Source organism: Neofelis nebulosa, chromosome 13 (genome assembly GCF_028018385.1).
Source record: "Neofelis nebulosa isolate mNeoNeb1 chromosome 13, mNeoNeb1.pri, whole genome shotgun sequence".
Lineage (NCBI taxonomy): Eukaryota > Metazoa > Chordata > Mammalia > Carnivora > Felidae > Neofelis > Neofelis nebulosa.
In genome coordinates, this window is record NC_080794.1 from 23,259,187 (window position 1) to 23,328,390 (window position 69,204).

General features: G+C 50.3%; 1 protein-coding gene across 1 annotated transcript; it reads left to right on the plus strand.

Moving 5' to 3' along the window:
- The first annotated feature begins 14,215 nt into the window (after positions 1-14,215).
- On the plus strand, positions 14,216-34,113 carry LOC131492403 (liprin-alpha-1-like). Its single transcript, XM_058696031.1, is given in 11 exon segments — positions 14,216-14,383; positions 20,607-20,708; positions 20,980-21,144; positions 21,532-21,870; positions 23,399-23,545; positions 25,116-25,250; positions 26,807-26,890; positions 29,291-29,422; positions 30,716-30,778; positions 32,008-32,087; positions 33,867-34,113. Coding segments are annotated over 11 exon segments (1,662 nt in total).
- The last annotated feature ends 35,091 nt before the right edge of the window (positions 34,114-69,204 follow it).

Sequence of the window (69,204 nt, forward strand, 5' to 3'; positions counted from 1 at the left end):
AACATTCCAGTCAACTTCTTTTATTGCAACTGCCCGAAGGCATATGCTGGCTGTATTCCTCCAAGCTTATGCACCCGCCCATATACATTGAATGGGTGTCATGACTTGGGTTTTATTATGTGGTAATGAAGGCCATTTCCCTAGCCACACCTAGTCCCTCAAGGCGCTGAAAACTTGCTTCCCCCTAACCCTAACCCTATCCTTGACACCCTGCCAACCTGATGGTGTGTAATAATGAGTTACCCGTCAGGACCCCGGTGCAGATTTTCTTGCATGTGGTTTCTGTCCCCATCGTTTAATAAAATCACCTTTTTTGTATGAAAGATGTCTTCAGGAGATCTTTCTTGGTCTTGGGCTCTGGATCACCCCCACCATCGCCCCCAATCTTCATCGGTTCGTCAGCAGAACTCCAACCACTGGAGGATACAGATGCCTTCACCCTGCAGAGCAGACACTTCATCCATTGGCAATATTCTTCAGGATCTTCTACGTGCTGGACCGAGCCCACTCAAGGACTGGTGCAGCAGAGCCATTCTCCAAATACCTGAGGGTTGGCCGCAAGTCAGAATCGGTTAACTAGGTGTCACTACTGGCTTCAAAGGACAGGGCAACAAAAGCCAGTGCCAGGAACTTTTCACCCCTTTCTGGAGAAACACTGCAGTAGGTTTCCCTTGGTCCTAGCCCACACATGGTTCTTACACATGGTTCTTGGTGCTGGCGCCACAGTGCATTTGCCAGGCGGAGAGGTGGGCAGGAGGCCGGCGGGTTCTTGAAGGCGGTAGGAGCCCGCAGGTGCTGTGGAGGGCGAGGGATGTGCTCTTCTGAGCATCCGCCTTCTCCCTTGCTAGAAGTCTTCCACCTACAAGGATGTCGCCCTGGGGTCCCTGTTTCTCCGAAGACCTTCCTGTTTGAGGCAGGTGAGTTCTGGTGGACCCAGCGCCGCTCGGACTCCCGCAGAGGCCACAGTGCCAGCCGTGAGAGGCCGGGTGGCTCGGGGCGCCCTGGTTCTGCTCACTTGGGGGACAGCAATTGGCCACCCTCGGGAGGAAGGCCGTCCTGTCTGTGTGGAGGCCCGCAGGCTCACGTGAGTCAGTCGTGGTGGCCGCTCTGTGGCGGCGGGGTGTGTGTGGGGGCGCCTCCCGTGGCAGTGCTGGCTTAACCGCTTGGCAGGCAGTAAGGGCCCTTCTCACTGCAGGTAGTGGCTTCTGGGAGGTTCTCCGGGTGCCTGCCTCAACCGCAGCTGTCGTGTAAGGAGTGTGCCGCCCGCCCTCGCAGAGGCTGTCGGAGACCTTCCTGCCTTGTCCGTCCCCTGACCCCGCACAGGCTGCACACGTTCTGTCCCCCGAGGCGGCTGCCACGAACAGAGGCCGCCTTAGGCCCTTGCGTCCTGTGGGCCAGGCCTTAGAGAGTCTGGTGAGCTGGCGAATCCCTATCGAAATTGGGAAGTTGACGAGAAGAAGGGGAGAGTGTCCTTTGTTCCCTGGGTCAGTGTTTCTCAGACTCGGTGGTGTCGGGACACTTGGACATCAGGGGATTATTGAGGGCCCCAGAGAGCCTTCGTGTGTGGGGGTTGTGTCTCTGGATCTCTACTGTGGTGAGGTTAAACCGAGAATTGAAGCGGGCGCCTGGGTGGCTCTCTGTGTTAAGGGTCCGACTCTGGCTCAGGTGGTGATCTCACAGTTGATAGTTTAGAGCCCCATGTGGGGCTCTGTGCTGCCAGCTGCCAGCCTGGACTTGTCTCAGACTCTCTGTGTCCCTCTCCCTCTGCCCCTCCCCTCACATGCCCTGTGTCTCTCTCTCAAAAACAAACATTAAGGAAACCAAACCAAATCCGAGCATCTCAGATGTGATGAATTCACTTAAAGACAATAAATTAGGACAGATTAATGTACTCATACCTTTCGTGCAAAAAATACGTACATTTTCAGAACAACACTGTGTAGAAGCATGGCATTGGCATTGGCATTGGCTTAGTGCAAGATGTTTATTCTTCCAGCTGCTTCTGCATTCAGTGTCTTGTGGCCAATGATGTTTAGGAAGGCGATGTGGACTCCCCCAGAGGAACAGCTGGAGGCGACTAGGGTGTGGCGGTAGCTCCTCTGGCTTCTGGATGCCCTTTCCTGACTCCGCACTCAGATGGGTGGGGCTTCCTTGCTTCTCTTGGGGGTTAGCTGCCCGCACAGAGCGGCCTAGTTGTGTGACACGCGGTGGACGTTTGGAACATCCTAGGCCACTACTTTCAGCTGATCTTCCATATTTTTCACTCAGCGAACACATTCTTGGAACCACCACCTGGATGAAGAAATGGAACCTTACCGTGCTTCCTACCTCCTACTGACTCCCACCGAACGTCCCCCAAAGGCAACCACGGTCTTGACTTTCACCAGCGATTGCTTTGGCTTGTTCTTCGCCTCATGTTGAGCCAACCCTTGAGCGCTGTGTGTGCGCAATGCACCTGCTTTCCTTGTGTGGCTGTGCTGGTCCTCCCCTGCTGTCGAAGGCCCAGTGTGTGAGCACAGCACGGTTTATTGTTTCTGCTGTGGCTGCTCCGGTTTGTGCAGAGGCTGCCTGCAGATCCACATGCATCGTATTGGGTTGCCTTGGAGGAGCAGGGTGTGAGTGGTGGCACGTGTCTGTTCCCCACGAGCAACAGCGTGCGGGAGCTTGGGGCTGGCCGATGCCTGGTATTGCCTCTTCTCGTGTGTTACCTGGTTGCTGGGGCTCAGGTGCTGGGAGGTATGGTGTAATCGTGGGACCCGCCCCTGTGTGTGTCTTGGCCACTTACATGTTTCTTTTGAGAAATAATTGCCTTTTGGAAGCCACTTTGTGATTAGGTTGTGTGTTTTGTTTTCTGTTGATTTGAATGAGTTCTTTCTATGTGTGTGGAACACATCTGTGAATGGCAGAGCTTTTCACATTCTTGTGTATGTCTGCCGTACGTTCTCTGTGTTGCCTTGTGGTAAGTTTCTTTGGTTTCTATCCAATAGTATAACCATTTGTATGTTTCTTGCCTTGGATTGGCTAGGGCCTCCAGTACTGTGTTGAAGGGAAGTGGTGAGAGTAGGTGTCCTTGTCTCCTTCCAGATACGAGAGAGAAGGGTTTCATAATTTTCTGTATACTTAATATTTTTTAAAGTTTGTTTCTTTCTTTATTGATTTAGAGAGCATGCATGGGAAGGGGAGTGCGAGGGGGGAAAGCGAGTGGATCCCAAGCAGACCCCACACTGTCAGCACAGAGTCTGATGCCAGGCTTGAACTCATGAACCGTGTGATCATGGCCTGAGCTGAAATCAAGAGTCAGACGCTTCACCGACTAGAAGCCACGCAGGTGTCCCAAAGAGTTCAGTATTTTACCAGTACATATGACACTTGCCGTGGCGTTACTCGTAGATAGTTGTGTCAAAACATGAAAATTCTCCTCTGTTTTTAGTTTGCTCTGATATTTTAACAATCATCAAAGAAAGAATAATACTAAATTTTCTGAAATGTGTTTTGTGCATCTTTGGGGACAAGTGATTTGTGTAATGTTGTGGTTTAACTTAAAACAACTTTTGCCTTCTAGATTAATCCAAACCTGATGTCTATGCATTCTCTTTGCACTGGATTCCATTTGTAAATAGTGTGCTTTACATTCTTGCATGTGTATTCAAGAGAGAGGTGGGTGTTCCCTTGCACCCTCTTGTGCCGTCCTTGCTGGGGTTTGGGTTTAAGGTCGTGCTGGCCTCCTAAAACAACGTAGGAAGAAGCACATCTTGTGCTTTCCCAGAAAAGTTTTTGTGTGTGTTCTTTTCTTTTGGGAAGAAGTGCTAGGCCAACAGCTGGTGTAAGGTTTTCCTTGTGAGAAGGGTTTTCATTGCAGATTCCTTTCTTAAGGGGAAATAGGATTTTTCTGATTTCCCATATCTTCTTGTGTCTATTTAGATAAGGCATTTTGTTTTCTAGGAGTTTGCTCTGACCTCCCAAACTTTCCAAGGAGTAAGTGTCAACTGGTTTCTAATATCCCTCCTATCTGCAGCATCTGGTGTGATAGTTGCTTTAGAACTTCTTGATATTGGTACTTTGTGCTTTGTTTCTTTTTCATAGAACCAACTTGGGCTTTTTTGATTTCTGTGATTTACTATTTGTTTCCTGCAGCACTGATTTCTGCCCTTTTGTTTTCCATCTACTTGGTGATTGTTTGCTGTCCCATCTGGTAGTTCTTGAACTAAATCCTTCATTTGATTTTTAGCCTTTGTTCCTTTCCAGTATGTGTATTGTATTTACTTGTTTATTAGTGTGTTGATTCATTTCAGAAGGAGAGCATGAGCAGGGCAGAGGGTCAGAGGGAGAGAGAGAGAGAGAGAGAGAGAGACAGAGAGAGAGAGAGAGAGAGAAAGAGAGAGAGTCTCGAGCAGGCTCCTTACTCCGTGTGGAGCCAGGCTGGGGATCGATCTTGTGGCCGTGGGATCATACCCTGAGCCAAAATCAAGAGTTGGTCACCAAGCAACTGAGCTATCCTATGATATATGTATTCTAAAGCTATGAGTCTCCCTTTAAGCACACCTTTCCTGATCTCACAAGTTTTGATAAGCCAAATGTTTATTATCTTTATGTGAAACTATTTCCTAACTTTCATTGTGGCATCTTTTTCTTAATTCATCACAATGTTTAGGAGCATAACACATCTTGATGTTTCGGGGGATTTTCTCGTTCTCTTTGTGCAGATTTCTAGCTTAATTCCATGAAGGTATCTGTCTCAGTGCTTTGGGGTGGTTGTAACAAAATACCATAGACTGGCTGCCTAATAAGAAACAGAAACTTCTTTCCTATAGTTGAGGAGACTGGGAAGTTCTCAAGATCAAGGCATCCTCAGATTCCGAGTCAGGGGAGAGTCAGCTTCCTGGTTCATCGACAGCCTGCTTCTCCCTGTCCTCCTGTGGTGGCAGGGGTGACGGTGCTCTCTCAGCCGCCCATGACTGGTCATTACCAGAAGTCTCCCTGTCTTCATCCCATCATTTTGGGCGTGATAAATTGTTGGGGGAATTGAACTGTGAATCTAATGCAATCTGTCAATATGCCCTGCAGTATTTCAGTCCTCTGAGATGAGCTGACTTTCCTAATGGCCTGGCATATGTTCGTTTTCATGAACTGTTCCTCGGGCACGTGAAAATAATGTGTATTGGGGGAATGCAGTAGTCTCTATTTATAGGTTAGATGAAGTTTGTTAATGACAGAATTCAGATTTTAGTAACCACTTGAAACCAAGTAAGGAATAGGCGAGAATGAGTTTAATAATATAACTAACAGGCATATCCAAAATATCATTTCAGTGTATAGCCGGCGTGAGAAAAAATTATGAATGATTTTGCATTCTCTTTTATCACGTTGTCTTTAAAATGTGGTGTGCATTTTATACTTTGCACACGTCACACTTTGAGGAGCCGCGCGCGGTTCAAGTACTTGCAGTAAAGCACGTGACCCCATATTGGACAGCCCCGTCACACTGCCTTGAGTTTTCTGTTGTCGTCAGTTCTGTCAGATACTGAGAGATGTATCGTCAAGTCTCCCATCGTGCTTATGGATGTGGCTCTTTTTCCTTTTCTATGTTTGTCAACTTTTCTGTATTTTGAGATTGCGTTATTATATGCAAGTTTAGAAGTCTTGTTCTCTTGGTAGATGGAACTTCCATCGCGAAATGTTCCTCTTTGTCTCTAGTAGAGCTTTTTGCTATAGAGGTTACTTTATTGGAGGGTCCTAGCGGCCACATCAGTTTTCTGTTCGGTAGGGTTTGCCTGGGGATCTTTTACTTCCACCTGTCTGTGATCTTACGTTTTAAGGTGTACCTTTGTGACCAGCGTAGGCTTAGTTTCCTTCTAACGCATTTGAGAGTCAACCTTTTGCTTGCAGTATTTGTGCACATGTAATGACTGATATGTTAGTTTACACGTACCGTATTATTAGTTTCTTCTTTGTCCCAGCTGTTCTGTGTTCTTTTGGTCTCTAGCCTTCCTTTAGAAGTAGGAGGGAGTTTTTATCTGTACACTGAGTTGTTAGGTAATTGGAATATATCTATTTCTAGAGGCAAGTGCATTTTAAACTGACCCCTGCCTGATTCAGGACTTGTACTGCTTCCCTGACACTGCTCTCTCCTTTTATCTTTTCTTTGTTTTAAGATTTATTTGTTTTTTGAGGGAGACATAATATAATCGGGTGAGGGGCAGAGCAGAAAGGGAGACCCAGAATCTGAAGCAGGCTCCAGGCTCTGAGTCATCAGCACACAGTCTGATGCGGGTCTCCTTCTCACAAACCGTGAGATCTTGACCTGAGTCAAAGTCGGACACTCAACTGACTGAGCTACCCAGGCGCCCCTGCTCTTTTCTTTGACACTTGAACCACACTGAACTCCTCTTCACCTTTCGTTGGCTAATATTTTTACGTTTTAGATGGATTTTCCCCTGGTTGTCATTCTTTCGTGCACTTAATACTTGTTAAGGTTTGTTCTCATAGTTACCCTTTCTGTTGTCACGTTGTTCTGCAAGCCTTGTTTTTTTATATTTCTTTCAGAGACTACATTTCTTTTCTGCAACAAGCTGCTTTAATATTGATTTTAGTTTGTGTCTGTAGTTGATGTGTAGTCATGGTTTGTGTGTGTGAGTGTGTGTGTGTGTGTGTGTGTTGTTTTTGTTTGTTGTTCAGTTTTTATTTTTGTTTTTGCTTCTGTTTTGCCTGAAAAACATCTTTACTTTGCCTTCACTGTGAAGAATGTTTCTGTTAGGTAAAGACTTCCAGGTTGGTGGCTATTTTAGTTCACCTTTCATACATGCCAATCCATCATCTGGCTTCATTTGCTTTTCTTGAAGAGTCAGCTGGTAGTGTTGTTGTTGTTGTCCCATGGAAGGCGGTCTCTTTGTCCTCTCATGACTGTTAACATCTTTTTGCCTGAGGTGTTCCTTGTGGAGTCACTCTCATGGTTCTTTTATCAGTTTTGATTCTTGTCTTTGTAGTGAAGTGGTACTACCCATTCTGTGTTTCCTCTACTTTGTGGGTTCCTATTGGACCTTTGTACCATATCTTCTGTGTCTTTTGGGCTTGTGTATTTTCTTGACGTTTCCTCTGTGTATGGTCTAGATATATTTTTACCTACCCATCTTTCAGTTCACTGAGGCTATTCACCTGTGTCTAGTCTGATGTGAAGCCCACGGACTGAGTTCTTAATGCCATTGACAAGATTTTTTAGTCTTTTAATTATGTTGGAGAGCTAGACAGTGGGAGTAAGGGAAGAATAGAGAGAGAGGGAGACATAGATGCCAAAGCAGGCTATAGGCTCTGCACTGTCAATACGGAGCCCAACGCAGGGCTCAAACTCCCGAATCACGAGATCATGACCCGAGCTAAAGTCAGATGCTGAGCCACTGAGCCACTCAGGCACCTGGAGCCACTCAGGCACCTGGAGTGAGTCACTGAGCCACTCAGGCACCTGGAGATCTTAATTTTAGCTCTGATAATTTGCAGTTTGAGAATCTGTTTTGAGTCTCTGAAAATTTCCCATTTGTCAAGAATGGTTTTTGGACAGTTGACTTTTGCATCCAATCACTCCAGTCTATGTGTCTCCTCTTGGTCTGTTTCTCTTCTTTCTTCTTTGGGTCGATATGACGTAAAACTTTTTTTTTTTTTATGTTTATCTATTTATTTTGAGGGAGAAAGAAAGTGAGAGCAGCGGTGGGGGTAGAGGACGGGGTAGAGAGAGACACTGTTGAGGAGAGGCTCTTTTCTGTCAGTAGAGAGCCCAACACAGGGCTCAAACTCACAAACGTGAGCCGAACCCAAGTGTTGGTCACTTAAACGAGTAGGCTGAGCTATCCAGGTGCCTCTCTTTTTTTGTTTTCTTGTTTGTTTCTTTCCTTTTCTTATTAAAAGAATTTTTTTTGTTAATATAATTTACTTTTGAGAGAGGGAGAGAGAGGTAGAGACAAAACTTGAGCAGGGGAGGGGGAGACAAAGTGGGAGACACATAATCCAAAGCAGGCTCCAGGCTCTTCACTGTCACCACAGAGCCCGACGTGGGACTCAAACCATAAAGCGTCAGATCATGACATGAACCAAAGTGGGATGCTTCCCCAACTGAGCCACCCAGGCCTTCCTTTCATTTCCTTGCCTTGCTTTGCCTTGCCTTTCCTTTCCTTTCCTTTCCTTTCCTTTCCTTTCCTTTCCTTTCCTTTCCTTTCCTTTCCTTTCCTTTCCTTTCGTTTCCCTTCATTTCGTTTCCTTTTCATTTTTTTCTTTTCTTTTCTTTTCTTTTCTTTTCTTTTCTTTTCTTTTCTGTCTTTTTTTTGTCTTGTCTTATCTTGTCTTTTCATTTCTTCTTTGTTTTTATTTTTGTGCTGGACTGTATGGAGAAGCATAGAGGCTCTTCGTGTGCTTATATTCCTTCAGCATTTCATCCCACACACCCCGAGTGCGGCGGTTATTGGGCCCACTCAGGGGTGAGTGAGTTGAGACTGGGGCTCAGTCTTTGTAAGGTGCAGTGTGAGCTGGGCTAACGCTGTCCCCCACCCCCGTGTAGACCTCCAGGATCTCCATTTGGAGGCTGGAGTATTTCTGAGGACCCGTCCTTGATGCTAGGTCCCAAAGCCCAGTTATTTTCTCCACAGCACAATGAGATGATGGAAGAGTCAGCTTCTCAGGCGTGCTTGCCGAGTGCCGGGCTCATTTTCTGTGCCTCCCTGTGCTGTCCAGAGCTCGGTTCGCTGCGACTTTCTGCTTGCCTTTCTGTTAGGTTTCCTTTGCAGCTCGTTGGTATATTGCCTGCAATCCCTGAGGAAATTCAGAATCCTCACATGTCTTGAGGGAGAGAGAGGACTCTGAACATTAGAGTTGGCTCAGCGGGCTTCCCTTTTGTTGGGGTCTCAGTCCTTCCAGTTGTGACTGCCTCAGGGTCTCCTTGATGCCTTCAAACATGCTTCAAATTGAATTCATCTTTCCTAGTTCATGATGTGTTGATTAACAGGCTACTCACATGTATAAGAGTAAGCCAGGGAAGACTGAGAAGTCATAGTAAACATTTTGGTCATCAGCATTTGTTACAGGAGAAAACGAAACCCAGTAGTCCTTGCCTAGTACCCGTCGTTCTTCTAAAATGACCATCCAGTTTGCGCACGCTCAGCCAGCGTCCATGGAGTGGTGATGGTGTCAGCCTCCCAGCTCCCTATCCCCCACTGCCATGGCCGCCCTCCTCCCCCGTCAGGTGCCTGCCCAGGGCAGGCTTTGTGGTGACGGGCTGGCTATGACAGGGCAACTAGACGAAGTGGATTGCTTAAGTGACACTTATCTGGGAGTGTTTGATCAGTGTTGTTTGTTTTCTACTTTTCGTAATGTTTATTGACTATTTAGAGAGACAGAGAGTGTGGCCAGGGGAGGGGCAGACAGAGGGAGACCCGGAATCTGAAGTAGGCTGGGGGTGGGGTTTGCCTCAAGTGTACAGGGTAGCCCCCACAAAAAGGGCTTCTGTGTTGGTGCACCCGAGTCATCTGCAGAGACACAACCACCCACGCTTGTTGAGCCCTTTTGTGACTCTGCACCATTGTGGTCACCAGGCTCTGGCTGCTGTGCTCCTCGGAGACGGTGGTGGAGGCCCATCTGAGAAGAGTGTATCTGGACGAGTGAAGGGGTTAGGAGGAAATGTTGCTTACTTGCGCACTGTGGTTCCGGAACGGCCTTTTCCGGAGAGGTGGCTCGGGAGCTGAGGCTGACCGAGCACTCTCCCAGCAGTCTGACTCCGAGGCCGAAGGCCGGGGTCAAGGAGGAGCTTGGCTTTGTTGTGAGCGATGGAAGCGGAAGCGGAGCCAGGTGAGGCACCAGGCAGCTGGTGTTGGGACAGAACCTACCCCGTGAGGAGTTGGGTTTTCAGATAAGGGCCTGGGGTCATTGTGTCCTCAGGGGGAAGGACTGGCATCATGTTGTTGAATATTTTATGTTTATTTATTTTTTTTCAATATATGAAATTTATTGTCAAATTGGTTTCCATACAACACCCAGTGCTCATCCCAAAAGGTGCCCTCCTCAATACCCATCACCCACCCTCCCCTCCCTCCCACCCCCCATCAACCCCGTTTGTTCTCAGTTTTGAAGAGTCTCTTATGCTTTTGCTCTCCCACTCTAACCTCCTTTTTTTTTTTTCTTCCTCTCCCCTAGAGGTTTCTGTTAAGTTTCTCAGGATCCACCTAAGAGTGAAACCATATGGTATCTGTCTTCTCTGTATGGCTTATTTCACTTAGCATCACACTCTCCAGTTCCATCCATGTTGTTACAAAGGGCCATATTTCATTCTTTCTCATTGCCACGTAGTACTCCATTGTGGATATAAACCACAATTTCTTTATCCATTCATCAGTTGAGGGACATTTACGCTCTTTCCATCATTTGGCTATTGTTGAGAGTGCTGCTATAAATATTGGGGTACAAGTGCCCCTATGCGTCAGTACTCCTGTATCCCTTGGGCAAATTCCTAGCAGTGCTATTGCTGGGTGATAGGGTAGGTGTATTTTTAATATTTTGAGGAACCTCCACACTGTTTTCCAGAGTGGCTGTACCAATTTGCATTCCCACCAACAGTGCAAGAGAGTTCCCGTTTCTGCACATCCTCTCCAGCATCTATAGTCTCTTGATTTGTTCATTTGGGCCACTCTGACTGGCGTGAGGTGATATCTGAGTGTGGTTTTGATTTGTATTTCCCTGATGGGGAGCGACGTTGAGCATCTTTACATGTGCCTGTTGGCCATCCGGATGTCTTCTTTAGAGAAGTGTCTATTCATGTTTTCTGCCCATTTCTTCACTGGGTGATTTGTTTTTTGGGTGTGGCGTTTGGTGAGCGCTTTATAGATTTTGGATACTAGCCCTTTGTCAGATATGTCATTGGGAAATATCTTTTCCCATTCCGTTGGTTGCCTTTTAGTTTTGTTGGTTGTTTCCTTTGCTGTGCAGAAGCTTTTTATCTTCATAAGGTCCCAGTAATTCATTTTTGCTTTGAATTCCCTTGCCTTTGGGGATGTGTCGAGTAAGAGATAGCTACGGCTGAGGTCAGAGAGGTCTTTTCCTGCTTTCTCCTCTAGGGTTTGGATGGTTTCCTGTCTCACATTCAGGTCCTTTATCCATTTTGAATTTATTTTTGTGAATGGTGTGAGAAAGTGGTCTAGTTTCAACCTTCTGCATGTTGCTGTCCAGTTCTCCCAGCACCATTTGTTAAAGAGACTGTCTTTTTTCCATTGGATGTTCTTTCCTGCTTTGTCAAAGATGAGTTGGCCATATGTTTGTGGGTCTAGTTCTGGGGTTTCTATTCTATTCCATGGGTCTATGTGTCTGTTTTTGTGCGCACACCATGCTGTCTTCATGATGACAGCTTTGTAGTCGAGGCTAAAGTCTGGGATTGTGATGCCTCCTGCTTTGGTCTTCTTCTTCAAAATTACTTTGGCCATTCGGGGCCTTTTGTGGTTCCATATGAATTTTAGGATTGCTTGTTCTAGTTTCGAGAAGAATGCTGGTGCAATTTTGATTGGGATTGCACTGAATGTGTAGATAGCTTTGGGTAGTATTGACATTTTGACAATATTAATTCTTCCAATCCATGAGCACGGAATGTCTTTCCATTTCTTCATATCTTCTTCAATTACCTTCATAAGCTTTCTATAGTTTTCAGCATACAGATCTTTTCCATCTTTGGTTAGAGTTATTCCTAGGTATTTTATGCTTCTTGGTGCAATTGTGAATGGGATCAGTTTCTTTATTTGTCTTTCTGTTGCTTCATTGTTAGTGTATAAGAATGCAACGGATTTCTGTACATTGATTTTGTATCCTGCCACTTTGCTGAATTCATGTATCAGTCCTAGCAGACTTTTGGGGGAGTCTATCAGATTTTCCAGGTATAGTGTCATGTCATCTGCAAAAAGTGAAAGCTTGACTTCATCTTTGCCAATGGGGATGCCTTTGATTTCCTTTTGTTGTCTGATGGCTGATGCTAGAACTTCCAACACTAGGTTAAACAACAGCGGTGAGAGTGGGCATCCCCGTCGCGTTCCTGATCTCAGGGAAAAAGCTCTCAGGTTTTCCCCATTGAGGATGATGTTAGCGGTGGGCTTTTCATAAATGGCTTTTATGATCTTTAAATATGTTCCTTCTATCCCGACTTTCTCAAGGGTTTTTATTCAGAAAGGGTGCTGAATTTTGTCAAAGGCCTTTTCTGCATCGATTGACAGGCTCAGATGGTTCTTATCTTTTCTTTTCTTACTGTGATGTATCACGGTGATTGATTTGTGAATGTTGAACCAGCCCTGCATCTCAGGAATGAATCCCACTTGATCGTGGTGGGTAATTCTTTTTATATGCTGTTGAATTCGATTTGCTAGTATCTTATTGAGAATTTTTGCATCCATATTCATCAGGGATATTGGCCTGTAGTTCTCCTTTTTTACTGGGTCTCTGCCTGGTTTAGGAATGAAAGTAATACTGGCTTCATAGAATGAGTCTGGAAGTTTTCCTTCCCTTTCTATTTCTTGGAATAGCTTGAGAAGGATAGGTATTATCTCTGCTTTACACGTCTGGTGGAACTCCCCTGGGAAGCCATCTGGTCCTGGACTCTTATTTTTTGGGAGATTTTTGATAACCGATTCAATTTCTTCGCTGGTGATGGGTCTGTTCAAGCTTTCTATTTCCTCCTGATTGAGTTTTGGAAGAGTGTGCGTGTTTAGGAATTTGTCCATTTCTTCCAGGTTGTCCAATTTGTTGGCATATAATTTTTCATAGTATTCCCTGAGAATTGTTTGTATCCTGAGGGATTGGTTGTAATAATTCCGTTTTCATTCATGATTTTATCTATTTGGGTCATCTCCCTTTTCTTTTTGAGAAGCCTGGCTAGAGGCTTGTCAATTTTGTTTATCTTTTCAAAAAACCAACTCTTGGTTTCGTTGATGTGCTCTACGGGTTTTTTTTAGATTCTATATTGTTTATTTCTGCTCTGATCTTTCTTATGTCTCCTCTTCTGCTGCGTTTAGGCTGCCTTTGCTGTTCTGCTTCTATTTCCTTTAGGTGTGCTGTTAGATTTTGTATTTGGGATTTTTCTTGTTTCTGGAGATAGGCCTGGATTGCAATGTATTTTCCTCTCAGGACTGCCTTCGCTGCATTGTTGCATTTTCATTTTCGTTTGTTTCCATGTATTTTTAAATTTCTTCTCTAATTGCCTGGTTGACCCACTCATTCTTTAGTAGGGTGTTCTTTAACCTCCATGCTTTGGGAGGTTTTCCAGGCTTTTTCCTGTGGTTGATTTCAAGCTTCATAGCCTTGTGGTCTGAAAGTATGCATGGTATAATTTCAATTCTTGTATACTTACGAAGGGCTGTTTTGTGACCAGGATATGACCTATCTTGGAGAAGGTTCCATGTGCACTGGGGAAGAAAGTATATTCTGTTGCTTTGGGATGCAGAGTTCTAAATATATGTGTCCAGTCCATCTGATCCAATGTATCATTCAGGGCCCTTGTTTCTTTATTGACCGTGTGTCTAGATGATCTATCCATTTCTGTAAGTGGAGTGTTAAAGTCCCCTGCAATGACCACATTCTTATCAATAAGGTTGCTCATGTTTATGAGGAATGGTTTTATATATTTGGGGGCTCCTGTATTCGGCGCATAGACATTTATAATTGTTAGGTCTTCCTGACGGATAGGCCCTGTAATTATGATAAAATGCCCTTCTTCATCTCTTGTTACAGCCTTTGCTTGAAAGTCTAGTTTGTCTGATAGAAGTATGGCTACTCCAGCTTTCTTTTGGCTTCCAGTAGCATGATAAATAGTTCTCCATCCCCTCACTCTCAATCTAAAGGTGTCCTCAGGGCTAAATTGAGTCTCTTGTAGACAGCAAATAGATGGGTCTTATTTTTTTATCCATTCTGATACCCTATGTCTTTTGGTTTGCGCATTTGGTCCATTTACATTGAGTGTTATTACAGAAAGATACGGGTTTAGAGTCATTGTGATGTCTGTATGTGTACGGCGTAGCCCCCACAAAAAGGGCTTCTGTGTTGGTGCACCCGAATCATCTACAGAGACACAACCACCCACCCTTGTTGAGCCCTTTTGTGACTCTGCACCATTGTGGTCGCCAGGCTCTGGCTGCTGTGCTCCTCCGAGACAGTGGTGGAGGCACATCTGAGAAGAGCGTATGTGGACGAGTGGAGGGGTCAGGAGGAAATGTCGCTTACTTGCGCACTGTGGTTCCGGAACGGCCTTTTCCGGAGAGGTGGCTCGGGAGCTGAGGCTGACCGAGCACTCTCCCAGCAGTCTGACTCCGAGGCCAAAGGCCGGGGTCAAGGAGGAGCCTGGCTTTGTTGTGAGCGATGGAAGCGGAAGCGGAGCCGGGTGAGGCACCAGGGAGCTGGTGTTGGGACAGAACCTACCCCGTGAGGAGTTGGGTTTTCAGATAAGGGCCTGGGGTCATTGTGTCCTCAGGGGGAAGGACTGGCATGATGTTGTTGAAGTTTTCGAAAGCTGGTGCTGGTAATGTGTGGATAGTGGGTTGGGGAGGAGACAAGATTGGATGCAGTGTAGACGTCATTGGGTAGAGTGGCTCCTTCTAATGTGTGGGTTGAGTTCTAAGACTCGTTCTTTAGGCAACAGGTACAAGCCCCTCACACCACCCATCACATAAAGCACAGGACAGTGTGCGTCTTTATATCCTATACCGAACTACGTAATGTTTAAAAGCAGCGTGTGTAATATTTACGTGTGCAGTTACAAGGCATACACTAAAGTATTCACCTTTTCTGGAGTGCCTGGCAGGCACTGTACTAGGTGCTGAACACTATGTGCTGCAGTTACCTCACCCAGAGACCTAGGCGGTTTTACGGAGAGCAATAGAAGGGCATGGGAGTGTGTGGTTCGGTGGAATAGGAGGAACATGTGCACAGGGTGGCTGCAGGATGGCCGTTTTGTCCCATGGGTCGGCGTGGGACAGACTCGGGGAGGCGGTTTTCCTTGGGAGGTTCGGCTGCCCCGTGTTCTCCTTCATGCACCCCACTCTGTCTCCCGGACACCTTTCCAAGCACCTCGTTAGTGAAGCTCCATCTGGGCGGACTGTGGGCTCTTTGAGTTCCACACCGGCCACCACCCTCCTCCCCACACCTGTGCCTCCTCCTGGGAAGAGAGCAGCTTGCTCCCTGGTCCGGTGGTCAGAAGCCAGGGAGATGGCTTTGCCTCTTTCCTGCTCTTCCCTCTCCCTGCTGGTCCGTGGGTCCTGTGGCGTGGACCTTGCCTGTCTCAGAGGCCATCTGTGAGGTCTCTGGAGATCTGTACCCTGTCTTCACTTGGGTGGACTCAGGGAGGGGCCGAGTCCTGCGGTCTTCCCTGCTCCGGCCCCACTCACCTCGCAGCAGCTTGGCTGTGGGGCGGAGGGCGCCTCCTGCTGTGCAGAGATGCTGGCGTCCTGCCCCGTCCGTGTACAATACACCTCGCTCTCTGAGAAGACGGCCTTTCTTTCTGAATCTGTGTCCTGTCTGCTGGCCCTCAGTGCTGGGTGTTGCTGAGCAACTTGGTCACTAACTCCTTTGGGGAAACACGTATGCCTTGTGTACAAGGACCGTCTAAACTGCTCCTTTTCTGCTCCTAGGTTGCTCAGTCAGTTAAGCGGCTGACTTTGGCCCCGTCATGAACTCTTTCTTGGCGAGCTAACCCCCGAGACGGGCTCTGAGCTGACAGCCCAGAGCCTGGAGTCTCCTTTCAATTCCTTGTCTCCCTCTCACTCTGCCCCTCCTCTGCTGCTCTCCGTCTCTAAGAAATAAAGAATGACATTAAAAAATTAAAACAGAAAATCTATTTCTATTTTACTCTCTTCTGTTGTTCACAAAGGTCATGCTTGCTTCGTTCTTCCCCAAGGATGAGTACAGCTGACCGTAGAACAACTTGGTGTTCGGGGTTCCACCCTGCCCACAATTGAAAATCCATGTATAACTTTTGCGTCCCCAGAACACTTAACTGTTCAAACTCTCCTGTTGTCCAGAAACCTTACTAGAAACACAAACAGTGCATTAGCACTTGGATCTTGTGTGTGTTATATGCTATATTCTTCGAGTCAAGTAAGCTAGAGAAACAGTTTTACGTCACAGGGAAATAGATGCACAGCTCTGCGCTGTATTGATCCCTAAGTTTATTCTCCGTTTGTTACTAGAATGAATTGTCTATCAGAACCCACATCATTCCTGACTTAGGTGACACACTACGCTGTTGTTACGTGTATCATTAGCACTGTGCATCAGAAATGGGAGGAACCAGGGGCGCCTGGGTGGCGCAGTCGGTTAAGCGTCCAACTTCAGCCAGGTCACGATCTCGCGGTCCGTGAGTTCGAGCTCCGCGTCAGGCTCGGGGCTGATGGCTCGGAGCCTGGAGCCTGTTTCCGATTCTGTGTCTCCCTCTCTCTCTGCCCCTCCCCCGTTCATGCTCTGTTTCTCTCTGTCCCAAAAATAAATAAAAAACGTTGAAAAAAAAAAAAAAAAAAAAGAAATGGGAGGAACTGGAAAGATTCCTGTGTATTTACGGATGTCACATTTCATGCATTACCAATGAAGGGTGAATGCTTCATGATGGCCTGGTGTAATCAGTACGATTGCTTCGTCATGGCCTAGGAGATACACGGGTGAATGAATGGTTACAAAGCTTTTCTAGCCTGCAGGTTTACAGCCATATTCCTCATACAGTCTGGACACATTCTTACATTACAAAAACGGCCTGTGATAGTAGGCTGGGAGGCATTTTCTCTGGGCGGGGACAGAGAGAGGCCTGCCAGAAGGTAATGTCATTTTTTGAAAGCCAGGTTATGGAACAACACGTTATTCGTTGTATGTCAGATCTTACTGCCCTTATGCCCGTGTGAGGATAGGCCGTCCAAGTGCACACAATTCTCCCACACGACGTTCCTCCTGATGACCGCTTAGGTGGTGGTGACACACATGCGCCCCGGGCGGCCTGGCTGCACGCTCCCTCGATTTTCACGCAGAGACCTGTGCATGGCAGGCGAAGTGGTTCACTGAGCACCTTGGTGAGGATTTGCTGTCTGGAAAGTGGGGGTGGGTCCTCACAAATGTGCTGATATGCAGACCTGCATGGGGTCGGGGGGACCCGCTAGTTGGGGCAGTCTTGGGCCTTGGGGCCTGGCGGTATGGGGGTGGAGGTGGGCACTGTCTGTGCAGCTTTCCAGAAGGGCCTTTCTGTTCCTGGCCAATGTTTCCATAGACGGCTGGCTGGCTTTAGTCCCAGCGCCCTTGTCATGGAAGGGTCCATGTGGGAAAGGAGCCGAGACGCTGGCGGATCAGTCCTGGTGGCAGCGTGCTTTCCAGCGATGCCACTTCCATGCCGCCTTCCTCGCCATCCGTCTGCTTCACCAGATCTCCTCTCTGTGCTGTCTTCTTCTGTGACCTCCTCTGGGCTTTTCTCTGTGCTCTTGACCTTCTGTAGGATACGCATTTTGAATCCCTGCATCCCCCAACTCTTTTTCTTTTTCTTTTGTTTCTTTTTGCCATATGCAGAGTCTCATTCATGAGTTTCCTGATTGGCTGTGTCATAGGTCCTGGAAATCACGCACGTCATATGGACAGTCATCTCTAGCAGGGATTTCTTGATTGTGTTGGGCTTGATGGTTTTCCCAGAGTTTTTTGTAACGTCCCTTGGCATCTTCCTGACTTTCATAATGTTCCCTCTGTGGCGGTTCTCTTTGGTAGCATTGACTGTCCTTCTTTTTTTTTTTCAACGTTTTTTGTTTTTTTTTTTTTTTTTTTGGGACAGAGAGAGACAGAGCATGAACAGGGGAGGGGCAGAGAGAGAGGGAGACACAGTATCGGAAACAGGCTCCAGGCTCCGAGCCATCAGCCCACAGCCTGACGCGGGGCTCGAACTCACGGACCGCGAGATCGTGACCTGGCTGAAGTCGGACGCTTAACCGACTGCGCCACCCAGGCGCCCCTCATTGACTATCCTTCTTGTAAAGTGCCTGTGTCATGAGCCTCACAGATCCTCGTGGCCCCTGGTCCACAGGCAGACTTAGACCTGCTGCGTTCCAGAGCGAGTGAGCCGCCAAGACACGTTTGGTGGTGACCCGTGGGGTTCTGGGTGGCCAGGACATTGTCCAATGTCAGAAGAACTTTAGAGGACAGTCCCTTGCTTTCAGCGTACTTCCTGAGTTGAGGGACAGAGCCGGGATGGAACTGGTCCAGGGCATGGGCTCTGGTTGTGCAGCCAGACCACTGGCCACTGGCACTTGTTGCCTTCAGGACCCTGGGGTGAGCTTCCTACACAGGGCCAGCCGCCCTGATCACACCCTCGCCTGTATCCGCTCAGTCGGTAGCTGCTTCACCCCTTCCTACCCAACATCTTGGTGCTCACTTGTCTTTCTCGTAAATAAATGTCGTTTGTGGCATTTTCCGCCCGACAGGGCACCTCCTTCTGCATGAAAACCTGTGCAGACAGCCATGGTCCTCTCACCTGATTTTCTTGGGTTTTCCCTTTTTGTCTTGGAGTGGTTGACATGCGGTGGATGGTGGTTCCTTCTTCTCTGCAATCTTCTCTGGGGCGTCTGGGAAACCGTGTGCTTCCTCTTCGTGGTAGAAGCTGCTTCTCCTATCGTCATGACCATTTGAAAAGCCAAACCCCTTTCTAAAATCACCAAGCTATCCTGTGCTTGCATTGAAATGTGCCAGTTTTCGATCCTTCCCTTCCTTCTGCCTTACGTCGTGATGTCAGGTCTTCACTTGTCTTTGCAGTTTGAGTTGAGTCTGCAGGTGTGCCCGTCTCACAGCAGTCCTACATCCACAGAGATGCCACATCTTCCACACGAGACACAAAGATGTCTCACAAAGAGCACCAGGTTTTTGCATGTGCTGCGGTAGCCGCAGCGAGAGCTTCGAGAATTTCCCTTTCCTTGTGCCTCCATGGTCCTCACGCAGGCCGGCTGGCAGCTGCAGCTGTGGACCTCAGTACATGTCAGGCCATTCAGCCTTTTCTTGTCATACCGTGAGTCTTCTCTGCATCGCGGGAGCACGTCCAGCATCCCTGGGGACACTTCAAACGGGTCCCAGGCTGTAATTAAGGTTCATGGTATTGCCCCTAACATGGTGAAAATGACGCAGGAACCCTGAGAAATCACTTCTCCTGTGGTGCTTGATTTACTGGAGAAAGGAAGTGCTTACCAGGAGCTGAGTAGCAGATTCGTGGATTCGTGCAACACTTGAGGGGACCTCAATAGCAGCAGGAGGTGGTGCACACTTCCCCCAGAGGACAGCGTCTGCTACAGTTCGTGTTATGCAGTTAGGACTAATCCTGCGTCTCCACATTTGTTTGCCTTTCTCTTGACTGCAAATGGCACCATGTAGGTACGGTCAGTTTCTGTGTGCAAAATGATACGTTTTATCTTGTTAGAGTCGGTTTGTGTATGTTTTCGGATAGGAAATGCTATAATAGCCTAGTGTCTGCGTTTATTTCATGCACCTGTGGCCTCCCTTTTACTTACTAGTTTTGATACTTCGTAGCTGCTCAGCTCATCTGCCAGTCTTTCCAAAAGTCACACATCTCCAGAAAAGTTTCCAATGTATTTATTGGAACAAAAATCCCCACATAGAAATGGGCCTGCACAGTTCTACATCAAGGATCAGATAGGCTTCTGTGGGTTCACCTTGTCAAGTCAGATTGCAAGGAACGTGGTCAGTTCTGTGGTAACATTCCCGTTGATTTGGAAAGGGTTAATTTATGAAGGAACTTGAAGTATGTCACCAGTTTGTCCTTGGATTTTCTAGAATGGCTGAAATCAACCACTCTCTCTTTGGAATGTCAGTTGTTAAGTGAACGTTTATCCCTTCGTTTGTCCTACAGAGACAAAAGCTCTGGGGCGCCTGGGTATCTCAGGGCGTTAAGCGTCTGACTCTTGGTTTCAGCTCAGGTCATGATGTCATGGTTCAGGGACTGAGCCCTGCACCGGGCTCTGCGCTCGACTGACTGGAGAGTGTGCGTCCACCTCCTTGGAGCCCACCTGTACCCCATGTCCTGGGCGGGCGCTCAGTATTGGCGGGAGAGAAGCCCCACGCGGGGTGGTGGGCCCTGGCATCACTCTCCTCAGAGACCCTTCATCCATAATATTTCCTGCTCGACTAAGGAAATAAGTCGTAAACTCGCCCTTTCGTCAAGAGTCCTACCATCATTTTTGAAAAGTCCATTGGGTATGGTTGAGTCTGATTGAGCCAGGTGTTCAGGCTAAGACAGCAGCTTTTGACTACCGTCAGCCTTTCCCCGCTGCCGCTCCACAAGCCTGCTTGCCAGACGAGGCCAGAGGCTGGGGATGGGCAGCAGGCTTCTCGGCCTGTTGCTCCCGAGTCAGCAGAGCTCCTGAGTCCTAGACCTGCCAGGCACCTGCAAACGTCTGTCCCCTTGAGTGTCGGTCCCTCCGAAAATCCCCGGGACTCCTGTGGGTGGTGAGGAGGGGACTGGTGTGTGTGATGCTACTTGAGGGTGGTGGGTGCTGGGACTCTGGAGGGCCACGGAGGCCTGGTGTGCTCTGGTAAAGACCCCCTGTGTCTCTCCACTTTTGTCCCCTCTCTGACCCCAGGAGTGTGCAGCTCTCGCTGCAGAGCTCCACACCTGCAGGGAGCAGCTCGTGCAGAGAGAGGAGGAGATCGCCAACCTGAAGGCGGAGAGAAACAACACCAGGGTCAGTAGGCGCACTGCCAGGGTCTTTCAACACAGGACACCATTCAGTCCCCTTGTCCACATGTCCCCATGGAGTTGGCTGGGACCTATTGTTCTCAAACCTTGTTTGATCCGTGAGGAGGAGTGAGGCTATTTTAACACATTCGAGGGGATGGCTCCCTACCTGGGCACTGAATTGAAGGGATTCAGACTTGGTTTTGCATTTGGTGAACTTGAGGCCCGGAATTGAAGTTGTTCTTGAAACACGCTTTTCCTTTTGCCTCTCCCGCTAGGTGCTCCTGGAACACTTGGAGTTCCTAATCTGCAGACACGAGAGATCTCTCAGGAGAACATTGGTGAGGCGACAGGCAAAGACTCAGGCCGGTGTGTCCAGTGAGGTGGAGGTGCTCAAGGTCCTCAAGTCCATATTGGACAACGACCAAACGGAGGATGAAACGGTGTGCCTAGCCACGGTGGTTCTCAATTTGTGCACATGCTGTGTGTTATACGCACGCTTTGTGTGTTTGTGTGACTGGAGTTTCCTTTTCATCTTCTTGAATTCTTGTGAGAAGACAGGTCTGTATGGTTAAAAAGCAGTAGTTGGTGGAAATGTTGTGTGTATCGATTGGCTAGTACAAATTGCATAATGTGATTTATTTCGGGGAAGATTTGTCTCCAATGTAAAATGGAAAGCTGTTAACAAGCAAGTTTGTGAACAGGAGCATCCGTGAAAAACCTTACCAGCATTCTGTCATGTTATTTGAGGCGAAGGGGATGTTAGGGTAACTGTATAGTAAGGACTAATGAAACACCTCTGTGTACAAACTCTATCCCTTTGTTTCCAGGTAAGAGAGCAGTTACGTGTGGCACTGGAGGGGTGTAGTTTCGTAGAAGAAGAATTAGGGGCCACACGCAGAGTTCAGCTCCAGACATCATCACAGGATTTGATTGGAGGGGGTTTCCTTTTTATGCATTGTTTTTAAAACAACATATGAAGACTAGCAGTGGGGGCCCTCACATGTTGCTTCCCTTTCTGAGTTTCCAAGGTGCAGAGCCAGATGAAAGAGCTCCTGGCTACCCTGTGCACTCTCATGGCCAAGCTGGAAGAGGACCTAGCCATATCAAGGAAAGACCTCATCCGTTCTGAAGCAATGAACAGCATATTACAAAGAGATGTCCGTGAAGTGAGTGTCGGTTGAAATGGCCACGCCGTCGTCTAGCCAAACGTGGGGTGTTTGGTTCGGCCTTGCCCAGTGTGTCCTTCGTCTCCCACGGGTTTTGAACGTTTGGAGTTGGGTAGAAGTAGCAGCAGAACGGGACGTGACTCCGGGGCCTGGGCGGGCTGCCTCCCCGTCTGCGCGGTGGAATCTGTCCTCCCTGGGCTCTCCCCTGCCGAGGCCTGGCGGGCAGGTGGCGGAGTGCCCTCGGGTGTGGAGTGTGGGCCACCTGAGCTTGGCCCATGCCATGCTCTCGGTCCGTTTTGGGAACACACTCGGCACGTGGGAACCAGCGTGGTGCTGCCAGGTCGCTGCCGGGGGCACGACCGTGCGAGGGCGGCTCTCCCGAGGGGCCGTCACGGCCGCCTCTGCCGCCCTGCCCTCCTGCCAGGGGTTCCGTGCTCCTGGTCGTGGCGGTCAGAGTGAGCGAGGGGCAGCCCGCTGGTCCCGGTGTAAGGTCATGGAGGAGTGCGGCCGCTTCTGCACGTGTGGTCGTCGTGGATGGGAATCTGATCCTTGTCACAGAAACTAGTAAGGGTGGGATGGTTGCTCTGTGCCTCCTCCTGTCCCTGTGAGCTGCCCTTTGTGGACAGTCCCCGCACACCCCACCCCCAGCCCGTCAATGCCACCTCGGGAAGACCCTGTCAGACCCTGTCAGACCCACGTGTACGTGCACGAGCAGTCTGTTTAGTACCTTAGTGTGGGTGAGGCCGTGTCCGAATTTAAAACAAAAGTATTTGCAGAAATTATATAACCCATTCAGTGAAGTTGTTGTTTGGCAAAGGTGGGGGGAGACCCCGCAGCAGAGTTCAATATGCAGAGAGTTTAGAAAATCATTTCTTAGGACTCATCACTTTCAGTCTTGAGACTGCTGACATAAATTGCTTAGTAAACACAGAGGGCTGGAAGAGGAATCTCTCGGGTGGTGGACAAGAAAGGCAGGGCAGGACGGTCTGGTTTCATTTGCAGTGTCAGATACCATGGGATACAATGTTGTTACAGGGTTAGGCTATAGAAGATGACTTCCAGTTATATGCAAGGTGGAGTTTGGCTTCCTTTTGTTAACACTGCTGCTTCAACTTTGTGGGAATTGGATGAGATTTCCCCCACCTTTTCCCCGGAGAGGGGATGGTGTCTCATGGTGCGTGCCTCCAGAGGCAAGTCGCTGTTCTGTGGAAAGCTCAACGGTGTCCGGAGGCAACCGAGGTTGTGACTTCCGGGAGATTTTATTATCCATTTGTCTTTGAACACATGGGAAAGAATAAGCCTGGGTACCTGGCCAGAATCCCGAGCAGCCTCCGCACTGTCGGCACAGAGCCTGACGCGGGGCGCCAACTCACAAAGCGTCACCGGCTGAGCCACCCAGGTGCCCCGAGGATGCTACTTTTCTGTTTGTTTGGGAAATGAGAATTTCGCCCAGTTTTTGTGTCTGGAGTGTGTTAATGTGTCGTACGCTGATTCTTTCCCTGTTTTCCCTCTGAAATACCTGCTGTAGGCCATGGCCCAGAAGGAAGACATGCAAGAGAGGATCACTACCCTTGAGAAGCGCTGCCTCAGGGCACAGCAGGAAGCCACCTCTCTGCAGGACCTCAAGGATAAACTTGAAAACGAGATCGCAAAGAAGGACTCTCTGCATCGACAGGTCGTTGGTTTCGTTGAACTTCATTCCACTTTTATTAATTACAAGTCAGGTTAAGGACCAAGTGTCAATGTCAAGGTTTTAGGATCTTAGAATCTTGTGTTGACCAGCGGGGTTACTTCAACGTCCAGGGTTTAATTCTTTCGAATTTTATGGAAGCATGTTATGGGGCTACCCTCCTTGGTTCCTTCCTTGTCTTGTCTTAAATGCACGTTATTCTGTTGCCCGTTAGCACTGTTTCCAACTGAGCAGGGAGTAGCCGGGAATGTGTAGGCACTGGCCATTTTGGTTAGTACTTGAGATCGGGGGGATGGCAGGTGCAGAAGCACAGTCTGGTGTGAGGATGTGAGACCCTGTGTTTTGGGAAGCCGCACGGCTCTTCCTTGGTTGTCTCAGGTCATCCGGCATTGAACAGGAACACCGCATCCAGCTTCTTGGAAACAGAGTGAGTTTGCCTGGTGTGTTTGTCAAATGTGTCAGTCGACCCAAAATGATAATCAAAGTGAAAGACTAGGAAGCCATGAAAATGACATTGAGGAATGCTGTTTGATGGCACGTAAGATGTTCCAAATCATGAGTGTAAAAGGCAGATCGTGAAATACTTTGTGTACAGCATGTGATTTATATTCTGAGGGTTTTAAAGCATGAGACGCAGTCTGTATATACACACAGAGCTATATGCACTCAGAAGATGGAAGGAGTCTGTGGGAACAAACGTTAACCTGGCAAAAACCTCACCTTATACATGATTTTTAAAATGACTTTATATGTTTTTAATGCTTATTTATTTTTGAGAAAGGGAGCCAGTGTGAGAGAGAGAGAGAGAGTGAGCATGAGCAGTGGAGGGCCAGAGAGGGAGACAGGGAGACACAGAATCCCAAGCAGGCTCCAGGCTCTGAGCTGTCAGCACAGAGCACGAGGCGGGGTTGACCCCATGAGCTATGAGATCATGACCTGAGCCGAATTGGCCGCTTAACCGACTGAGCCACCTCGGCTTCCCTAAAAGTCCTTTAACAAAAAATCTCGTGTCTAAGTTTTCCACGTTGAAGTTTTCCACGTTTTTGGTCAAGAGGGAGAGTGCTTTTGTTGAATAATGGTACACTTCCAAAAAGAACTCAACTGGCATCAGGCATGCTCTCAGAAGCTCTGTGCTGGCTGATGTGCCCACCTCAGAATGTCCTATGGAGCGAGCCCTCGGACCACAGTATAAATATGTTCACGAAGGGTTAGGACCGAACCCTTCCCTCCTTAACTTGTCAGGAAGAACGAGCAAGCTCCTCCAGAAGATGGGTTTTCTTTAATGTGTGGGAACTTTGTCTTTTGAAAGACTTCTTTGAAGATACTGAAGAAGAGCAAAGAGTTTGGCAAGACATGTTTTGCGTAGTGAAACGAGGACCAAGGCAGTGGGTGACTCCTTGCAGACAGGAAAGGTTTACTCTGAAGCACCTCCCAAACTGTTGGCTTCAGTCAGAACGAACAGTAGATCTCTGCATTTAGCTTTTGTTTCACTTTATTAAAAATGGAAACGGAGAGAAGACTTGCTACACTTTGATGCTTTGCCTTCATTTCCTAGACTGCGGATCAAAACCGCCAGTTGCAAGAGCGCCTGGAGGTGGCGGAGCGGAAGCTGCAGCAGACCCCGAGGAAGGCCAAGTCGCTGCCCGAGGTGGAAGCCGAGCCGGCCCAGAGGGTGGCCACCCTCTGCAAGGTGGGGCCTGCCTTTCCTTCTGGGTCCCATGGTGGGAATGTCATTTTCATGGCGGTCCGTTCTTGTATCTCATTTCTCACCGGTAACGTCGGCGTGCCAAATTCCGCGACCCAGCTGAGATCTGTTTTCGGTGCTACTTTGTCTGAGATCGGAATGCTTTTCAAATGGCAGGCATCATCCTCAGTTTTGTTCCCTCCGGTTTTGTCCGATGTGTGCTGTGTGCCGTTGGCTGCATCTAAGACTCACTGCTTTTCAGAGTTAAGTCAGCGACTCAAAGCTCAAGGTAGTAGCCTTGGGTAAGAGAAGGACAGGGGTGCCTGGCTGGCTGAGTCAGTGGAGCTTGGGACTCTTGATCTCAGGGTCATGAGTCTGAGACCCCGTTTGGTGTAGAGCTTACTGAAGGAAAAAAAGAAACCAAAAAAGCATAGAATTTTTCCGAGAAATGAGAAAATCCTATCCTCTTTTCAACACAATCGTTTTTATTTAAAAAATTCTTAAATGTTCATTTATTTTGAGACAGACAGAGAGAGCGAGCATGGGCACATACATGAGCAGGGGAGGGGCAGAAAGAAGGAGATAGAATGCCAAGTAGGCTCCATGCTATCAGCACAGAGTGTGACACAGGGCTCGAACGCCCAAACCTTGAGTTCATGACCTGAGCTGAAGCCAAGAGTCAGAACCCGACTGACTGAGCCACCCAGACACCCCTGTAAGAAATAAATCTTTAAGGAATTCACTCGGAGGTTCAACAAATAGAGTCGAGGAACGTGCCAGACACAGTCCCTGCCCTCCCAGCTCTCATAGCCCTCACCACCCACAGAGGAAGGCAGCAGTTGAAGAGGTAGTTTCCAGACATGATGTGGTCGGTGCTGGGATCGAGTGATGCGCACAGGACGAGGGAGCACATGACTGGGCAGCCAGTCCGTCCTTCCGGAACCTGGGCTGAGGGAACCTGTAGCAGGGAGCCTGTCGGTGCTTCTGTGTCACCGGTTCCAGTGCAGTGAGGGTCCCAGTGGGAAGGGGGTGGTGTCATCACGGGATGCTGACCCTCAAGGCTGCCATCAAGTCGGGCAGGCGGCATTGGGCACCCATAAGCCCAGGCTCCAACAGAGCCTCTCCTCCTTTGTGATCTGCATGTCAAGTCTCCGTTTGTTTTCTCGCCTGTCCTCTCTCCTGTCCCTGGTCAGCCGTGTAGCCCGACTGTTTGTCTTTGGACACTCTGCTGCTGAGGAAGCTAAATTGTTGGAAGTGACTTCCCAGCTTAGGAAGCTAGCACGCCTGTTTGCTCTTTCTGCTTGCTGCTTCCTCCTGTCCGTGCTGAGTGGCCAGGGGTGTCTCCCGGGGGACGAGGCACCGTCCAAGGATCCGGGAACCGGGGTGGGGACGAGACCGTTGCCTACCCCCGGTCACCAGCATGGAAGCCCACTGCTTCCAACTGGCACGCATGAGGCCGGTAGGGACTGTGAGCAGGCGGAAGGCCGCTCACAGCATGTCGTGCATAGGCACAGCGTGTGGTGTGGGGCCGCCAGCTCTTCTGACCCCGCTGTCGCCCACAGGCCGAGCAGAGGCGTGGCAACATCGAGGAAAGGCTGCGCCAGATGGAGGCCCAGCTGGAGGAAAAGAACCAAGAACTGCAGCGGGTACGTGTGCGAGCAGAGCAGCCATGCACCTGGCAGTGGTTGAGGATGAGGCACAGGCTGGGGGTGTGGGGGTAGGGAGTGGTCCCTTGTTTCCCACTTCTCCCCATGTGGACGCCAGGCCCCTTCTCGGTCCCATCAGGGGTACAGTGGACTCTTGTGCGAGTTGGATGCTACTGAACACTCCTAGCATGTGGACAATGTTGGGGACGCTGGACGCTGGGGCCCCGGAGGCAGTGCTGCCTAGGGGTGGAGGCACCCGCACAGCCCACTGTGCCCACCAGCTCATTAGCAGCTACTCACGGTTGACGCGGGACCTCGTGGGTGTCCCTTGGCCAAAGCGGAGGTACTGGCCTGGGGTAGGGCAGCCTAGAGGAGGGGTCTCCTTCCTTAGGACATGACACTGAGGTCCTGAAATCAGGTCACGGGCCTGACCTTGGTCCCCACATCCTGAATTTCTACTTGAGATGAAAGGCACAGGTCAGGGTAGATGTTCCTAAGAAGAAGAATAGCGTAATCGAGCCTTGACGAAAGGGAGGCCCGTGTCCCTTGAATCCCCTGAGATTTTTCCCTGCGGTAGCTGGTCAGACGTCAACGTGAAACACCCAGGAGACAGAGCAGGCAGCGGCCTCCCCATCTTGGGACGTCCATCCAAGGCCATCAGGTTTTGTTTTCACCAGAAAACTCGAAACACTCACCCTTAACTTACACCAGAAACTCGTGTGCTTGGCCCTCAGGGTCAGAGAATAAAACATGAGTTCTCGCGGAGTGAAGCTTCTGATGCCAGCGTGAGGGCTCGTGTTGGCCGACCCCAGCCTGCCATGACACATGCACACAAGCGAGCACAACCAGACGCTAGCCTCTTGGGCCGAGAATTCGACCTCACCTACTTAGAGAAGCACTTCATTGCCTTTAGGACTGTATGGTAGTTTGGAGGGACAGGTGTTGAGATAAGGATTCTATTATAACTGAGACAATCCGACCCCAGCCTGCCATGCCACATGCACACAAGCGAGCACAACCAGACGCTAGCCTCTTGGGCCGAGAATTCGACCTCACCTACTTAGAGAAGCACTTCATTGCCTTTAGGACTATATGGTAGTTTGGAGGGACAGGTGTTGAGATAAGGATTCTATTATAACTGAGACAATTCCAAGGACACTTTTAAGCTGTTTTGCTTGAAAAATACTTGGGTGCTGATCCCTTCTTGTGGGGTGACCAGGGTCTTTTCCAAGTGATGGCCGTTGCTGCGTGTTAGGTGAGGTGGTCGTGCTTTCTGTTGCCTGCTCCCAAGGAAAGAGGTGCCAGCAGGTGTGGCTTAGAGATGAGGAAGCCCGAGCATGGAGGGACTGTCCATTGCCTAGCCTGCGGGTGTGTCCTGTGGGCTCTTCCTCCTCCCTGGGCCCCCCGACTGCAGGGCACATGTGTAGTCCGTACCCCACGGCCCTCCGCCCGGCAGGAGCCCCTGAATCCTGCCGGCCTGTCCTCGGCGCTTCTGTTTTGGGTTAATTCAGGAGATGCGGCAGAAACGAGTTTTTAAACCAGACGATTGATGAGAGTTGTATATAACACAGACCCGTGAACTTTGCGGTTACGTTCGGAAATTACTTGAGGTAATTTGTTATGAATTTCTAATACAAGTTCCATTACAAAACGTTCAGGAGATGTGGGAATTTCACAAAAAACAGGTGAAAGTCTTTCTCACCACTGAATCTTTCCCAAAGTGGATTTTTTTTTATCTTTCGGTTTTGTCAATGGATTCATTTCTTTCCCCCTGAGGCCAGATCCGAGCTTCTGTTTCCGCCCCGGAATATTCCTCCTCCTGTGTGTAGATAAGCTGATCCCCTTAAGAATATGCTCTTTAGGGGCGCCTGGGTGGCGCAGTCGGTTAAGCGTCCGACTTCAGCCAGGTCACGATCTCGCGGTCCATGAGTTCGAGCCCCGCGTCAGGCTCTGGGCTGATGGCTCGGAGCCTGGAGCCTGTTTCCGATTCTGTGTCTCCCTCTCTCTCTGCCCCTCCCCCGTTCATGCTCTGTCTCTCTCTGTCCCAAAAATAAATTAAAAAACGTTAAAAAAAAAATTAAAAAAAGAATATGCTCTTTCCTGCATGTACATCTGCCTCCTGAGCCCATCTGAGAGCTAATAATGAGGACATTCGTGAGGGCCCATGTGTGTTTTGTTTCCCAGAAACAAAGGCACCTGCTAAGTGATGACCCCTGGGAAGCAGGTTCCTGCGTTTCTGTGTCCCGGGAGGTCGGTGCTGGCAGTGAGGCACAAGCACGCCCAAGAGTGCCGTGGGAAGGGGCAGCCGAGGATGGCGTGCGTGTGGGTCGCACCGCTGGTCATTCGCACGTCTGAGCCGATGTTCGCACTTTTGCTTCAAGCCTGCGTCTTCTCTTTCAGGTAAGGCAGAGAGAAAAAATGAATGAAGAGACTAATAAATGTCTGTCGGGCACTATTGACCAGCTCCTTTCCGAATCTGACGAGCGTCTTCAGCGTCATCTTAAGGAGAGAATGGCTGCTGTGGAAGATAAGGTAGGACATGAGAGACAGCGGCTGAGTGCCCCCGTCCTCACAGAGGAGACGCTCACGTTGTGATCCTGAGGAGCAGCGTGGAGCAGAGGCTAACAGCCACTGTAGAAAGTAGAAATGATTCTTTCACGCGGAAAACTGCAGGCTGTTACCCACTGTCTGTGTTAAGTTCCCAGTGTCCTGTCCCTGCCCGACGTATGTGTGCGGGAAGGTGCGTCTTACTGTCTAGAAGAGGAGTATGGTCTGGGGAGGGCCCGAGAGTAAGTATGTGAGGCTTTTACTAACTGAGAGGTAAGGAGTAAGCTAGCTTCATGCTAATCAAAGATGGGCCCAGAAACAGCCATAGGCAGTATATAACTAAGGGGAGGGGCCGTGTGTCGATAACCCTTTGTTGATAGGACCCGGCAGTGGCTGGATGTGGTCAGCAGGCCCTCGTTGGCCACCCCTGTGCTGGAACCTTCAGCCTGGTTCTTGTCTGGGGAGCTAATTTGTACCTCTTTTGTCCAGACGGACCGGTAGGAGTGCGCAGTTCTGTCAAGCATTTAAGCAGCTGAAAACAGAGTTTCTCCTGTTCCATCTCCTGCCTTCCCTCTTTTCATCTGAGTTGGAAAGAGTCTAAGCCTGGACTCTTACACCATCATAACGGATACACTTGAGGTGTAACGGGAGGGAAGCAGTATCATAGGATCTCTGTGAGAGAAGCTCTGGTGGTGACAGTTGGGTGCGGACCTGATACTACCAGTTCTGGTGACACCTGTGTCCCTGTAGATGAGCCCAGAATCTTCCCTAAGATGGGCACTTGGAGACACCAGTGAGCAATGCTAATTACACGACACACTTGTTTTGGGTAAAACCCATTATGAGGTGCGTTATTATACCCCACGTGAGGTTCTACCTTGATCACTGGGGCCAGCCTTTAGGTAGAATAGTTGTATGTGAGATTGGAATTCTATGTACGAAACTTAGGTCAGGTTTCCCAAGTGACTGAGGCATCACAGACCCTAAAAGCTAGTACGAACCAGTGTACCTGCTGCAAGTAAACTTAGGAACTTGTCATACTTACAGTCAGACAGTGATCCGTGAAGAAATTGTACATGGACAAAGCATGAGGAAAGGCTGTTACTGCAGTTTCACAGACAGCATTTCACTCTGTGGTCATGTGACCCTGTTCGTTGGTATGGCCATCCACTCCATGACTTTTCTGTGGTGCTGCGTTATTGTAAAGAGAAACGTAGGCGTGCTCTAGCATGTGGAACGTTTGAAAGAATGAACACTAAAGGACTGTACCTTTCTCAGAAGTCTCCGTTAGGAGAAGTGGGCAATCTGAAAAAACAGTTACAAGAAACGCAACGTGAGAAGGTATTTCCATCTCTCAATCATTCAGTGATCCCTTGAGACTGGAAAGGAGCAGGTGACCTCTGGGGCTGACACTTCCTCCAAGGCGAGCCACCACTGTGCTTTCGAGGGGCCCCACGCTCGCAAGTCTGAATGGCACGCATGTGGCAGAGTTGGAGCTGAGCAGCCTATGGGGTTCAGATTTCTGAGTCCCTTCGGGGGTCCACTCGAAAGCTAAAATGTTCACGCAAACCTTTCGTTGAGTGCAGCGTTGCGCAGCAGGAAGGTAACAGGAGACACGGGTGTCATCCCAAGGATTCTCGCGGCTGCATTCGAAATGGTCAAACAGACGGGTGATGTTAGTTTTCATGTAGCCCGATGCAGGCAACGTGTTATTGTATCATGTAAATAGTATAGACATGAAGGAGCTACTCTACAATGTTTTTCCACATTCAGTCCTTGCAACCCACGGGCCGTCTCACAGTTCCATCCCCTGTGGTCGGGACCAGCCCCACTTTGGGCACTCAGTTAGCCACGTGCGGCGGTGTCTGCTGCCTGGGACGGCACTGCCTAGGGCGTTGTTGTGTGACCGAAGGTCCTCTTCGGTTTTGCTCCCTGGTGCTGCGTGTGCAGACGTGAGGCTGGGCTGCGGAGGGTCCACGAAGGAGCACGTGCCTATTGCACAGAAGGGCTATTCCCCCACCGCCCAGAAAGTCCTGCTCCTCTCTACATAATTAGGAACAAGTGTTAGTGGCTCGGTGTTTCTCCTCTGTAACCTTGCTAGGCCTGTGACCTAACTGTTCAGTAGGGTTTAGGACGTTCACTTGGTGATCCGGGTGTTTCCTGGAGGACTCTTGGAGACAATGGTCTTGGGGTTTGTAACTGCTGAATTTCCCCATCGTGTAATGAACCTACAGTGTTGTATCAGTTTCAAGTAGACAGCATACCGTTTCACCAATTGCACGCGTAACTCTGTGCTCACCACCATCACTGTGGTCACCGTGTGTCACCATACAGAGTCCTTAGGGTATCACGGACCGTATTCCCTGTACGGTGCTTTTCATCCCCGAGACGGCCTTATTTGATATCTGGATGCTTATGCCTCCTAATCAGCATCACCTCTTTTGCCCACCGCCCCTACTCTCCTCTCCTCTGGCCACTACCAGTTTGTGCTCCGTGTTGAACGGACTCTTGAGGCAAAGAATCGTTAACCTTGCTTGCAGTGAGTGTCGTTGTCATTTGCTGCTTTGCAGGATCGGCTTCTACAGAGCATGGAAGCACTGAGGGCTGAATTAAAGCGGGCAAGACTGAGAGGCTCTTCGCTTCACCACGGGTATGACATTTCCCGGGTCACAGATGTGTTTGAGATGCGGCTGGGGGCGGCTTCCCTCTGTCACCAGTATGACCTGAACCAGCTCATGGTTCCAATGTAGAACCGTGGGTGTGCTATGGTATGACCCGAACCGGATCAGAGTTACACACAATAACCCTGAGCGTGTTGTAGTCTGATGCGATCCATTTTCCAGGTACCACCTAACTGATGATGGGGCGGGGCTGGGGGGACACTGCCCTTCACCGTGCCTAACATGAACCACCTCACAAACACATATGTTAGCACCTGCTGTGTATCTTCTAGAGGAATCCTTTGGCCGAATGGGCAGAGTGACTGGATGTAGCTCAGGGAGCCGGTAGCTTCGTAGTTGGCAAGAGGGAGAAGTGAAACCTCATTGCAGAGGTTAGGTTTGGAATCTCAGGAGACCGGGAGGCATGACAGAGCTCACAGCCATGGGAGGAGGCGTGGAAGTTAGGGAAAGTTCTGTTCGTGTTTGGGTGGGTTTATTTGCGGCCTCCCTCCACCGAGTGTGGCAGTGATGGGGTGGGGCTAGGAGGGGTCCAGCGTGCCAGATTCGGACCCAGCGTCCCCGGAAGCTGTGGTCCCTTCGGTAACACCAGTGGGGTCACCATGGGAGTGGACACGTGGCCATGGTTGTGAAGGTCACCTTCACATTGGTGGGGTTAGCGCAGTGCTCCCAGTTTCTTAGCTTTTTGAAAAGAGTGGAGAATGACATGTAATCGCTTTAAGTCTGTTGGGACATTGGTGAGTCGCCTGTGAGGGAGCGGGTCAGCCGGCTTGTGAGCTGCGTCCTGCAGACAGTAATTGTCAGCAGGTATTAAAAGGTTTGCTTGCTTCTTTGTAAGAAATAGGTACCAGGTGAGAGTCATTCTGGTGTGACAGTGCCTCGAGTAGCTGACTGGGCCCCCTTAGGTGCAGGCTCCTGCTCCAAAAGCAGGCCCACTCAGGCCGCACTGGGATTTGTGCAACGGAAGTCAGCTTCTCTTCTTTTCCAGAGAGCAAGGAGCCACTGGACTCCCGTGCAGGGTTCAAGTGTGGAGGGTGAGCCCGTGGCTGAGGCCGGGCACGTGGGCTGGCGGGTGCTCCTTCACAGCTGCTGACCGCTTCGTGCCCAGAGCCTTTGCTGAGGGGAGCAGCTGACAGCCCAATTAAGTGACTCCACCCTAGGGGCTCGGGGCTCCATGGAACTTTTCTGGAGACTTCTGTGGCCAAGGGGGACATTTGTCTGTTAGTCTAACTGCACAGAGGCCAGAGACGCTTTTGCCTCCTGTGTACGGGAGCTGCGAGGTGTGGTTCCCAAGGATCCTGCCGCGGATGCCCCTGGGGCGCCCAAAAGTGGCTGGTGGAGGAAAACCTGGGGTCACCTGGCATCACAGCGAGGGCCTTGGCACACGTGGGCCGATGGCAGGTGAAGGCCAGAGGGACGTATAGGAGTGCTTCCCGGTCAGTTGGGCAGGAGGTGGTGCAGACACGCTGGATGACAGCTTGACTGGGGGCAGGCGCTGCTCCACCTCGGGGACGTCTGGGCCGCGGGGATGCGTTGCACCTGCTGGGCCCGGGAGACCCTGTCTCCACAGGACCCGGCTAGCGGGCTTGCACTGGAGCCAGGGGCAAGGATGCCTTCCTTGGAGACCTTTTTCTGTGACCTCATTTTCCTAATTGACGGGTTTTGGCCTGGCTGACAAAGTCCCCTTTTCTTTAGATAACAACCTTGGTGTGTGTGTGCGTGTTTGTTGATTGTTTCCCTCCGTATTTCAGGCGGACGCACGTCAGCAGCATCCCAGCTTCCAGGTTCCGTCTGGCGGACAGCCCCACGGATGCCAGCAGCAGCAGCAGCAGCAGCAGCAGCGCGGTGTTGCAGCGCCGCCGGAAAGGCCGTGTGGCCCGTCTGCGACATGAGCCTTCCAAGGCAAGGACCTCCATCCTCTGGGGGCTCTCGTGGGACCCACCTGCCAGCTCCAATGTCACCTGCCTTTTCCTGTCTGTGAGGCTCTTCTGGAACTAAAGGACTGATAGGCTGCTTTCTCCTTGCCGCTTCCCCCATTCTTCTTTTGCTGCCTTAGAATTTACTTTTGAGAGCTTTTGTTCTTTCTTTGTATCAAGTAGCAATGTGGATTAAGATAGGACCTAGTGTTAAGTACAGCACAATGCAAATTAGTAAGGGTTTGAAACGCTAATGAAGGTTAAATGAACACGTGTATTCATCCTTAAACAACAAAGAATTCACCTTTGGAGTCTAAGTACTTTTGTCCTTTGTCTCTTCGGCTGCGTATATTTTTATATATTTGTGTAAGTTTTGAGCACCTGTAGTCATGGAACAAGTTTGGTGCAGACATCGTCCCAGAGCTAGGGTGCAGCATGACTGAAAAACCCAGATGAGGGGCGTCGGGTGGCTCAGTCGGTCAAGCGTCCGACTGCTGATTTCTGCTCATGTCACGATCTTTGGGTTTGTGAGATCGAGCCCCAGAGCCCCGCAGCCCCGCATGGGGCTCTGCGCTGACCGCGCCTAGAGCCTGCTTGGGATTCTCTCTCTCTCCCTCTCTCTGCCCGTCCCCCACTTGAAATAAAACAAAGAAAGCAATAAATAGATAAAAAGTCAGAGGAGAGGCCTGCACCCCTATGTGTGCACAGTGTAGTGAGAAGAGACCAGCAGCGAAAGGGAAGTAAAGGCGATATGTGTGTTAGTAATCTATTTCTGTTTGACAGATGATTGACAAGTCCCTAGGTGGGCACCTGTGGATAGCCCCAGAGTCCAAGGGTGGCTCTCTGGGCACTGCCCAGTGTGGCAGTGGAGAGAGACACAGAACTGGCAGAGACCAAGCGGTCACGACAAGGTGGAAGGAGCTCAGTGAGCCAGGTGCTCAGGGAAAGGGAGAGCAGTGGCCTGGTCGTGCTGGGTGGGGCCAGGCAAGGTGGAGGCCGAGGAGCACGGTGGTCTGGTCCAGGAGCCCTTGCGCTAAAGCCCACTCGCCAGAGTTCCAGAGTCTGTGTAGACACAGTAGGTGCAGCTTTCTGGAGGACTTGAACTCTGGTTGGGAGCAGAGACGCAGTGCTAGCTGGAAGGAGACACAGGGTAAAAGTTCTGTGGTTTGTGTTTTGTCAGTTTGCTGTTTTGCCCTGGAGCGTCTGTGGTCAGTCGTGGCTGGCTCGTGTTGTTTCTCCTGTATCTTCATTTGTCAGTAGATAGTCGGGTTTTGCCCCAATAGTGATAAATTGTCGTTAGCGTATCACTGTATAGTACAGGTGGATACGGGTTTGATCTAGGTAATAATCTGTAAACGAAGTGTTTCTTCAAAAGACATAAGGCACTGAGCATAGCTGAACGGAAGCTCGATACAGACAGCACGCTTTGCGGAGCCGACGCTCGTGTTCAGGACTCCAAATCTCATGGGCTTACTGAGCACAAGTACTGCCTTCTACACTGAAACTCAGGACTCCTACAAGTGAAGCTGTCACCTGCCCCTAAGCCCGTTTTTATCACGTACCTGCCCAGGGCACCCTCCTGTAACCAGCACAGTGATTTGTGAGAGGTTGTCACTCAAATTCTAGGTCAGGATTTCACATTCACGTCCAGCAGGGCATTAACAGAGTGGGTTTGTTTGGTGTTATACAAGGTGTTGCGGGAACTTCGGCATCCCCTAGGGTGATACTGTAAAGGTGTAACTTGGTTTTCAACAAGGAGAACAGTTACAGGAAAGTTTAGAATAGGCACCTGTTAGATGTCTTTGTTCGGCAGGATGCCATGTTTTAATGAGTTGTGTATGTTGTAATGGAGTTTTACGTCCCTGAGTGATAATTGGTAGCGTCTCTGGTAAACACACGTTTACATGTGTGGTGGCACAAAGTTCTGCTTCCAGTCGTGGTTGTTTCTAAATCTTCTCTCAATTATATCCATCCTGTTGTTCTCTTTAAAATATGTTTGCTCGTTTTGTCTTGGAAATTTTAACTTCCTAGTGTGCAGTAAATCTGATTTCTCTTCCTTTCTTTGCATGCCTCTGTCAGCCTAGTGATGTAAGGAAGCATCGGAGGAAGCGAAAGGGTTTCGTAGTGTAACCTAGCCGTGTTTGTCTGTGGTGTGGGGGAGAGTGCCCGTCTCTTCACAGTGAGCACCACAGCTGGGTAAGGACGAGCGGCTGGCGTGTGCGGGGAAGTACAGGAGCCACTGGGGACTCGAGCGTGGCGGCCGGTTTCCACGGTACCTGCGACGGCCACCAGAGCTCGCCGTTGTCTCTCGTTTGTGTCTTGCTCGCTGCGCTGCGTACTTAGTTCCATGAGACATAGAAGTTTCTAGGAAGAGAAATTACTGAAGCAGAGCCATAGAGTTTCGACTTCGGGATAACCGCTTTTGACAGCCGTAGCCGGTAGCATTCAATGAGCTCTTCGGGTTCGCCACCTGGTGTGTGCAGTGGTTTAGGATCCTGTTACCTGGCCCTCACAGACATCCTCGCGAGCCACAGCTTGTGTGGTTAGCCCATTTCCAGATGTGCAACCAGAGCCCGAGAGCCCGGGTCCTGTGCATGAGGACACTTTGCAGGGCAAACACTGGCCAAGAAACCACTCTGCCACATACCCCACCTTTGCTCGGGCACCCTTCTCCCATTTACAGTGCCCCTCACTGGGACAGGACACCTCCTGTGTCCAGGGGACAATGATGTGGGTGTGCCCATTCTCAGGGGAAGCGCCGTGCCTCGGGTCGGAACCCTCGACCAGAGAGTCCGCATCATAACTGGGATGCCTTGCTTCCTGGATCGTACCCCCATCCCAGACCTTCCCAGCAATGTGCTGACAGGGCCGTGCCTCTGATACAGAGCTGGGCGGCAGCTGGGGGAGCCCCTCCACTGCAGAGATGGTGTGTCCGTTCAGTTGAATTCTCGCGTTCAAGTGCCAGTTCGGTCACTGGTGGTTTTGTGACCGGGGTGTATTAATCACCGTCTTTTTCTCCTGCCTTGCCTTCCTGGTAAGTGAGGACAGAGAAAGAATCATGGCCCTTGGGGTGCCCACACACTGCCCATCGGTGCACGGTCCTCAGAGATCAGGAGCTCACATCGGCGACGGGGCACAGGGCACGCCCTGCGTTCTGATGGCTCGTGCTGCCTTTTCCTCTGTGGCAAGCCTTTCTCAAGGAACAGAGGGTCGTGTGATGAACACCCAGGCAGGACGGCCTGCTCCCCCAGCTCACTGATGGCTACTTGGAGGGCTCTTTGGAGGTTTTGGGGGATGAAGTCTAGGTGTATGTGCAGTGGGAGTCAGGTCCATGCGGACAGGGCCAGCACGGGCATTGCACTTCCCAGCTTTGCAGGAGTCTCCCGTTTTGGCTGAGACTGAATTGGCCCATAGGCACAAGTCTGGCAGGACCCAGTGCTGGGCGGGGGCCTGTGTGTGGACTGCGCTGCGACACAGGGGAGGGTGTGCTCCCGGAACCCTCCGTCTCTGCTCACCTCATAGCCTGGTCGCTAGTGTGGCTGCCTGTCCTGTTCCGTTTTGGCGTTTGTTTTCTCCATATACTTGCTTCCACCTGGGTATGAAATCTACTTGCGTGAAGCAAGTAGCAAGCAAACCCTGTTTGGATTTCTGTGGATAATTTGTAGCCTGTTAAGGTAGCCTTTTGTTGTCTGATGATTGTCATGGAAATCAGGAGAGGAGGCAGGTGTCTGTAATTGTTGGTTATGCTTGTGTCTTCCCTGAGCTCAGCTCCACTTGGTGCTGACCGCCATGGGTGTCCCGAGCCCCATGCAGCTTCGGAGGTCCTGGTACAAACCCAGTTGGCTGTGCCTGTCTCGCCCGTCCTACACGTGTGTCTCATGAGATCCGGCCCTGCCTCACCACCAGGACCTGTCAAGGGTCATAACGCTGGCGGGTCCGTGGCCCCACGGTCCTTTCCAGGGCCCACAGCCACATAGCCACAGACCCACAACCTGTGACAGAAGGAAAAATGGAGTCAGAAGGGGTTCATTTGTCGTGACGGCAGCCAAGGGACACTGTGTCTCCACCGTGTCGAGCAGACTGTCTGTAAGCTGCCGATGAGTCCGTCAGTTTGTAACCTCAACCGAAATGTCCCCGAGAAGCAGAAGTCAGACCCGAGTGTGGGGTCAGGGGGTTGGGTGCCTTGTCATTTTACACACGTCCCTGTAGATTCCAGCCTTGCATCGCTACCAGAAGTGACAGTGGATTAGGCCACAAGCTCGCTCCATTTCCCCCAAACAAAGAGCTTTGCACAATCGTGCATGGGAGGGCTCCGTGCTCACCAGGGTTTGCCCTGAATGGTGTCAGGAAACAAGCACCTTCCTTCTCAGCTGGCCGTGGTGTATGGTGACATGGTCTGGGTCTCCGCCTCTACCTTCTGTGGCCGGGCTCCTGGTGGTTGGAGGTCCTGGGGAGGGTACACCCCTCGGTGCAGATGGGCTGGGGGTCTCAGTGGGCCCCCTGCCCGGACGCGAAACCACCCTTTCCCTGGCGTTAGGCCGATCCTAGGAAGTCGTTTTGGACGCTGCACAAAGCACAGCTCATAGCTTTTCAAATGAGTTGCTGGCTGTCATTTCAGGGTCGTGTGCTCCTCTGTCTGGGTGCACGGTGAACTGATGTCAATCTCCTCTCCACCCCACAGTTGCTGCCTTTGGAGGAAGAGTCACAAGATAGTGTGGCAAGGACACGATGGGAACCATCAGCTCCTTCTTCCCAGAGGTCCCTGAGCTTGGACAGGCTGCAGCAAGGGGCACTGCCCAAGGCCAGCCACGAGGACATCAGGGACGCCACAAAGTAAGGGGCACAGGCATCGTAGGAGATATGCCTGTGGGCTGGTTTTCAGCTCTGAGAACCCTTTGATCTCTCCATGGGGGAGAAAGGGTCGGAACAGCGATTCCAAAGAAAGGCCAATGAACTGAGTTTACGTGCACGGTGTTCTTGGGATACCTGCCTGGGTGCCCTGGGTGTGGCCAGCAGGGCAAAAGGCAGGTGGGAAAGACCAGAGTCTTGTGATGCTGGTGGCTGTAGGGCAACCTCGTTTGCTCAGATCCTACACACCAGCAGTCCTGAGACCTGCCTTTTCCTCCCGGTGGATCCTGGGTGACATGCTCCCTAGGGCTCCTCTCCTGGGCTGCACTGTGCCCTGTGGGGTTGTCAGGAGCCATGCTCTCTTCCCCCCACCCCCACCAGGCAGCTTCAGCAGCCTCTCTGTTACTCGCACCACGTCCTGGGGTGGCTCAGGTGTGCATGTCCTCCGTGCTCCCGGGTCACGGCCAGGGAGGGGTGCTGAGCGTTCTCCACCCAAGGTGCTTGGACTCCAGATATACTTGGGAGGGAGACAGTGTCAGCTCCCAGGGCGCAGCCCTCCCTAGAAGCTGGGGGATTGTGCTTCTAATCACGTGGGGCGGTGTGTCGTGTGACGAGCACACGTGGAAGATGCTCTCCTGTGCGTCCCCCAGATCCACAGCCTCTCAGGATGGCCCCTTGAGCAACCTCAGCAACACTAGGAATAACGAGGAGTCACTGATCAACGCCCCCAAGAAGAAGGGCATCACAAAATCCATCCGCTGGTTGCTCGCTAGAAAACAAAAGGTCCACCCCAGCCACGCCAGCGACGAGCCTGCATGACCAGGTTGGTGTCCCCTGCGTGTTTGCAGCGTGTGGGTGGTCTTACTGGCCTCATTCCTCTAGATCCGTGGTGTCTCTGCCTGCAGACCCCTCCCCGTGTCGGGAGACCTCCCGTGGCCGTTGACACCCCCCACCTCCCATTTCATCACTCTGCTTCCCCACAGCCACTGAATTGGAGCCACTGAATTGAAAACCCTCCCAAGGTGCCCTGGGACTCAGAAAATTGGGCAGACAAGCTGAAAAACACCAAAAACTTTAAAAAATAAGCATTGTGTTTCTTGTCACCTTGCTGAGCACTTTTCAGCTGTACCTGTTTTGAAAGCAGTAGCTGTTTGTTTGCTCAATATAGTCTATAGCTGCCAAGCAGTATTATGTCCTCCACGCTGAACCTGAGGCTCCTCTGAAACTGTGGGTCCTGGAGGACGTAGAGCACGTATGAAATCTTGAAGGGTCTCGCATGGATTCCCAGTGTACCTTGAGAAGTTGTGCAGGGAGGATATGTTGTGGCTCACGTGAGGGTGTGGCCCCAGAGCACTTGAGTCTGAGCCTGGCTCCTGCACAGTTGGGTTTGGGGCTCTGGGGAAAGTCCATATTAGCATTCCTGTGCTTCCGTTTTCTCACCTGTAACTCGGAACAGTGGGAGCACCTCCGTCACATGGCTTTCAGGAGTGTCTGCATCTAAATATCCACGAGATACTTGCAACACAGAAGCTGCATCACATTATGTGTAACTGCAGCCCCTGTGAGGACCTGGTCACCAGCATTCAGAACCTGTCCTTCATGCTGGTGACCTCTCTGGCGCACTCACTAGGCTGCCCCTGTGTTTCCTTCCCCTGTAGTGTTTGAGTTTCTCTTAAATAGACTCTGACCTTTGCAGTCTAATCAGTACATCTTATTTTCAACTGGTCTCGATTCTGACAACGAGTAACAGCAGTGGGTTTCATTTGCTACCAAGCAGCTGAGGCGCTGTGATGCCCGGGATGGGGGCCCAGAGGAGTGGTGCGGGCATATCTCTCTGGGACTTTCCACTGCAGATCATGTCACACGTGGGTTGACCGTGTCCCAGAGCTGAGTTAAGTGGGTGAAGGAGGCAGGTTGAAACCATATCCCAGTGATCTGACAACTGATAAATAAAAGTGAGCTCTTTTCAACAGAAGAGGTGGTTTGCAGGCTAGCGGGGTGGAGCAGGAGGTGGGCCAAGGGGGCACATTGGGGATGGTGGGACGACGGGACGGGGCCTTGAGCCAGGGCTGAAGTCAGTGGGCTCTGTGATACACCGGACATTAGGCAAGGCGTGTGGCCACTCTTCAATGCCCTGAGAGCCTGCGAGGTCTGGAGTGGGGTGCCTCAAGTCCACACTGGGCCCACAGAGCCCCTCCCCGTAGAGGCCGTTTCCGCTTCAGCCCCCGGACATGTCCGTTGGTTTCTTTCCGTCTGCCTCAATGTAGTCTCCTTCTCAGAACCATAATAAGGATCATGACCGGCACGCTGTCAGTTGTAGTTCAGGTGAATTGCCGTTATTTCTGTTACTGCTCACAATTCCGTAGGAACCCTCAGGCTTTTGGTTCCCTGGGAATGGAAATTTGTAGAAACTGTTTAACAGTGGTCTGATTTGAATGTCCCTATGTTTGAAGTGTATAAAAGTGTTTTACACTAACTTGGATAGTTGCCACCTGGCTGTATGCAATTTGATACTGAAAGTAGACCTTTTGCTCCTAGAACCATGCTGGGAAAATTCTGTCCCTTAGATGTTGCTGATGTGTTTTCTTTCACATCCTTATATTTTCTGTAATGAAAACACTAATATTTGTGGTAGTGCCTTCTGGTTCTCCCACCCCACCGCTCCCCGAAATGTGTATTTTTGTAAGTTCAGAGGTAACAAAAAGTGTGGGTTGGCTGCTTTCTGCGTGGAGCCTGCTTTGCGTCGTCATCCTCCTTTCTCTCTGCCCCTTTCTCCTCATACACACTTGTTCTCTCTCTCTGTCTCTCAAACTCTAAAAACAGGGGCGACTGGGTGGCTCAGTCAGTGAGGCATGTGAGTCTTGGTTTCGGCACAGGCCGTGTTCTCACACTTGGTGAATTTGAGCCTCGCGTTGGGCGCAGTGCTGACAGTGGGGAGTTTGCTTAGGATTCTCTCTCCCCCTCTCTCTCTGCCCCTGCTCCACTCTTGCTGTTTCTGTCTCTTTCAAAAATGAAAAAAGAAAACTATAAAAAAATAAATAAACCAATTAGCTATTGAGAAGCCAATAGTTTCACAGAGATGAGGAGTTTGGTTTCTTTCATTTTTGCTATTTGACACGGATAGTCTTCAGAAATGTTTTTGACATAACACGTTGGCTGCAGCCTGGGAATAGAGCCTGTAAGTTGTGTTTTGGGGGTAGCCGGATATCTCACTGCAATCCAGGGCCCTGTGCTCTGGAGGAATGTTTCAGTTATTTATTTGAAAAGACACAAAACGTTGCATTCTCCTTCTACAAAACCAGGACTGATTTACTCCCACACCACTACTTAAGACTGTCGTAATTGCCATAAGAATGAACACATGCTTGTGAGGAGAACAGGGCAAGGGAAAGGGTGCTGTGGGACTGTCCCAGTGTGTGGCACAGTCTGCAGCTTAAAGACTATTTGGAAAGCGAAAAGGTAGTATCTTCTATGGCAGGAAGGTGATTTCACATAGACAGTGGAGCAGGCCCAGGCAGCCCAGGACTCTGCTGACTTGTGCCCGGTCAGGGTCCTGGCACAAGTGTGGCCCTGTCTCCCTTTAGCCCCTGGGGCTGCCTTCTGTGCAGGGGGCCCTGCCTGATGGCTGTCAGGAATGTGGGTAAATACCTGTAAACAAAATTGCAGAGCGAGGTCATTTTAAAGGGCTGGTAACTTTGGTATACTCTTTTGTTTTTTAATTTCCAATCAGTCTTGATTTCTGGAGGATGACAAAACTTTAGGAAGGCACCTTCTTGGAGAAAACAGTGTAGACCCAAGGACATTTGTGACTTAGCTGCTGGGTCAGCAGAGACTCTCCCTGCAGACTTCTGGGTCACTTCCTCTCTGTCCTCTATGCAGCCAAAGAAGATGCAGCTGGTCGTCGGTCCGTGACATGCTGACCTGCCCCAGCCCCTCGGCGACGGCGCCACGGGAGGCTCTTTGACTGGAATGTGAACAATGGTGGAGAATGGCCGACTTCGTATGTAACAAGGCTGTGGCGCGCTCAGACTTCAATGATCTATGATGACTCCTAACTTCTGCTTATCTGCTTGAATATTAGTGTGCTCTTCCACCTACTACAGCTAGGCATCGTGGGTGTCCTCAGTGCGTTGGCTCTATCAGAGCCTAGTCCTGGGGGCCTGGGCAGCTTGCCTGGAGTGACCCGCAGAACCTGGGAGCTGAGGCCGTGGCAAGCCTGGGCGGGGGGGGACCTGGGCCAGTCCTCCCCCCACCCCTGCCCCACGCCCACCCTGAGCTCCCTGGCACCACAACTCTCAGAAGACCAATCAGGAAGCACTGGGCTCCCACCGCCGGGCAGAGTGCTGGGTGTGCACCCAGGAGGAAGACGCGAGACCCTGGAAATAATGTAGTGCAACTCTAATAAAGGTCTTACTGTTCTTACGGAAATCAATTTTTTACATTTGTTTGTGAACAAGTTTAAAGAGTGGACCTCATTCCCCATTTGTAGATTTTCCTTACGTTTTTTATGTTTATTTATTATTGAGAGACAGAGAGACAGTGCATGAGCATGGGAGGGGCAGAGACAGGAGAAGACACAGATTCCGAAGCAGCCCTCACGAGGCCACTTCGGGAGGCTGTGGCACAAGATCCCTCATAGCTCAGGCGACTCTGGGATGTTTCCTTCCCTCCCCGCCACAGAGAGCTTATGGCCATTGGGTCAAGGGATGGTCGCCCTGACCCGTGGGCCTTGTGTGGAGGCCACAGCTGACAATCGCTGGGATTTCCTCTTCCTGTACTGTCTCTCCCGCCAGGGCCGATCGTTTACTAACTGTGAAGGACACATAGTTACTTTCTGTGGAGTAAGACTTCCCTTCTCCTTTCTGTCAGGGCATAGTTAGGTCATTCTGTGTCTTCCTGTTGAGAACTTTGCTGGCTGATCGTTAGTTTCTGCACTTCCTGGTCCTTAGTGTTAAGTGTGAGGTTTGGAACAAGAAAATGCTTCCCTGCGTTTTCCATCTAAGATTCTGTTTTTTTCCCCACCAAAGCTGGGCAAGCCTTCGGCATCTGCGAGTTTCCGGAAACAGACCAATTCCCCACAGGTACATTAGGTTGCACGCGGTTTATTAAAACTTGATTTGGTGAATCCAATGATGCTGAAAAAAGAAATGTCAGTTGAGAAACAGACCAAGCACCGAGCAGATGTCCGAGGGGTGTGGCCTCTCTGAGAACACGCGTTAGCCATCCTTGGCTGTGCTCGCCCCATACTGAATGTTCCGGGGCTTGCAGGCCTTTCCACAGACCCGCCAGGACCCACCGAATACCCTTGACTCTCCTACCGCTACACACTCCTCCTTGAGGCCTCTCTACCCTCATCACTGCTGCCCCTAAGGTCCTTTCTTGTGTGTCACGTCGAGTGTTCTGAATGCAATTGTGACTTCACACTTTGCTCCTCGCCTTTTGCTGGCCGAGTCCTGCCACCTCCCAGGTGGGTGCTCCGCGGTACCGGGAGGGGTCTGTCCCCATGGCCTCTGCAGAGGGGCAGCAGGCGCATGCCCAAGAGGGATTGTTGCCTCCTTCCTGATGATGTGGCTTCACTTGATGGTGTTTCTCAACATCTCTGACGTTCTGCTTTCTCTTACACCCCTGTCGCTTGAGTCCTCGGTGGGAAGAAGTGGCGTGGATTCTTCTGATTCTCCTCCTTGTCTTCCTGCGGCACCTTTCGCCGTCCTGACTTGAGGCCAGCGCTGTGTCCACACCAACCGGTGCGTGGGCAGATTTCAGCGGGAGCAGGGAGGCTCCATCCTGCCCGGCTTCGGTGCTTGCTGGGCCCCATGTCCTGTCCCTTCTCGGTGGATCTTACCTGACTCCTCTTTTAAGAACATTCATCCGTGTACTCCCCAGCCCCCTCCCCAGGGAGTCCAGGGTGGTCTCCAGGTCCTCCTCGTAGCTGCACTTACAAAGCCTGCTTTTCCAAATAAAGTCACGTGCACAGGTTCCAGAGATTTGGACATAGAGGGACCACCTCCCCAGTCCACCTGTTTCTGGAGAAGGCCTGCTCTGCCTAGTCCTACCCCGGAGGCATCAGGGTGGAGAGGACGGGCCCAACCCTCCCACGGGGAAGAGGACTCTCGGGTCACATGACAGGCCCTAGACTATCCAGGAAGAAAGCGGAAGATGGAAAATGGTCAAGAGGACCTCTGGCGTGCATCAGGATTACTGCCGGTTGATCTTCTCACTCGAGTGTGGTGTGCCTCTCCTAGCCACGAGCGTGCATGTGCCTGGTGGGGGTGAGTGTTCTCTGCTTTGGTAGAAGGCACTTTCAGGGACCCCTGGACAGGAACCACTCTGGAAAGGCACTAGGACGTGCGGGGGAGACAGTGATGCAGGAGCAAACCATCCTGCCCACACGTGAGAGGAAGCAGCATCAGGCCTGGACGCCAGGATGCCAGCCAGGCTGGGCTGTGGTGAGGGCCAGGTGCAGGGAGGCCTGTGTCCCACTGTGCCGCCTCCAAGGCCCCCGTCCGCTGTGAGACATGGGCATGGTGGCCGCCCACAGGGTTTCAGGGCACACACACCAGAGCACATCCAGCAGTTAGAGGGTAGGTCAGCCTCTCCTGTGCAACCGGTGGCTGCTGTCCCGCTTGCTTGGATTGTTTTCAGTGCGTCCGGCCAGCCATCCTTAGAGGAGGCGAACAGAACCTTTCTCCCCTGGTGCTGAGGGGAGGCCCACAGCCTAGTCTCTGTGCTTCAGGGCCATGGCTCTGGTTTTCAGGCCAGGATGCTCTCGGAAGCTTAAGTTAAAGCTATTTGTAAACATTTTCAGGAGAATAAAATAATGTCCATTAATTTAAAATTTTTTAATTAGGGTAGCCTGGGGGGCTCAGTTGGTTGAGCGTCTGACTCTTGACCTCGGCTCAGGTCACGATCTCATGGTTTATGGGTTTGAGGCCCGCCTCGAGCCCTGGGCTGACAGCACAGACCCTGCTTGGGATTCTCTCTCTCCCCTCCCCCACTCATGCATGTGCTCTGTCTCCAAGTTATAAAAATAAAGTTACAAAAATTAAAAAAATGTTTCACTTGTAATTAAAGCAGTGAGTAAGGCATTGTCACATAGCAAAAATAGAGGGCTAAGGTTGTCTTAGTCTCCAACATCTTATTTTCTTTTTTATTCATGTTAATTTTTAAATTTCAAAAATGATTTCTTTTGAGAGAGAGGAGAGGGGAGGAGGGTCAGAGAGAGGGAGAGAGAGTCCCAAGCAGGGCCTCCAATGTCAGCACAAACCTGATATGGGAACTTTTTCACCAACAGAGAGATCATGATCTGAGCTGAAATCAAGAGTCAGGTGCTTAATTGACTGAGCCACCCAGGTACTCCTACTTTCGATTTATTTTTAAAGATGTTAAGTAACTTCTGCACAGACCCACGACCCAGGTATCAAGAGTTGTATACTCCCCTGACTGTGGCAGCTGAGTGACCCTGGTTTTTGTTTCTTTTACATTTTTTAATGGTTATTTATTTTTGACAGGGAGAGAGAGACACACACAGAGCGCAACTGGGGGAGGGGAAGAGAGTCAGGGAGACACAGAATCCGAAAAAGGCTCCATGCTCTGAGCTGTCACCAAACAGCCCGACCTAGGGCTTGAACTCATGAATCGTGAGATCATGACCTGAGTCGAAGTTGGACACTCAGCCAAGGGAGCCACCGAGGTGCCCCTGTTTTTCATGTTTTGCTCAAAGTGCCACCACACACATCATTTCAAGGAAAACTGTGGCCGAATTGCCCCCACCCTGGTTCTTACTCCCCTCCCTTCCCCATGCGATAGTATTCTAACCGTTTTGTCCCCTTACTTACCTGCTAACTCATGTGTGCTCAGTGTGAGCCCTGGCACATCCACTTCAGATTTACCCAGTGGCATCTAGGTACTAAAGCGATATTTATTGCTCAGCCACGTGGATTGCAAGGAGGACAACACAAAGGGCTCACGGTGCCACCTTATGCTCCGGGATTGACACGTGAACTCACCCACCCTCTGGGAATTCTACGCCCTGGGTTAGGTCAGGGTATGCATCAATGATTAAGTGACCATGTGGGTTGATACTGGTGGAAGATGGGTGATGCATTCATGAGGGTTTACTGTACATCTTCCTTTGGCATTTGTGCAGAAGTTTCTAGAATAGAAAACGTTAGTAGCTGTTCAGGGATCCCCTCCATGCGATAGATGGTCTCAGCCTGGCCCTCACTTTGGATGCTCCCTGGCCCTCACTTTGGAACGTAAGGTAGCCCGGGTTCAAACTTTGAGCTGCACCGGCAGCGGAGACACGTCTCCCATCACAAATCAGCGTGCAAGTCCTACACGTCACGATTCCACCTTGACCTTGCTTTCACATTTTGATTCGTGTGACATCAGGATGCTTCCTACAAGTGGTGATGTCTTAGACCTGCTGAAACGTGGCCTATGATGACATCAAAGTCACGATGGGAGGTAGTTGCTTGTCTCCAACTCCCTTTGAGAGGTGGAGTCTAAGGCCTCCCCTTGAGCCTGGGCCGGCCTCAGTGACATGCTTGACCAAATGGATGTGTAGATGGGATGCTCCGGGAACCTGTGGTTCTTGAGTGTGACAGAGTTGCTCACAGATGGAAGCGGTGCGTGCTTGGCACTGGCTTGTTTCTAGGGGAAGAGAGGACTTGATTTCTCTACTCTGTAATTCCTAACAATGCAGTGCCTGTCGAGGTTGGTGTATCATTTGTGGGAGTCGGTGGCTTGATGAATTGGTGTCTTGGTCTCTCTGCAGTCGCAGTGACCGTTCATGAGAAGTGCAGCTGGCTTCTCCCTTGTTCCCCGAGTCACCCTGCTCTAATCCAGACAGCAGTCCCTGTGCTGTGCTTGTCTCTCAGCTTCATCACAGTCCCTTCAGAGAGGTTTCCTTGGGTTATTTATATATTTTTTCATGTCTATTTATTTTTGAGAGAGGGAGATAGGATGTGAGAAGGGGAGGAGCAGAGAGAGAGGGAGACACAGAATCAGAAGCAGGCTTCAGGCTCCCGGCTTACAGCCCAGAGGTGGACGCAGGGCTCGAACCCACAAACCTCGAGATCATGACCTGAGTCGAAAGTTGGACGCTTAATCTGGTTAGTCACGCAGGTGGCCCTTTTGTGTGTGTTTGGGCGGGGGGGGGGGGTGGGGTGGGTGGGTGTGTGTGGATGTGTGTGTTTGCGAGTGTGAGTATGTGTTTAACTTACAGTAATAGATTTTTTTCACTTGTGGCAAAGTCCTCATTTACAAGGAACAAACATTGGAGGCCATGAGAAGATGTATGCTGGCAGGTTGCAGTAATGATTTCTGTTGGCACGAAGAGAAAACTTTATGCAGCTATAAATCTTTGGAAGCTTGTTATTTTCTGTATTTTCTCAATGTGTCTGAAAACCAGTTGAGCTATTTCGTTAGCCAAATGCACTTCCTCCTTCCCTCCTTCGGATTTCTTCACAAAGCCGTGTGAAGTGTGAAAGGATGTCCTGGAGTCCTGAAAAGGTCTGCACGCCTGACGACTTGCCCTGGCGGCAGACGTCCTCCTGACGTTTTTACTCTTCATCGTGTTACACACGGATCCCTCCAGATGCCTGGGAGTTCCTCAGTGGATCGCTGGGTTTCAGAGAGAGACCTGTGAGCAGCCTCTCACCTTCCGCCGGGAAGAAAGGTCTGTGCCTTATCAAAATGAATGAAATCTTGCCATTTGCAGTTACATGCATGGAACTGGAGGATATTATGCTAAGTGAAATTCGTCAGAGAAAGACAAAAATCATATGACTTCACTCATATGAGGACTTCAAGAGACAAAAGGGATGAACATAAGGGAAGGGAAACAAAACTAATATAAAAACAGGGAGGGGGACAAAACAGAAGAGACTCATAAATATGGAGAACACACTGAGGGATACTGGAGGGGTTGTGAGGGGGGGATGGGCTAAATGGGTAAAGGGCACTTAGGAATGTACTCCTGAAATCATTGTTGCAGTATATGCTAACCAATTTGGAGGTAAATTATAAAACAAAACAAAACAAAACAAAAACAGAAAATTAAAACAAAAAAGAAAAGTCTGTGCCTTGTCACCATGGTATTCCTTCCCCTCAGACCACAGCAGTGAGTCCCTGGGCAAGGATGGGGAGGGGATTCTCCCTTTGGGTGTGCGGAGATCAGATCAGGATAGAAATTTTTTCTGGGAGGATATTTTGTTGTTTATAAGGTAAAGTCAAGAGGGCGCCTGGCTGGCTCTGTTGGACCAGCATGTGACTCTTGATCTCGGGGTCACAGGGTCGTGAGATTGAGTCCCACGTTAGGTGTAGAGATTACCTATCAATCAATCAATCAATCAATCAATATAAATAAATGACATTTAAAAAATCCAGCTCCGTTTCCTCTGTTGCCTGTGGTTTTCAAAGAGAACTCAGGAGCTGGGGAGCAGGAGCATATGGACTGTGGGCATGGCTGCCAGGAAGGATGTGAGGAATCAGGCACAGGTGCTCACCCTGCCCTCTGATGAGGCTGGCTTCCAGAAGGGCCAGGAATGGTGTGGCCTTGCCGAGATTTCCTCATGAGTCTAGAACAACAGGCAAAGCCCTCTTTCACCTTCACCCTCCGGGAGATTTAGCCTCACTGGCCCTCCCCAGAGACCCTGTCCTTTTGTGTGACAGTTTCCCCTGGTCCGAACTGCAGGCAGCTTAAGTCGTGCATGCAGTTGGGTGGCCTCTTCCCAGCTCGGGGCCATGGGGCACACTTGACTGGAGAGGCAGAGACTGTGTACAAATCACACAACTTCCGGTCTGCCATTGTTTCGTTTGTGAATGGGCGCCCCGGCGAGACACTGCCTGGTTTCCCCTCCCAGGACTGAGATTTGAGTCTGATGTTTAAAACCGCGTCCACAGTAGATTGCATCTGGGAAATTCGTGCCAGGCTTAGGATACCTAGAGAGACGGGAGCGAGATTTGAGGTGGCCTTGAAGGGACAGTGTGGATCCTGCCTTACCTGCTAGCAAACTGTTGCCCTTTCAGGGCACAGTGACAGGGGTCGCATCTGGGCACTTGAGAGCTGTGCCCTGATTTGCCCCTCGCTGCCATCCCGGATTTGGACTTGAGACCCAGTAGAGCTGGAGGGGGCGGGTCCACACAGGCTTTTGTTCTGGCTGAATTCAAGCCCCAGGAGCACCCCAGTGTGGCACCCCAAAAAGCACCCACTGGGTGTCCCCAGTTGAGACACATGGGTGTAGTTTCCCCTTGATCGACTTAAAATAGTGTTTCATTTGCTTCCTGGCCCAGGTGAAGTCTTACTAGTACTGGTGTGGAAAACGAGTCGGTTCTCATACATAGTTTCTCTTGAAACCCGTGAAAGTTCGATTTTACATTTGCGGGTGGGAAGAGTCTTGTCCTGTTCAGGTGTGAGTCTGCTGTCCTTGGTCTCGGTGCCAGATGGACCCTTCTAGCACTCATGTGCTGGAGGTGGAGGGGACAGCACATCCTCTGAGATTCCCAGTAGGAGAAAAGTCCACATTGTACCAGCCAGATATTTCCCCCGCGAGGTGTGAAGCAGCCCTCCAAGAAATCACTTGAAAAAACGGACACGATTGTCAGAGCCTGAGTTAGGGATGTCACTATTACCCTTCCAGGAAGTACTTGAAATCAAAATGATTCCTGTTGTTTCTTTGAAGTGAGAAAGTCCATGGAACCGAGGAATCGCTCACGTTGTTGGGCTCCTTCATGTTTGGACAACACTATTGTCATGACTTAGTGAAGGCATGTTTTCTTTCTTACTTGCTTGCTTTCTTTACTTTATTGATGTTTATTAATGAGAGAGAGAGAGAGAGAGAGAGAGAGAGAGAGAGAGAGAGCCACAACGGGGGAGGGGCAGGGAGCGAGGGAGACAGAGGATCCAAAGTGGGTTCTGCACTGACAGCGCAGACCCAATGTGGGGCTGGGACTCATGAGTGGCAATATAATGACCTCAGCCAAAGTCGGATGCTTAACAGACTGAGGCCCCCAGGTGCCCCTGGATGGGTGCATTCTTAATGGATGACTTAACTGCATGGGTGACTTTTTGTTTTCCAGAACATTTTCTTAACTGAATTGAAGCCGGAATGTTTCTGATGGTCTCAGATGCCCTTTGAAAGCAGTGTTAGAAATGCCACATGATGTTTCTTTTGTGTCTGATGTAGTCATTCCTGCACGGGGTTGTGGGTGGGCATTTGGTGGCCCGGCTGCCCAGCCCCCCCAAGCTTAGAGCTGTCACACTGTGGCCAGAGAGCTTGTTGTGGCCTCTGAGAGCCGTTCTCCCAGGTGTCCCTGACCCCGGGCCCTGCTCTTTCAGATGTGGAATCTTAGGAAGGCCACACCATGTCCATTCCCCAGGGAGAGGGGGTGCTGATGAGACCCATGGGAGACTGACCCTATTTTGTGCTATGAGTCACCAGTGTCCTTCTGTCTCCTTTTTCCCAAAGGTGATTTTCCTCTTGTTTTCATTTGGGTTTTGTGTTTCTTACAATCCCCTGTGTGGGCTTCACTCCTCATTGACTACACTTTTCTGAATGATGTAAGTGGAAAGGAGCAGAGATGGGGGCCAAGACCGTGAAAGTTTCTGGGCACCATGAGCACATCAAGGAAGAGACTATCTTAATGCTGGTGTGAAATTGGTCTTTTGAAAGGCAGAGACACAGACCAGGGGGACACAGCTTTCCTGTGAACCCACACTGGCACGACTTGGTCTGTCTTGGGAGCTGATGTTCCCACAACACATGACTCTGTGCTTCTATACATGTGTTCGCGTAGGTACGTGGTGGCTTAGAATCTCCCATCACAAACAATATTGATGATTCCAGCATCTTGTCTTCAAGAGGGGAGATTTCATCAAGGACTCGTTCACCTACGCTCTCTGCAAGTGGGTGTTCCTGCCACACACCATGTCTTTGAATACTTTCGAACTTAAACTCCCCTCCACGACTCTAATTTTCCTGCTTTGTCACTGCACGTGGGGTATACTGGGGAGCTGCTTTCTAAGTCCCATATTCTCATGAGAGGCCCCAAATAGGAGAGCCGAGGGATTGTCCCATGGGAGAGCGGGCCCTGCACCTGACTCGGCATGGCCTTACGCTGCCACCTCTCCCGGTGGTGTTTCCTAGTCAGGAAGTGTAGGTAAAAGGAACCTTGAAACTGTGCTCAGACTTTTCTTTAGGCTGCACCGACTTCCGATTGGACCTTCCCGTCCCTACTGTGAGGGACCATCCCTCTGATCTGTTTGGTCACCTGTGGTGCTTGACTTCCTTGGCCCCAATATCTTTCAGGAAAATGAAGCTGTTCTTGGCTGAGGCAGAGCCAGGAAATCATCCACAAAAGAGTGCGAAGTCTGTCGTGTGGGTATTTTAGACACAAGTGTAGGTTCCTCCCTGACTTGCTGAGCCCACACCTCCACAGAAGCCACGTGAGAATGTGGAGGCCTTGGGAGCTGACTCCCGAGCCGGTGAAGTCACCATTGCTCTCATCGTCATTTCTGTTCCCGTGGCTTTGAAACATGCTGGATGTTGGGAGAACCCCTGGGACAGTTGTGGGCACCCTGTGGCCGTTCCAGGTGTTGGAGCCGGTTCTACCCCCATCACCATTCCCAAGGACACTGGGCAGTGGCCAGGGCTCGTTTGCTTTTTCGCTATACCCTGGGATTGCCATCCAGATGTGTGGACGTGGTGACCCCTGGACAGCCCTGTGGGGTGGTCTTTGTGCCATTTTGTGGTCCCCTGATTGTGACAGCTCTAAAGGCTTCTTGACATGCCATATTTTGACCACAGCTTGGGATCTGCTTCACTATTCCCAGTGTTAAATGTAGAAAGGGGCTTTAGATGATAAATTCTGATAGTCTCTTAGGTCACCTTCGAATATGTAAGAATATGTAAACCCAGTAGTACTTCAAGTAAAGAGATGCTGTCTAAACATTTTGCCTCACTGTCTTTGACTAGTGTCCTCAGAGTCTCTGCGATGTGGGATTGTTGACTTGCTTTCCCCCTCTGCTATGAGCTGAGGCTTGCAAAGTGCTTCTCCTAATCCCGCTACCTGATGAAAGAGAACCTTTTCTCCATAAGAATATAGAAAATTCCCATTTTAGTACAGCTACTCTTGGATTTGGGATGACTCCCTCTGTGCTCCGGGCGGAGCACATTAGTTTCTGTTTTCCCTGTAAACTTGCCTCTGAGTCCTACTGACAAGATGGGCCTGGCAGACTAAGGGGAGACTGGCAAAGGCAGGGACTGGGGGTGTGGAGGAATGGGGCCTAGTGGTGTAGAGATCCCACCACGTGACCTCACGTGTCATCTTAGAAGGCACCGACAGCCTCCCACCTTCCCAGTTCTGTCTCTTCTCTTCTCTTCTTCTCTCTTCTCTTCTCTTCTCTTCCCTTCCCTTCCCTTCCCTTCCCTTCCCTTCCCTTCCCTTCTCTTCTCTTCTCTTCCCTTCCCTTCCCTTCCCTTCCCTTCCCTTCCCTTCCCTTCCCTTCCTTCCCTTCAAGCATACAGAAGTTGAGAGAGAATGATTTTTAAGAACACCAGACCCTCAAGGAAAAGAGCTTGAAAGAGGAACAAAAGCCTCTCATGGTTATGGCAGGAAGTTCGGCATGTGGCAGGACTGGATGGACAAGGTCAGTGTTGGCATCATGTGCCTTTTCACTGCGGGCACAGAGTTGGCGAAGTAGGGGCTCAGACTTCTTGCAGAAGAGCGTTGAGTCCATGCGCTGAAGGTGAGATCCTCCTCTGTTGACTGACCTTTCTCATGAGGTGTTCCTGCATTTTAGAAGCTCTTTTAGGATTCTCATGTGTGCCGGGGTGTGGGCAATGTGGCAGAAGGCCTTACTGGGGGGTGGTGGGGGGGCTCTGGGTGGAGGACAGAAGCCCAGAAGCATCTTGAGTGTGGGTGTTGGTGTCACTGCTGCCCCCAGTTCACCACGAGCCTAATCTGTGCCAGTCTGTAGACCAGAACCAGATCAGAGACTCTCCTTCACGGCATAGGAGAGCCTTCAGCCAGCTGGTGCCAGAACCAGACCTGGGGCTGTCCTTCAGTGTGCGGGCGAGGCTTCAGCCAGCAGGTGCTTTGCTGTCCTTCAGGCAGTGACGACCTTGACAGAACAGTCTAACCTGGCCCTCTGTGTAGAGTCACTTCCCGTGAGTCCAGGAGAGAGCACTCACTGAGGACAGTGGGCGAGCCTCCTCTGCCATCCAGCTATAGGGCTCAGCATGGTTGACTGCACACATCAGCCTTTGGTGGCACTTTGCATCCTCTGTCCTGAGACACCCGGAGTTCGTCCGCTCTATTCCACGCCACATGCAAGAGACTACGGTGTAGCGGGGTGATGTGTTACATGTTTCTCCAGGGAGGTACCTGTATACATTTGCAGACCTCCCTGTAGATGTGAATTTCCCAGTTTGAGCAGTGTCTCTTATTCGGACCCAAGAGATGTCTGCCTCTGTTATGCATAGAAGGGAAGCCATCAGCTGATACGGAAGTTCTGGTCTATAATTCTCACCTATCCCTTGTAATTCCAGATGCTGCTCAGATTGGACTCAGTGTTGAGCCAAGTGCAGAACTGCACCACTGGGTCACAGTGAGCCACGCTGAACTGTGTTCACACAGAGCAGATATTTAGGGGGTCCTAAGGGCACCGAACACCAGGTCTGGAATTTGCCTACGCTGGGGTTGGACCAAGAGTGAGCTACAGGAAACAGACAGGGACGTTTCCTGGTGTGACTGTCATTCCCGGAGATACCTAGACAGGCAGAGTGGGGAGTGGAATCATCTTTGGATTCTACAAAGTTGCCTGGTTGCCTTTTGCAGTACAAACAGACAACCCGTCACCGCCCGTGTGCTTGGGACAGTGAGAGAAACAGGTAGAGGCCTTTCCTTCCTGAAACAAAGCCTGTGCCCATGGGGTTGTAGGGATTTGAAACGGAGAGAAATTCATGGTCTGTCTGGGTCTCTAGCTCTGGGTTGGCAAAATGACACATTGGGGCAAACAATGAATCTATCAAGGAGAAGCTTGATGGCAGTAACAACAAAGCTGTCACTGCTGGCTTCTCTGCTTCTGTTGTCCTCTCAACACCTTGGGCTCTGTCCTTACTGGGCCCCGAAGCTTCCCTGAGGAGCCCTCCTTCCCGCCAGCCTGTCTCCAGCTGCCTTTCCCCCGTGTCTTCTGCCTGTGGTCCTTCACTCACCCTGGACATTACTGTATTTCCGTGGAGGCTCTCTGGGGCTGGGGCCTGTCCTCCTTACCTCGTGCCTGGCCTGGCACCGTGCAGGCGCTCAGCGATATCTCATGAGTTACCAGCCGCTGCGGTGATGGTACCCAGACAGCTGACGGAAATGCCCAGGTGTCTACACCTGGTATAGTGGGGAGACTGCCCTTACAGATGAATTTGGTGGGGTGCTGCCATGGGCTCACAGCCCCTCTCTCCGTGCCTCCCTGCACCTGTAGGCAAGTTGGCTTCCAGCTCTTCCAGATTGGACCAGCTTGTCAGAAATCTAGGTGGCTCAGTCTATTATGTGTCTGACTCCCGGTTTCGGCTCAGGTCATGATCTCACGGTTCCTGGGTTTGAGCACTGCATCGGGCTGTCTCCTGTCAGTGCAGAGCCTCCTAGGGATTCTCTCTCTCTCAATATCTCTGCACTCCCTGAAATGCTGTGTCTTTGTCTCAGTCAAAATAAAAAATAAAGTTTAAAAAATGAGATTCAAAAACACATATCTCTGAAGTTCTTTGTAACCTGTCCTCTCTGAGTTGGAAAGAGCCCTGAGATCCCTGTGTTAAGATTTGAGGAGAATGTGATGGAGTCTTGGAGAGGAAAACTCTGCTCAGGCAGGCACTGTTCGCACGAGTGTGGCCTGGGCAGGTGTGGCAGCCGCCAGGCCCAGTGTGCACTGCTGTCTGGCATCCTACCCTTGTCTGCGGGTGAGCCAGTGAGGTGGACCTCATTCCTGCTCTCGCTCCTCGGCTCGTTCCTGGCCTCAGCCAAACCTGCTGCCTGGGCCATGAGACTAGGCTTCCAGACCACGCCCTCCCTGGTGCTGATGCCTAGTTATAGGCATGATTTTCTCAGTTGGATCAACCTGTTTTGATTAAAGAAAAAACTTGGAAAAATTGCCACTCTGCCTGTCTGGCAGTACTCTTAGAAAAGCTCTCTTACAGCTCCTTTCTGGTAAGTTTTGTGCTGGGGAGTCCCTTCCGCAGGCTGTCCTCCAGGGGAGCTTTGTCAGCACTTTTGAGTAGAAGCCTGGAGGCTGTGGGAGGCCAGTGTGCCTCAGGTCTCCAGGCAGGATGGACATCAGAGCAGAGCCGGGGAGGGGAGAGAGTGGCAGGGCTCCGAAGTTTGGAATAAACCTCGCCACTCTCTCCCTTGAACTGTGCTGAGAAGGGCCTCTTGATTTCCTCTTCACCCCGGCCTCTCCTGACCCAGGTATCTTGTACAGCCCTGGAGAGACCAGGTGGAGGGGTGTGTATGTGCCGTGTCCCAGGCAGTAAGAGGGAAGGTTCAGATGCCCGCACTGGGTCACACGTCTGGGCCGTCCACACTGGGGACAGAGCCTGGTGCTGGGAGGCCAGGCAGGGCCGGGGGCTGCCTGGGAGCTCGGTAGTCCATATTTTCAGCTTTGGAGGATGTGGGACATCTGGCATTTACTGAATTTGGTGGGCAGATCTCAGAAACGGGCTTGTATATAAATGCTCGGTGGGGGCTGCATTCCAGAAGCTTTGTTTGCAAAGTGCTGTGATGCCCGGGTAGCTGGTCCCACCGAGGCCAGAGTGGCGGGAAGCCTAGACTTTCCTGCGTGGCAGACCCTGTATGTGGATAGAGCAGGCGTTGCAATTGCAGTTTCTGTGTAGAGTGGTGGAGTGCATGGTGTCACCAAGAGCGTGAGTCTGTCTCCGCCTGTCGCCGCAAATCTCTGGTCCTCATTCCTATGCCACACGGTGGGCAAGTGCCTCGCTTTACAGAGCTAGCGATTGTATCGCCATCTGTGGGTGCCAGGTGTCAGACTCGGCTGGGGAGGGTCCCGGCCTCGTGGCCCTTTCCCCACGCCCCTCAGATCACAATCCCCCCCTGGTAGGGTCTTGGCTGGCTTCGGGGATCCTTCCTCCACCAGCTTGCACACAGAGCCTGTTCCCAGGAGGAGCCCTGGTGTGGACAAAGGTGGGGGCCTGTTCCCCGAGGACCATGCCCGGGGGTGTCTGATACAGCTGCTATGCCCGGCAGCTGACACCTTTGCTCTGTGACCTGTTTCAGTCAGCTGTCGGCCACGAGTATCAGTCGAAGCTCTCCAAGCACTCGTCCCAGGTCCAGTCCATCAGGGGCATTGGAGGCAAGTTTGGTGTCCAGGTGGGCAGAGTTGACCAGGTGAGTGAGGCGTCATGGGAACCAGAGTGCAGGTGACGGAGCCCCTCCCTCTAGACCAGGGAATGCACTGGGCCTCTCGAGATAGCACCTCGACTCAGGCCTGTGGGGTGCCGTCCAGGTGCAGAGCTTCTAGAAGCCCCCCGCCCCAGTCCCTGACTCAGATGATGTTCCAGGTTAACAAGTGAGAAGAGGAACACTGTTTCTTGTAAAAATCCCCCACATTGGTATCTACAGATCACATAGACCAGGGACAGACAGCCTTCCACTGCCTAAGACCGTGCCCGTGGGGACCATTTCTAACCAGGCTCCCTGCATGGGTATCACTGTGACCCGGTGGTGTTCAGGGCAGACATGGCAGAGTGCCGCACACATGCCCGTTTCCAGGGCTAAGGCCCGGTGTCCTGGCGCCTCTGGGCCTCAGTCTCTCAGTCTCTGACTGAGGGCCGTGTATACCCTGTTTTACATCACAGCAGTTGGGTTTTGGAGTTAACCCTCTGTCTGCATTCAGGCTTTACCACATGTCAGCTGCGGTTCTGCGTTACCTGCCTGTAAAACGGGGCGACGGGGATTCATGTCTCCTAGGGCCGTGTGCGCAGATGCCCCCCCACCATGCCCGTTGTGGTTACTGATGATAGTATTGTTCTTGGAAGAGCTCATGGAAAAGCAGGTGTGCTTGTGGCGGGAGGGGGTCGCCGAGGGTTGGCATTGCGGGGCTGAAGTCCACGAGCACAACTTGCCGTGCAGGGCCTGCAGGTGGCTACCGGTCCACCCGCACTGCCTACTGGGCGTTGCAGAATGTTTCCTGGCCGAAAGTTTCCATCCCCAGAGCTTTGCGCGTGAGGTAGGCCTGCCCATGGCTTAGGAAGGCAGAGGTCAAAAAATAACACGGTTTGTGGTTTCAAACCTTTCACACGCATTCTGGGATCAGATGACCTGTTTTGGAGACCTCTAAAAACGTGTTTCCCTTCTTGTGGTAATTGCACTCTGTTGTGGGTTTTGAATACCAGGGGAAAACTGAGAAACACGCCTCTCAGAAAGCTAAGGCCTGAGGCCAGTCGAGCAGGGGGAGAAGCCAATGTCCCCGGAGGTGGTTTCCTGGGGAGTGCGGTGTCTCCTCTGGGGGAGACTGTGCTCTCCGGGTGCGTGGGTCCTGTGTCACCGCCACGGAAGCTGTCTTTCTGAGCAGTGTTCCCTGGACAGTCGGCTCTGGGGCCTGGTCAGTGAAGAGCTATCTTCTCCCCTAACAGTGTAAACCCGAGCCTTTCAATTAATGATGGTTCACTTTTACTGGACACGGGTGCTCTCGAATACGTCACTGGCTGACCTTTCAGTTGTGCCCATGTTGTAGAACCTTTTTTACCAATGAAAGAGTGTCACCTTCTCAGAGGACTTGATGTGTCTTGAGCAAGCCGGTTTCTTCCGCCTCTTGCTTGTCATCAGATGAGCCAGGGCGCGGGTGCTGTGGCCAGGTGTGGGCATTTCCTGTCCCTTTGGAAAGGGATGGTAAGTGAGTAGCTTCCAAAGGGTTAGTTTCCCGAGTGGGAACGCGGCTCGTTTCTGCCCCAAGAAGCAGGTACCCATCACAGGCTTGGGGTCCTCGCTGCCCAGGGCACAAGTTGTAGGCCGAGGCCGGCTCACTGATGTGTGACCGTGGGTGGTGTTTTCATACGTGTGCGTCATGTCCTGGTGACTCCTAATTCCGGAATGTTGCTGTCGTGAGTGATAGACGAGAGACCAGTCCATCGTCGGTCTTTGTCCCCGACCCCTGTCCAGTCCCCTCAAATTACTCGAGCGACTTTGGCATCAAGTACAGCCTCAAGGCAAAGCACGTGGACAAGAGTGTCGTGGACTTCAATTTCCAGGGCATGACCGAGAGACACGAGTCACAGAAAGGTCAGCCTATGGCAGCACGTCCTCACTGCTTGGGGCCCCGTCGTGTGGGACGCCTCCTGCGTCCCCAGAATAGGACCCAGGGAGACAGGCCCACATTACACTCCCAGCCTTTTTACCTGAACATGTGAGAGCACTCCTGTCTCTTCCATGGGTTTAGGGGGATTGTCGTCCTTCGGATGCCAGCTCAACCCCAGTCCCGTGAAGGGCCCAAGTCTCCCAAGCTACTTCCTTCTTCTCTGGACCATGGGATCCAGGCGCTATGCAGTTTTTGAAGTTAAAAACCTTGTTCTCTTGTGTCATAGACATTAGTGATTATTAAGAAGCGTAAATTCCTAGAAAAGGAACTGCCGGGTCACGGAAGGTGGAATGTAAAATTTTGGTGGATGCTGCCAGATTGTCCCTGCAGGCCCTGCTGGTTTTCCTGTCCCTCGTTAAAATCCCTGCCAGGCATCAGTTATACACTGATGTGTGCATGCGGGGTGTGTTAGAGACGCAGTACCCTCCCGCAGAGGCTGCAGATTGTTGGCTCTTTTGCAATGTTTTATTTCGCGTGCATGTTACAAATGTTCATAAAGATTTTATCTTTTTGAAGTCATCCGTACACACGTGTGCTGCTCAAACATACAACCCCTATATCACAAGTCAATAGCTCGCACACCTGAGTCACCAGGAGTTCATGCACGTTTAAATTTTTGTGTGATTTTCTTCATTTATTTCTTTCTTTGTTTATTTATTCATTTATGTATGTGTGTATGTGTGTATTCATGCATTTATTTATTTATTTATTTATTTATAATAAACTGGGAAGCGGCAGAGAGAGGGAGAGAGAGAGATTTCCAAGGAGGCTCCACACTGTCAGTGCAGAGCCTGACGTGGTGCTTAAACTCACAAGCCACGAGATCATGACTTGAGTGAAACCAGGAGTCTGATGCTTCACCAAATGAGCCACCCAGGTGCCCGTGCACGTTTCAGATTTTGAAAATCATTGCCAACCGTTAACAATAGAGAGCTCACGTAGGAATTAAAAACCCAGAGATCTTTAAAAGATGAATTAAACCCCACGACTGGAAACACCACCAGCTCGGCATTTGCCCAGGGAAGCTGCTGGTGCTCCCGCGGGACACTTCCTGTCACTGGCCTGCCCGTCTGTCGTGAGGCGGTGGACTTGGCCCTGGAGTGCGCACCCCCTGCCTGCTACCCACGCCCCTCTGCCCGCCGTGCACCCTGCTGATCAGGGCCTTGTCTTGGATCTTCTTCAGTGCTGTTCAGACTCTCTCCCCGACGTGGCATGTAGGAGTAGAAACCGCCTGTGTAAAATACACCACACCATGTCACTGCATTGTTTCTGACAATGAGTGGAAGCTGGGCTTGCTGCCTTGGTTGGCTAGACTGTTCTGTGGCAGACAGTCATTCGAAAGACACGGCAATAGCAGCATCAAAGGTCTGTAGGGCAGGAACCACACAAGCTGCCTGAACCTTGTGGGCACAGACGGCACACTGGGCTGGAGTCAAAATGAGGCTCATGAGAGAGCCCCAGTCCGGGCCACGTGGAGTAAGTAGCACGAGTATTTTTTAAAAGTGCCCGTGGTAAAAGGGCTGTGATGGACATGCAGCTGAACTGATTGTTGCCATTCTTTTCCTATCGGAAAGAGCAGGCCTTCACGGACCTATTGCCCATGTTGCTTGACGACGGAAACAGCTGGAATTGACCAGCCTTATGGGGTTCCTTCGTGCGTTCTCTTCTGCATGGGGGCGAGGACTTTGTCAGAACTGCTCGGTGAGGTTTTTAGAGGCTCCACATCCTCCCACCCTTTGAGGGAGGGAGAGTGTCTCTTGTCTGCAAAGGCACCAAAGGCACAGGCTGACTGTCCAAAAGCTCAGGTCTTTCCTCTATTCGGGGTAATTTGACATCTGTATAGACATCCTGTGAACGCAAGGGGAGGGGTCAGTGTCAACAATGGACCAAGCGAGGATGACCTCAGGGGGAATGTTACCCCCTCAGAATGCCCAGCTTTAAATGTTTTCCCTACTTGTTCCCAATTGTTAAGACCACAAGTTCCTTGTGTGGGGAACCAAGGGCAGTATTGCTGGGTAATCATTAATGATTCCAGGATTGCTTTCTGATTGGGGATAGTGTTGGCCACATTTTCCAATGTCTGTAAAATACGAATGAATTGTTTCTGTTGTGGGGAGAGACAGTTTCCGTAATGAATTTCTCAAAAGTCCGTGGCAGTGAATCCTAATAGAGTTTCAATTTATCCCTTACCTTTTCCCTGTGCTTCTTTGTTTCTTCAATTCTACATATGAGTGGAAGTATTGCATGGGATTTGTCTTTTTCTCACAGACTTATTTCGCTTAGCAGAATACTAACTACTTCAAACATGTCCCTGCAAATGGAAAGTATTCATTCCTTGTTTTTGCTGATATATATACATATATATGTATATATATGTATATATATCACTGATATACATGGATATATATATATCACTGATATATATGGATATATATATATATCACTGATATACATGTATATATATACATGGATATGGATATATGGATATATATATGGATATATATGATTGATATATATATATTCATATATATGTCTGTATATATCCATATACATGTACTTATATATATATATATATCAAAATATATATCCATATGTGTATTCATTTATATCCAAACATATGTGTATATATATATTTATATATCCACATATACCCATATACGTCTTTACATATTTATATACATAATTACATACCTATACATATATATCCATGAATATATCCATGAATGTATCTACATCTCTATATGTTTATATGAATCTATAGATATATAGATATATGTAAACATATACATTTATTCATATATCAATATATATCGATTATATAGATATAGATATAGATTTAGATATTGATATAGATATACATCCAACTATAGGACCCAGATGGAGGTAGAGAATATGATGGTATGGGAAAGAAGTCAACCAGAAAAAGGCAAGTACCATCCAGTAATTTTACTCATATGTTTAATTGAAGTAACAGACAAGCAAACGGAAACACTGAGAGACAGAGTGAGACAGAGAGAGAGAGAACAGACAATGAAGAAACAGACTCTTAAGATTAGAGAACAATCTGATAGTACCATAGGGGTGGTGGGATGCACTGGGGGGTGGTGAAATCGGTGATGGTGTTTGAACGGTGTCCTTGTCATGATGAACACAGAGTGATCTATGGAATAGTTGACCTGAAAGTAATATAACTCTTCATATTCACTAACTGGCATTAAAGAAACAAAAACAGAAAAGACACTGTGAAAAAGCAAGACAATTAAATGAGGACCTATCCACTCATTGACTAGGTGAATTACATGAGATCTTAGCTATGGCACTCTTGCCATGCCTGCCGTGGCCTAAGACTAACTTGGAGGAAGTGACAGTGTCTTCTAAGGCACATAGGGCTTTGACACTGCTATTGTGGTGTCTTTGGAATGACCGTCGGCTACAGGGCAGTATTCCCAACCAAGGCAGCAAGGCCAGCTTCCAATGATTGTCAATAAATCCATGCACTGAAATTGGGCGGTGTATTTTCCACAGGCCATCCACGATATAGGGACTCTGACTCTCTCTCTCACTGTTTCTCCCTATACACTCTGCTTACTGTACCTATATGTGTGGGCTTCTCTCTCATTCATTCCCTGGATTAAGAACTAGGATGATGAGAGCAAATGGTCTCTGGCTACTCTACCTCCGGATGAAGATTTGAAGGAAACTTCCCAAGCTGCTGCCGAAACCCCTTTTGTTTCAGGGATCTTCCCTGTCTTCTCTGGCCTGACATGGACTGCCTAATTTGCCTTTTGGAAAACCAAACCAAGCCAAACAAAAAAACAAAACATGGTGTCTGCTCATCTAACTGAGCTGACACGCTTTAGAACCACGTGAACTCTTTTCTCTGCCCTCTGTGCCTCTGTTGGCCTTCAGGCAGACACCTCACCTTTTCTGCCTTCTCTTTCCCCCTCCTCCTGTTTCTGCACCACCTGGGGTGCAGCCTGCCCTGCAAACCAGCCTGCAAACCAGCCCTGGCCACTGCCCAGTGTCCTTGGGAATGGTGCTGGGGGTAGAATCGGCTCCAACACCTGGAACGGCCACAGGGTGCCCACAACTGTCCCAGGGGTTCTCCCAACATCCAGCATGTTTCAAAGCCACGGGAACAGAAACGACGATGAGGGCAACGGTGACTTCACCAGCTCGGGAGTCGGCTCCCAGGGCCTCGACATCCTCACGTGGCTTCTGTGGAAGGTGTGGGCTCAGCAAGTCAGGGAGGAACCTACACTTGTGTCTAAAATACCCACACGACAGACTTCACCCTCTTTTGGGGATGATTTCCTGGCACTGCCTCAGCCAAGAACAGCTTCATTTTCCTGAAAGATATTGGGGCCAAGGAAGACAAGCACCGCAGGTGACCCAACAGGTCAGAGGGATAGTCCTTCACAGTAGGGACGGGAGGCAAAAAACGGGAGCTGGTGCGGCCTAAATAAAATTCTGAGCACACTTTCAGGGTTCCTTTTACCTACACTTCCTGACTAGGAGACACCACCGGGAGAGGTGGCAGCGTAAGGCCATGCCGAGTCAGGAGCAGGGCCCGCTCTCCCAGGGGACAATCCCTCGGCTCTCCTATTTGGGGCTTTTCATGAGAACACAGTACGTAGAACCCAGCTCTCCAGTATACCCCATGCTCAGTGACAAAGCGGGAAAATTAGAGTCGTGGAGGGGTGTTTAAGTTCGAAGATATTCAGAAACATCGTGTGTGGCAGGAGCCCCCGTTGCAGAGAGCATAGGTGACCACGTCCCTCGATGCAATCTCCACCATTGAAGACAAGATGCTAGAATCGTCAATACAGGAACTGTTTGTGATGGGAGATTCTAAGCCTCCACGTACCTATGCAAACACACGTATAGAAGCACGGAGTCGCGTGTTGTGGGAACATGAGCTCCCAAGACAGACCAAGTCGTGCCCGTGTGGGTTCACAGGAAAGCTCTGTCCCCCCTGGTCTGTCTCTGCCCTTCAAAAGACCAATTTCACACCAACATTAAGAGATGTGCTTCTGGTGCCCAGAAACTTTCACGGTCTTGGCCCCCATCTCTGCTCTTTTCCACTTACATCATTCAGAAAAGTGTAGCCAATGAGGAGTGAAGCCCACACAGGGGACTGTAAGAAACACAGACAACCCAAATGAAAACAAAAGGAAAATCACCTTTGGGAAAAGGGAGACAGAAGGACACTGGTGACTCATACCACAAAATCGGGTTGGTCTCCCAGAGGTCTCATCGGCATATCCATCATCCTGGGGTTTGGACACGGTTTGGCCTGCCAAAGCTTTCCACATCTGAAAGAGCAGGGCCCAGGGTCAGGGACGCCTGGGAGAAGGGCTCTCAGAGGCCACCCAACAAGCTCTCTGGCCACAGCTTGTCAGCTCTAAGCTCGGGGGGCTGGGCAGCCGGGCCAGCAAATGCACACGCACAACCCTGTGTGGGAATGACTACATCAGACACAAAAGCAACATCATGTGGGATTTCTAATACTGCTCTCAAAGGGCATCTGAGACCATCAGAAACATTCCAGTTTCAATTCGAGTGGGAAAGTGTTCTGGAGAACAAAGAGTCACCCGTGCATTTAAGTCATCCATTAAGAATACGTCCCTCCGGGGGAACCTGTGAGGCTTGCTCTGTTAAGCGTCCAACTTGGGCTCAGGTCATTATCTCGCCAATCGTGAGTCCTAAGCCCCCATCGGGCTCTGTGCTATCAGTGCAGAACCCACTTCAGAGCCTCTGTCTCCCTCTCTCTCTGCCCCTCCACCGTGTGGTGCTCTCTCTCTCTCTTTCTCTGTCTCTCTTTCAAAAATAAATATTCAAAAAGAAAGGAAAGCAAGAAATCAGCAAGGAAGAAAGCAAGCAAGAAAGCAAGAAAGCAAGAAAGCAAGCTAGCAGGAAAGAATTCACGCCTTCACTATGTCCTAACAACAGTGTTACCCAAACAGGAAGGAGCCCAACAACATGAGGGAATGCCAAATTACATGGCCTTTCTCACTTCAGAGAAACAACAGGACCCATTTTGATTTCAAGTACTTCCTGGAAGGGTAATAGTGACGTCCATAACTCGGGCTCTGGCACCTCCATTGTTTCAAGTGATTTATTGGAGGGCTGCTTCAACACCTCTGGGGAAATATCGGGCTCGTACAATGCAGACTTTTCTCCTACTGGGTAGCTCAGAGGATGGTCTGTCCGCTCTCCGACCAGCACATCAGAGCTGGAAGGGTCCATCTGGCACAGAGACAAGGGACAGCCGCCTCACACCTAAACAGGACAAGACTTTTCCCACGCGCAAATGTAATATCGAACTTTTAAGGGTATCAAGAGAAGCCTATGTATGAGAACCGACTCGTCTTCCACACCAGTGCTGGTAAAATTCCACCGGGGCCAGGAAGCAACTGAAAGTCTATTTGAAGTCGATCAAGCTGAAGCTCCACCCACGTGTCTGATCCGGGGACACCAGTAGGTGCTTTCTGGGGTGCCACACCTGTGCTCTGGTAGTTTGAATTCAGTCAGAACAATAGCCCGTCTGGACCCACCCCCTCCAGCTCCACTGGGTTTCCAAGTCCAAATCCGGGATGGCAGCGAGGGGCAAATCAGGGCTCAGCTGTCAAGTGTCCTGGTGGGACGTCTGTCACTGTCCCCTGAACGGGCAACAGTTTGCCAGCAGGTAAGACAGGATCCACACTGTCCCTTCAAAGCCACCACTTCAATGCTCCACTCTGTCCAGGTGCCCCAAGACCAGCAAGAATTTCCCAGATGTAATCTGCTCTTGCCGCCTTTTAGACAGCCAACAGACTCAACTCTCAGCCCTGGGAGGGGAACCCAGACAGTGTCGTCCCAGGGAGCCCGTTCGCGAATGAAAGAACGGCTAACCGAAAGTTGTGTGATTTGCCCACAGTCTCTGCCTCTCCAGTCAAGTGGGTCCCACGGCCCTGAGCTGGACAGAGGCCACCCAACTGCAGGAATTCAGCCACCTGCAGTTCGGGCCGGAGGAAACGGTCACACGAATGGACAGGGGGAGCACCTGTGCCTCCTTCCTCACACCCGGCCTGGCAGCCCTGCCCACCGTCCACATGCTTCCTGCTCCCCAGCTCCAGAGTTCTCTTTGGAAACTACAGGCAACACTGGAAACCGGGCTGGATTTTTTAAATGTGATTTAATTAATTAATCATTTGTTTTATTTATTTATTTACTAAATTCATACGTAATCTCTACACCTAACGTGGGGCTCAAACTCACGACCGTATGACCCCGAAGTCAAGAGTCAAGGCTGTTCCAGCAGAGCCAGCCAGGCGCCCTCTTGATTATACCTTCCAAACAACAAAATGTCCTCCCAGAAAATTTCTGTCCTGATCGGATCTTCGCACACCCAAAGGGAGCATCCCCTCCCTTTCCTTGCTCAGGGACTCACTCCTGTGTTCTGGGTGGAGGGAACACAATGGTGACAAGGGACATACCTTTCTGTTTTCTTTTTTGTTATAATTTTATTTTTTTTATTTTTGAAAATTTACGTCCAAATTGGTTAGCATATACTGCAACAATGATTTCAGGAGTACATTCCTTAGTGCCCTTTACCCATTTAGACCATCCCCCCCCTCACAACCCCTCCAGTATCCCTGTTTGTTCTCCATATTTATGAGTCTCTTCTGTTTTGTCCCCCTCCCTGTTTTTATATTATTTTTGTTTCCCTTCCCTTATGTTCATCCCTTTTGTCTCTTGAAGTCCTCATATGAGTGAAGTCATATGATTTTTTTCTTTCTCTGACGAATTTCACTTAGCATAATATCCTCCAGTTCCATCCATGTAGCTGCACATGGCAAGATTTCATTCATTTTGATAAGGCACAGACCTTTCTTCCAGGCGGAAGGTGAGGCTGTTCACAGGTCTCTCTCTGAAACCCAGCGATCCACTGAGGAAATCCCAGGCATCTGGAGGGATCCGTGTGTAACACGATGAAGAGTAAAAACGTCAGGAGGACGTCTGCCGCCAGGGCAAGTTGTCAGGCGTGCAGAACTTTTCAGGACTCCAGGACATCCTCCCACACTTCACACGGCTTTGTGAAGACATCCGAAGGAGGGAAGGAGGAAGTGCATTTGACTAACGAAATGGCTCAACTGGTTTTCAGACACATTGAGAAAATACAGAAAATAACACGTTTCCAAAGATTTGTAGCTGCATAACGTTTTCTCTTCCTGCAAACAGAAATCATTGCTGCAACCTGCCAGCATACATCTCCTCATGGCCTCCAGTCTTTGTTCCTTGTAAATGAGGACTTTGCTACAAGTGATAAAATTCTATTACTGTGAGTTAAACACATACTCACACACGCAAACACACACACACACACACACATGCACACACACACGCACCCACACACACACATAAGGGCCACCAGGGTGGCACAGTAGGTTAAGCGTCTGACTTCGACTCAGGTCACGATCTCGAGCCCTTCGTCCAGCTCTGTGGTGTAAGCTAGGAGCCTGGAGCCTGCTTCTGATTCTGTGTCTCCCTCTCTCTCTGCTCCTCCACTGCTCACACCCCATCTTCCTCTCTAAAAAAGGAACAAACATTAATAAATAAATGAATAAATAAATAAATAAATAATTACATAACCCAAGGAAACCTCTCTGAAGGGACCGTGTTGCAGCTGGGAGACAACCTAGCACAGGGAATGCTGTCTGCATGAAAAGCAGGGAGCTTCTGGGAGCAAAGGGAGAGGCCGGCTGCAATTCTAATGAATAGTAATGGTTACTGCCCAGAGATCAAGACACCAATCCGTCAAGCCACCGACTCCCTACCAACTCCCAGAAATGATACAGCAGCCTCGACAGGCACCCCACGGTTAGACATTACAGAGCAGAGAAATAAAGTGCCCTCTTTGCCTAGAAACAAGCCAGTCTCAAGCATATGCCACTTACATCCACGAACCACTCTGTCACACACAAGAACCCCAGGGTCCCCGGCATCCCATCTACACATCCATGTCGACAAGCACATCACTGACGCTGACCCAGGCTCAAGGGGAGGCCTTAGACTCCACCTCTCAAAGGGAGTAGTAGCGAAGCCCCTACCTCCCATCGCGACGTTGATGTCATCATAGGCCACCTCTCAGCAAGTCTACCATGTCACCACTTGTAGGACGCATCCTGATGTCACAGGAATCAAAATGTGAAAGCAGCGTCAAGATGGAATCGGCACTTGCACGCCGGTTTGTGATGGGAGACGTGTCTCCGCTGCCGGTGCAGCTCAAAGTTTGAACCCGGGCTACTTTACGTTCCAAAGTGAGGGCCAGGGAGCAGTCATTCCAGGCTGAGACCATCTATCGCACGGAGGGGATCCCTAAACAACCACTAACGTTTTCTATTCTAGAAACTTCTGCACAAATGCCAAAGGAAGATGTACAGTAAACCCTCATGAATGCATCACCCATCTTCCACCAGTATCAACCCACAGGGTCACTTAATCATTGATGCATACCCTGACCTAATCCAGGGCGTCGCATTCCCAGAGGGTGGGTGAGGTCACGTGTAAATACTGGGACATACGGTGGCACCGTGAGCCCTTTGTGTTGTCCTCCTTGCAATCCACGTGGCTGAGCAATACATATCGCTTCTTTACCTAGATGCCACCGGGTAAATCTGAAGTGGATGTGCCAGGGCTCACACTGGCCACAAATGAGTTTCTAGGGAAGCAAGGGGAGGAAACGGTTAGAATACTATCACATGGGGTAGGGAGGGGAGTAAAAACCAAGGTGGGGGCAGCCACAGTTTCTCTGGAAATAATGAGTGTGGTGGCACTTTGGGCAAAACGTTAAAAACAGGGGCCCCTGGGTGGCTCAGCTAGTTGAGTGTCCAACTTCCGTTCAGGTCATGATCTCACCATTGGTGAGTTCAAGCCCTGCGTCAGGCTCTGTACTGAAAGCCAAGAGCATGGAGCCTGTTTTGG